Here is a 71,332-nt window from a genome sequence, read left to right on the forward strand (position 1 = left end):
CCTTCTAGCTGAAGTAGTACTAAATTTCTGACTTCTTCTAAGATAGGGCTTTGTCTTTGCTTGATTTTTGAACACCATCTCATTTCTTTCAAAAGAGCCTTTCTTAAAATGAATACCTCAACAACCACTGCCATCAAAACTATTCTTTCTCCAGATTTAACAGTGATGACAGCATTAATAGTAAAAAAATCAGTGTATCAGGAAGAGTATTGAGAAGGGAAAAACAAACTGGGGGAGCAACTAGTCCCTTTAAAATAATTAGCACTTATGATAAAATGCATGTCAGAAGGCTTCAAAATTTCAACCATTAAATGAAAGTGCCTGAAAGTAAGAGACACAGGTATACTCAGGTATGCCTAGCTGTTATATTTCCCTATGCAGTGATTCCTCATATTAGACTTATCTCTAAGACAGTCCAGAAAACTGAGCATGTTACTGACAATTTCAGAGGGCATTTCACAAGTCAAACTCACTTTGTTACATAACGTGAAAGCAAAACTACACACAGTCATGCAGCATTTCCAGCAAAGACATGCTAAGACATGAATTAAGCACTGCACCAAGGTCACAAGGCCATGGTGTGATATGTTTCATTTCACCCAGTAAGGCCAGAGGGAGAACAGTAAGGAACATCTCAGTCACAGTAGAGTCAAAGCTGAAACTCTCTGCTGAGGCCTTTAAGACCCAAACTTCATGTTCATTTTGTCAGTTTCTGGTAACTGCAAATAAATGTATTTTTCATGGTAAATCATTGCTTGCTGCCTACTCAGCACTTTCTCCTTCATGCTCCAGCATCTTTGTCAATGGCACCCTTTGCAGACAGCAGCTGGTTCAAAGGTTTTATTTTTATTTAGATTTCAATCTCTATTTAAAGACGTGGACAGTATTGACTACAATGCACTCAACATCTATTTAAACATCATGGTACAGGCAGCCTTTCAACTGCAGAGGTTCTCTCTTCAAGTGATCTGAATGGCTAAACATTGTTTTTGAACTTCTTTTTAGCTTATCTAATAGGCCACTATGTTGTTCATCTAGTTTGTAGGACAGTGGACAAGTGTACAGTAGGACTGGGCCTTGAAAAATATCTATTTCCACCTTCCATCAATCTTTATATATAATCCTTACAATATAGGGAGACCTGAAAGGCAAAACATTAGTGACTGGTTGTCTGCTAACTTAATTGCTGTGATCGTAGCTGCAGGAAGCCTTCTCCTTCCCTACTTAATAATCATTCCTGTGTTATCAAAAATCAAGGGAATGTATGGACTGCCAGGATAATGAATTTCCCATACTCAGACTGTGCCAGGAAGCAAGCTAAGGAGCAAAAGTATTGAATTTGGTCAGGTTGGCTGTTCAGACAGACATGCTTGTCTTGGCCAGTTGAATTTTGACAAGATTGTTTGAGGGAAATGACAGTTGCTGATAATGGATTCACCTAGTCCCTAAATTCGGAAATGGGAGACATGAGCACGGAATTTCACATTAGGCAGAATGAGGAGTAAGAGAAGAACCTCATTTTTTCTGCACTTAGAAAAGAGCCCCTGGAGTAGTGACAAATCTAAAAAGAACACCAGCACCCAAGCTGAAGATCTGCCATGCAGAGGTGCACAGTCATCAACAAAACAGGGGCAAGTTCACTGTTGTTTTAAGTGGACACAGCCCTTTATATCTCATGGAATTATTTTTCTTTTAACCATCAAAGTAAACACTACCTCTCAGTGTCACAGCACAAAACCTAGCTTACAAAACTGCCATTGCCCTGAGGACCCTTTGTGTATTCAAATTATTTCTCAGACAGTAATCAATGTAAACAAATCAGGGTGCCTTCACTCAAATGGAGAGGGTGACTCATCTGTGTGCACTGGTGGACTCTGCCTCTTCTAATGGGAGTGTCAAGCCAAATCCTTTGGTCTCACCCTTTGCCTAACCCCTTCTGGTTGACAGGCCTGCTGCTGGACCTGAGACCTCAGCTCCCTGGAACTCCTGGACTACATCAAAAGCAATAGGAAGCACTTCCCTTCCTCACTACAGTACTCTCTACTTCTGTGGGAGAATTTCCCCCACAGTTAGCAGTAAAAACTCAGGTGAGATGGAGACGCCATCATCAGATTAATTTGGCCATTATGATGGCAGGTACTGAATTTTAGGCATATTCTGAACATTGCAGAAATCTTTGTAAATCAGTCTTAAGTCAGGACTGATCCTTGGTGGAGCTGCACAATGACCTGAGTAAGCACTGCATGGACAGCTACTAGCAACAAGGAAGAAAGGGTTAATATCACTTCCACTGCCAGGGGAACCTTACTGTGGAATGATATCACAGGACCCTCCAAGGTGGGGAAATAAAGGAATAAGCCTGATCATGAAAGTATAACAACTTTTTCCATCACTCCTCACGAAGAAGGCATTAGTAAGGGCCATGACAGACAGAGAACCTTATATAGCTATTATCCAAACTAGAAGTATAGCAAGATGAAGAAGCACTTCAGCCTCCAGAACAATTTTTTACTACGAAAAATCATCCCAGGACACTAAATACTTAAAAGACAGCTTAACAAAGCAAGTGTCCCCATCCCATGCATCTTGTTTTATCCATACATCTATTAAAAAGGTACTGACCTTGCTAAGTTCATCAGCAAAACACTAGGTGGCTAAGACATAGTGATTGAAAAGCACTGAAGCAATCTATTTCTGAGCACAATTAGGCAGCTGCCTGGCATACAGGTACTTGATCACGGGGTTACAAATTAGTATTTGTGCGACCTGAAATACCACATCTTGTATTTGGACTATGAATATACCCATTAAGAAACTGATTGGAATCAGTTGTGTGCTAGTCCTTCGAAAAAAACACCAGCTTAATGCAATCATTTTTTGTGGAAACAACACTGACTGCTGTTAAAACACTTAATTGCAATTCAAGCAAAGACCAAAGTTCCATAATGCAAGAACTTTTTAAAAGATATCCATTTTTATTCTTCTTACCAACTACCTTCACAGAGCAGTAAATGTGATAATATCAACTGCCAAAGCAGGGAAATAATGTAATTTTTTAAAAGTTCCCTTTGCCTATCAGTCCGGAATTAGAATTTTCCAAAGGTAAGTGAATGATAGCAAACAGCCCTAATTGCTAAAGGAGGGATTTATTTTAAAAGGACCACTATGAAGGTATCTTTATAAACATCCAAGAAAAAACACATCTCACTGAATGAGATGTATTAAGTGATATGTTCTTGCCCTCACACGAAAGTGTATATTGAATATCTGCATTTATGTACAACCTCTGTAATGTGTAAGCAAATTTGAAACCTGAGAAGCATTTTCTTGTTTCCTGCTGTTTTCTGGCTGCAAGGTCCCATTTGTGTGATTCATGCATGCGAAAATATGTGGATCTCAGAACTGACCTGAAAAACAAACCCCACATTTCTATGCAAAGTCACAGAGTGGGATGTTAGAGGTCAAGCTGACTGGATTTTTCTGTTGTTTACCCTTCCATCACATACACGCACACTAAATGAACCTTTGCCTCCATGGAAAGTGAAAAATCTCTGCTATACAACATTGACTGTCACTGCCAGGTTCCACAGAGCCCTTCTACATGACTGTCACTGCCTTGTGCTTCCGGACAGGGTGGGCTCCTGCAGCCACACTTGATCAGCCAGGACTCATGCAGCCACTCCACTACAGCTGCTCCCCAGGAACCAACTGCCTCAGTTTACCAGTATTTCCATGGATAGGCAGGAATCGTTATGGAGAAGCCTGCAGAGGCTTGTTTGCTCTCTTGCCACTCTATCAGGATTATTTTAGTTGTACTTCCCAACACAAAATAACTACTCAGCCATCTGTGGAGGCAATGCTCTGCTGCACCCTGATTCAGAGGCAGGCACAAAACTGTAACCAAGCCCTCCACTCTTTGATGGGCTGGCATCAGCAGATCAAAAGAGTAAGCAACACATTGCTAAAAATCACTGCCAGAGGAATCTTTCAAAGCACCTATCAAATCAATTTTGCCAATAAAGTTATTCCTAGTCAATATACAAATTGAGCAACATAGAAATACCTTTTTAGTTTTTAATAAAAAAATACCTTTCTATTAATTTTTAATAAAATAAGGCCTCCAGACTTTAGAGGGGACTCCACGCTGGAAGTCAGTGCTGATGACTAGTGTTCAGGCTCCCAGGAGGCTTCCTAGTGTGACTGTCAGAAAACTGCATATCCAGTTAAATTACAGCATAATAATGGAGAGAATTCCACAAACCTGACAGCATTGTTTATCATCAAAGAAAACAAGAAGAGACCTAAATAAAAATAAATTGTACAAGGAAAAAAAAATTAAAAAGAAGAAATCACCGTATGCCTCTTCTGGTACTTGGTTACAGAGTACCTAGCTCATTATTGCATGTTAAATTTTCATAATGTGGTTTAATTGCCAAAGATGTTCACCCTTTCCCATGGCATGTTGCCCATTCTCACCCATGCAGTATCAGTCACTGCACTTTACAAAATATCTGCTGGGGGAGTGAAAAAAGCAGTCAGGCAGCTGGTGGCAGCACAGTCAGAAGCATCTTAAATCAGCTTTGCTGCTTAAAACTGTAATACAGAATTACATCACTGCTCTTAACAGAAAATGTGACTTAGAAGCCTTGGCCTGAAACAGATCCCTTTTTCACTTAATCATGACACAGCACTGATGGCATAAGCATGGCACTGTGCCCTTAAGCAAGGCACAGATGATTCAGAGAAATCTGTGTCCATGTGTCAGAGAGGAGAAAATTATTACAATTTTTAGGCTAATTGTAGGATAAACTCCTGATGCTACTAAATGAGGCTGAGCTAATGAGCCATGAAAAAAAAGGACAAAGACACAAACAGCAGATAAAATACATGAGAAATAGAGGATCAGGATGCTGGATCGCTTGGAAATATGACCCAGGAAATACTCAGGGACACTGCAGTAGCTGAAAGTGCCAAAACAATCCATTCCTCTCCCAGGGCCATCTTCGAGCACACGGTTAATAAAACCAGCAGATATCAATGCCTAGATGTTGTGAAACTACCTTAGTAATGCCAGGTGAACAATCTTCTGGTTGACACCTTCAAAACCATTAGTTTTATAACCTTCATATGTTTAATTAGTTAGGTTTCTGGACTGCCCTAAAGAAGCAGTGTCCTTCTTGAATTAATTTTTTTTCCTCTTTGAGAAAAAAAATATATCTGCTGAAACTTACAGGCAAGAAGCTGTTAAGAGTGTGAGAAAACAGATATATGTAATTCAGACTTTACATGCCATGCTTGCAAATATGAGATGGGAGGCACTTGCCTGCTCTCCCTGTCTCTGTGTTCAGTTTCAGACCTGTCTTTCAATAAAAATAGGAGCCACTTGAGAGGAACTAGAAGCATGATGAGGGTGGAGGAAGCAATCAGCAAGCTAGAAAGCATGACTTTTAGAGCCAGATTAAAGAATTTGGCAGAGAGCTTGTACTTAAAAAGAAAGGACAAAAAAGGAAGTGGTGTAATAATGATCTTTAGGACTTCAAGAAACTTCTGCCTAGGAAAGAGGGTGATTTGTTGAACTCCATCATGCAAAAAATTCAACCAGGCAAGCTATGCTGCTGCTGGAGAGGGGGGCACTACCAGTACCATCTTGAGAATCTGTGGAAACTCCCAGACGTTGGGAATAGTTAAGGACATATCATGTTACTCTACGTCAGGACATAGTTATCAGTGATCTACTCACACTATGGCCGAGACCCTTCTGCATCAATTATTCTGGTATGTGGCTTTTCATTATGAAGGAATTATTTACTGAGCTGATCATGGCAAAAAATTATCTCCTATGTGTTGCACAAAAAAAAGCAAAAATAGTCAAAGATACTTTTTCTGACACACTTGTCAGTAGAGAGCCTTTCCAAAGCTGAATAGCTGCATTGCTTAGTAAGAGATCCAGATATTCAAATACCCAAGAAACTGCTTCAGATGGCTACAGCCCCATCTAGACAGCTGTCTTGGTTTGAAAGACAGGCGCCTGCTAAGGAAGGCAGGAGCCTCCCTTGGAATGGAGAATGTAATCCCCTTCCCTGTGAATTATTGTAATTTTGAAACTAAGGGCTTCTCAGGCAAAGATATGAAAACAGGAATAGCAGTTCATGACCAGTGTGTGCAATAAAGCAAACAAACACCACCAGCTCCGGCACTGACCCCACACAGAACCCGAACTCGGGCCCGGCCTGCTCGGCCGCGGCGCTTTCCCCCCGCTGCAGTTCCGGGCTCGGCCGGCAGGGGCGCTGCTGCTCCCGGGGGCGGGGCGGGGGCGGTGCCTCCCCCGCGCCTGCAGGGGGCGCTGTGGCGGTGGCGGCTCGGCCCGGACGGGCAGGGATGGGGAGACGCGTCGCTCCGCAAACCCCATGGCCCCGATCCCGGGCTCCAGCGGGACTCTCGGGAGCACCTGGCTGGGATGGCAGGCTGTCTCGGCAGGCAGGGGGTGCAGAGAAAGCTCGGAGCAGTGCCGAAGAAGCTGCAGGGCTGGGGCAGCAGCAGCCTGGCTCGCAGCAGGGCAGGGAGAGCTGAGCTCAGGATCCCGGGCATGAAGCAGATGGGGACAGGCCCCTCTTTTAGTGAGGTCGGTGTTAATGGGCTCCCAGTCCAGTGGCTGCTCTCAGCAGTAGAGGCTCACACATGGCAGGAGAAGCAGCTCTGGGCTGGGCTCCGGTGGCAGAAGTGAATTCCCTTCCCCAAGCAGCAGCTCTGACCATCCTCCTCTGAAGCCAAGAGAAAGAGACAAACAGAGACAGAGTGAAACAGAGACAGAGAGCCAGCAGCTGCCCCAGCCCATCCTTTACCTGCCCAATTCCAATTCCCGCTGTATCTCTGCCCCTTGGAGAGAAACTCCCAGATAAGAAAAGTGAAATCAGATACCCTCCTCCCCTAAGCTTGGCCACTTCTTTTGCTTTCCTTAAGTACTCAGTTGTTAGAGTTTCCTAGCAGTTTATGGGGAAAATTTCTACATGTAAAAAGGACAAAAGGAAAGAAACCTAGCCCCCAACAGCAACAAATTTTCAAAAATGTCCTCTAGACTGAGAAGCCTGTTGTGTAAATGGGCATTGTGTCCTCTTTCCACCTATGGATTCATCACCAGATTAAGAAATGGTAGTGTGATCTCCTCCAAGTCCTTTGGTTTTAAAATTATTTATAGTCTCAGGCACAGAGTGCCTGCAAATTGAGTGTTCAGTATTAGAACAAGCTGTATGTCCTTCTGGGAATGCAGTGAACATATGCCAAGAGCAGCCTCCAGCTGAGACAACCAGAGCTCAGCCAGAGGAAGCTCTGCTTCACCTCACCTGGGGTGACTTGCTGCCCGCATACCGTATGTGCTCCCCTGCACAGGGCTGGGGGAGCAAAAGCAGTGTGCAGGCATTGCCTAGGCACTGTGAACAGGACACTGCCACTCAACTGCATGTGTGGGAAGGATCTAGGAGGGAAGGTAGTTGGCGTATATTCAAATTTAATCCTGAGTGGGGAAAAAATGGTGTTTCAAAAGCATGCCTGGAACTCAGCACTCTTTCAGGAAGTGAAAAGGTGTGTAATCTTTTTGGCTGGCATATGTACTCACACAAGCAACCCCCGACCACCTGCTGATCCAGCAGTCAAGAAAATAGACCTAGTGCCCAGTGCAGAACTCCATTTTAGTTGTTCCTGTGATGGTGGCACAAAGCTGAGTGCTTCTGGCATTTCTAAACAGATCAAAACTGTAGTTCTGAAGCATGTTTGGTAGATGCATTAACCGAGTGCAGATAGAAACGTCGTTTTGTGTACATAGGCCTGATCCTCAGCACTGCCAAGTGAACACATACGCTTTTTCCTCAATTTTATTTCACTACATCTGTCTTAGGTTTTTGCCTGTTGGCTAGCCTTTGAAATCTCTTATTTATATCAACTCACAGGGCACAGCAGATTTTTACCACTTTAAGATGTATGCCTGTCTTGGTTTGGAAAGACAGGAGTCTGCTGAGGAAGGCAGGAGCCTCCCCTGAAATGGAGAATGTAAACCCTCCCCACCCCTCTGAATTGCTATAAATTTTAAATTAAGGGGCTCTCAGGCAAAACATATGGTAGCAGGAAATAACAGTTCTGTAATAGGGAAAGGAAAAAAAATAAAAAGATAAAATGCAGTCCACTAGAACAACATAGACAGAGTCAGAACCCAACCTGACACCCTGTTGGTTAGGGTGTTGGTGGCAGTCCAATTGGAAATGTGGCTGCAGTCCTCCTGAAGTGTCAGGTGTGGTTCTGTTGGAGCAAGGGGAATCTGTAGAGAAGGATGTAGTCTTCCTCTGAAGATCCAGTGAAAGAAGAGACAGCTGCTGTTCCTCTGGGGAGTCCTGTGGAGAAAGCCCTGCCGGTGTCTCAAAAACCTCTGGATTATATCTGGGTAGCAATGTTTGGCTCTTCCCTCTGGGCGGAGCGTCTCACAATGGGATGTTACAGTTCTTATCAGTCATGCACTGATATTCAATAGTCTGTTATCAGCAGGAGGTGTGAATGTGGTCACTCAAAGAGAGAGATAAGGCAAACTGCCCACTTGACAAAGATAATCTGCCATACAGATGGTAACTGAAAACATCTTGCATTGCAATCTTCAACAATGCCTAATGTATATATCCTGCCTAGTGCTTAGTGCATACCTAGTGCATGCACCCTACAGTTTGTTCTTGCACTTCTTGCAGCAGTTCTCTTAGCACTAGTGCAACAAGAGCAGACACGGTGCACAGGTGGTAATCCTGCATCTTCTGTCTCATCTAGATGGCCCAGAGATGGCCAGACCACGATAGTGCCCAGTTCTGCCAGAGACACAGATCGGAGACTCACCTGTCCCACTTCTGCATGGGGAACCGGGTAAGCAAAGATTTGGCAGGTCTTTGGCAATCGACTTGGCCTTTGCTGTCTTCTGCTCTGGGAACCTGCTGGAAAAGCATTCCTTCTCTGTTTCTCAGCTCTTGGAGGGGCTGCAGGACTCCCAGGTGCTTCCTACGGGGCTGGGGATCTCCCCAGGCATCCGGCCAAGGCAAACAGTGAGCACAAAGGTGAAACCTGGCAAGCCAGCGCCTCTGCAGCCGCTCGCTAGCACCCTGCAGCTGCCCCGGCTGTATCCCTGGGAAGTGGGGGCGCCTGTTTGGCCGTGACAGAGCAGCCCGGGAGCGCTGCGCGTTCGCAGCCCGGGAGCTGCTCCCGGCTCCCGGGGCAGGGCTGCCCTCTGCCGGCAGCGCCACGCCACAGCGCGCCGGGCCCGGCTGCCTGGGCTCCCTTCATTTATTGTGTTTGGTTTGCTGGTTTATGTTTTGGACGGTGTTTGTTGCTTGGGGGCTTCGTTAGTTTGGTTTATTTTGTTTTCATTTGGTTTGGTTTGTTTCGTGTTGTGGTTTGGGTGGTGGGAGTTTTTTGGGCACGGGGGTTTGAGTCAATAGGCACGGCTGCCACCCCTTGCTGCTAGACAGGAGCTCCTGCTATGCTTACAGACCTGCTACTAGGCGTTCCTGGTCTTTGGCTGGGTCCCTTGAATCACAGTTTGGAACAGCTGGCTCTGGCTATGGCAGTATTTAATTTCGGGTGCTCCTCAGCAAGAGGTGTTTGGGGCCACAAGCTCGGTTCACGTGACTCCTTCCAAGGTCCCTGGAAGGGCCACATCCCTAAAACTCCATGTCTCATCCCAGTGGATGGCCAAACACACGGAAGTTGAAGCAAATATATTCTGCTGTAAAGGAACAGAGCTTTTAACTGATTGGTGCCGTGCACCAGACATTCTTTGGCACAGACTATTCAGATAGTCAGTTTTGACCTTCTAAGTACTTTTTTCCTTTTTTCCTCACTGACATTTAGAAATGTTTTGCCTTTATAGCAGCAAATTTATATTTGTCTGCATTGAAATACACACTGAGAGAGAGCTTCCTCTATTCCTACAGCACAAATTAATACATCTATATCTCTACAACCTGCAGCAATCCCATAACTTACTTCTAGCAGTATATTAATTTCAGCTGTAGGTTTTACGTTTAAGCAGGTATCCTATTTCCAACTTCCCCTTTCTTATCCCATTTTCCTTGCCTTTCATGGCACTCCAAGTAGAAATACATGTTCCTTGGCATTTACAGATTTCTCTTTATGGCATTAAGGTCTGTCATCAGGTCAAGCAGAAAGAAGACACATCTAAACCTCAGCTGCTTGTCTGCACAAATCCACAACCTTTCTCTGGATCTCCAGGTGACCCTTGAGAAGGAGTCACTGGCCCTGGTCTAGCAGTGGCCCTTAGCTGCTGGCCAGCCATGCCATGGCCAGGACTCAGGCAGGGCCCTGCTGGTACAGTTGCAGAAGAGTTTCCCATGACTCTAGCCTAATCTTTCTCTCATAATTCATTCCAGGCATCTGCTCCATAGACACTCTGGGAGGGCACCCACTATAATCCCTCTTGCCCACCATGGATCGCTCTGCCCCCTACTAACTTCAGCCTGGTAGTGAAAATGGTAGTGACAAACCAACCAGGCAAAGGTCTGCAACTTCTGTATGCAACATGCAGTGGGCAACAATCCTGCCAGTAGCCCAGAAAATGGACTCTGGTCCTCCTGTAGCAGACGTCACTGCTTGCTTCCCTCAGGAAAAGTGCAGGGCGCTACCTTACAAAAACAGGGGAAGACACTAACTTACAGCTTCTACCTATTTCTTTATAGTACTTAATGAAAATATAACCATTTTGAAGAGTAAGGGACTAAATACTTCACTAAAAACACTGTTTGAAAGGTTCTCTCTGGGCTGAACCCACAATAGTTCACAAGAGTTGCTGTGATCACCATGCAGATGGTTTAATGACAACAATTTAATGGAACTAAGCTCACTACTACATTATATTAATTGTCAGACCTGGAAGGCTGCATAGAACACAGTGCCAGGCTTTTGGGCTGAAGAAATACCTATTTAAAACTGAACCTGAGTGTTTCAGTAGAAGCAGAGATGATCATGCTAACAACTGCTGTGATTTCAGAGGTTAAAACTCCAGCCACCTCTCATAGCTGTGTGTAAAAATAGTCATGCTATGGAAAGTAAAACATGCAGGTGAGGGAGAAGGGAAACAGCAGAGATTTTTTTTGAAACACAAAGAAACCCAAGACTATTTATTTGCAAGGACCTAGGTTTTCTTTTTAATATGATATGCTTTCATGATGTTAAGATCTTCACCATTCTGTGACATCCATGCGAGCACACACTTGCATCTCTGCAGCAGAAAACTAGTATGGAGTTTAGTGAAATGTGTTGTTCTTGTCCTCTTTTGGGGTCTGTTCAGGAATTTATGAAGCTATGAAAGCTCAGTGGTAAGGTCTTGAAACTAATACAATCAAGACAGGTTTAAATTACTTTCTCAAAGCTGTTTTTTTTCCATTTGCCTGGCTTTGTTTCTGACAGCCTTGCTGTGTGGAGCAGCTTTTGCAAAAGGAAATGATCAATCAGTATTTTGTTAATAGAGTACTTTCTTAAGTAAAGATTTCACTTTTGAAACACAGCTGTGTTTCAAAATGAGAAAGATTATTTGGGATTTCACTGCCAAGGCTCAACACGTGGGCTTTTTTCTTTCTTCTGTTGAATACAGCAATGTTTTTTAATAATTAAATATGAAAAAAATTTAACACAAAACTTAAATAATTGGAAGCTTGTTGATGTTAAATGTGTTGAATGAACTACTCAAGGATCAGATCAGAGCTTGTTAATGAAGATGTAAAACAGGGTTTTTCTTCAACAGTTTGGTAACTTGGAATATTGTAGTCTTAGCACTTTGTTAAGATAGAAGGCCCTGGCTGTTAAACAAAGCAAACTAACATTAATTATCCGTTAAGTATTTCTACTGCTATTTACATCAACATATACAATATTTTGAAGGCATTTAGACTAAATCTTTTAGAAGAAGGGGAAGGGCAGAGAGATAAAAATGTTCTGGTAACTTAATTACACAAAAGAGAAGTAGAATTGGCAGGTTCTTGTATTACAAAGTTATAACATTACCTAATCTTTCTGCAATATTAATAATAATTTCCTTTATTCATTTTTCAGTATCTTAGCTTAAAGCTGTTTTATTCTGATCTATTACTTGCTTCAGCAAGCCATGGAACAAAGCCCATTTTAGAGCTTCAACCAGTTTTGGACTGAACATCTTAGTCACACACAAAGTAAATGTGCGAATGAAACCTAAACTTGGTTTGGAAACTGGGAAAATTCAGGCCAGAAAGACAGATATGCTGGATTGAAGAACATGGTTAAAATCCTGTCTGGACTAAAAAGAAGAAATAATTATGTCTGCATCAGATATCTACTTCCTTAATCTCAGTTCAGGAAGATGTAATTAATAGATCGCTTAGAGTTTTGTCCTTTTTAAAGTAAAATATAATTTTGTTTTGAAATTAGAAAAAAAAATGTGGGTTTGTCCATTTGTTTTTTCTCAATAGAAGCTGCTCTTTTTTTTCTCAACAGATGAGGGAATCACGGGGAGAAAAAAGTACTGTATCATATTAAAAAGAAATAATCAAGGGTAAAAAATTCACTTTTTGCTAATTCCACAGCAGGAACAAATGGCAACTAAGAAATCAACTTAGTGACCAAGTCGACTTTCTCGTATTCATAAAGAATATTATTCTCAAATTCCCTAGTGATGGCATAAGGACTTCGAGCAGATTTCTCAGTGTAGAAGCCAAACCTAAATTTCTTCTGGCAAAAACATTGCAAATGGGAACAATATTGAAGTGAACAGAGAAAAACAATCATTCATTGATTCACTCTGGGGAAGGGCAAGATTTTAACTCAATTTAATTAACTTAATTTTCAACAAGTTGGTCTTTGCAAACCTACTTGTTGAACTCTATTTCAACAGGCTGAATATTGTTTAGCATAATAGCTGTGGAAAATAAGAATATGATTTCTCTCTTCCTTTGCTTCTCAAAACCTTTTGATAGTCACTCTCTAGAATACATTTGCATTGTATTGTGCCATATCAAAGGCAGCAGAGAGGCAGTCACTGGAGCAATGGCTTTGCCATTGGGTTTGCATTTCAAAGGAGAAGAACAATTTCCCAGATTCACTTCAAAGCAGACAGCCCTTGTGCCTTTGCCTTTCTTGTGTGGTCTGTTGAGGACAACCCAGTGCTACCAGCAGCACTGGAAAATTACACGAAAGCCTCGTTTGGTCCCAGGTCAAAGAGCACTTCACACAGCTCTAAATCTTTCTCGTCTCCCTTGAGAAGTAAATGGGTACTTGTGAAATTGCAGATTGTAGAAAGCAAAGCACACACTGACTGTACATGAAGCAGAACAAAGAAGGGTCAGCCTGTCTCCCAGGAAAAACTGCTGATGGCTGCTGTGAAAATAGATAGCCCATCTCTCCTAACTATTTTTGTTTCTGCTTATCTATCAATATGTTTTGACTATGCATTCTAAAAAATATTTCAACATTTCTTCCTTGCTGCCCTATTATGTGTTCCAGGCTCACCAGTACACACAATTGGCTTTTTTAGGGTGAACTTGGAGCTAGCCCAGGCAGGCGTGTCCTGGAGTAGAGGATCACACCAGGGCACCTTGGGGAATTTTCATAAACTGTCAAAACCTCAGTGTTACTAACAACAGAGGGATCCCAAACCCCTGAGCTGGGAGACCTGAAACTCTGAAAGACAGTGGCCATCCCCCCACATGGACAACAGCAGAGCACAAGCAACCAGGATAAGAGGCCAGGGTATCTGCTCTGCTCCAAAATCAGCATCCGAGACCCAACAAAAAATCATGGCAGAGCCCCATGGAAGGCTCAACAAGACAGTGTGTCCTGTTGTACTCACTGCTCTCACGGCAAGTCACAAAAGGGATGCTGGAAGATAAACTCATACTCAGTTACTCTTGAATGCATTTACACCACGAATCTGTGTGCTGGGTGTTATTGCCCCTTGATTCAGAGCAGTAAGGCACCATTGTGGACACTGTGCCTGCCAGGTGTACACGTGCCTGGCTAGTGCATGGGGAACTGGATGGGACTTAGAGCTGGCCAGCTTGCCTCCATGCAGCCTCACAAAATACAAACTGCATAAAGTAAAAAAAAAAAAAAATTAAAAAGAAAAATCTGAGTTTGCAAAGGATTTGCGATATTTGGACAACAAATAGGATTCACATAGAAAAATCTTACTTTTCTCTCTAGTGTCTTGGAAATACATTTCTCATCCCTTTTTGTGTCTGGAAAAAAATGAAGGGCTCTGAAATAAAATTAAAATAGTACAAACCTGGTACTATATGTGATTTTTTTTTCTCATAGTAAGTCCCAGTCTTATTCTTTTTCGTCCTTATTCTTCTGTCTCAATGAGTCTCTAAAATGATCTCTATTGTCATTTAAAAAAAAAGATAAAATGGCACTTTGGGTTACATTTACTTTGTGTAAGGGTTTGTTTTCCTGTTTCCCTGTGGAAGCAGGAAAAGTTCACAACAAAACAGACATGAATGAATTCACACCTGCATAAATACCCAGAGAATCCGGAGGCACCTGATTTATAGCATCTTCTAAATAGGGCAAGAAGTGACAAATTCAGCTCAAGTCTGGAACGCCTGTGGGAAACCTGTTTCCTTTGCTAGTTAGCTTCCAGGCAGTCTACAAAAAAAGTTACTTCCAGACCCTGAATGGGAATCATAGCCACAGAGAATTACTGCCAGGTTAGAGATACAAGAGAATTGGGCTTGAAAGGTGCTCCCTATCATTCCCAACTCTAGAGTCTTATGACTCCCAAGAAACGGCAGGGAGGGAGCTCTAAGCATCTTTATTGTCTACAGGTTTGGTGAGGAAAAAAGTGAGCAAAAATAATCCTGTCAGCTCCACTGGGGTACAATGCCACAATGCCACAATGCCACATCTTCACACCTTCTTTTGGCTTAATGTTCACAGGTGGAGAGGATGCACAGACCCAGCTCCTTCTGCCTCAAGTAAACTGTCCCTTCACCCTCTTCACTCCCAGGTGAGGAAAGGAAAGGGCCATCCTCTGCCATCTTCATGATGTAAACACCTGGCTGCAGTGAGCACACTTAGCCCAACAATATGCACAGTTCTGAGTAACATGGGCCTAAGAACAATTATCAGGATTATTTGTATAAGTCACGCTGTCTTCCAATTTTCCTAAAAATGTTGTGAGTAGTCAAGTAACTTTCCAGAAAAAAAGATACACACACTTAAGCACAAATATAAGCACATTTACCCAAGATATATAGAGGTATGCTCTATGAGAAATGAAATTAGCTTTTCCTAGCCAAGTACTTAGTTCAAATCCCTGCAATTCCACTATGAAATGACTTCTCAAATGAATTCTCATTTTTCAACCTTCATTTATTGCTTACCTTCGTTTGGAAGGAGTATTTATGAGATTATTTTTAAAGCTCTTTTCTTCCACCAATTTAGTTATGGTGTTTTTGTGGCATGCTATATAGCAAAGCATGATGACTCACTTAAATTAGATTGCTATAAATACTACTCTTAAAAGTTATACCACAGTTCTCTTTTTAAGAATGGATGGATAGATATGGAAACAATGTTTTTGTTGGAGATGGACATCTTTTAAATCAACTAACACAGACAGTCTAAATATATGGTTTTTATTCAAGTTCAGACAGGCAGAGAAAGCCACTTGCACATTATACCATATAGAAAGAAACTGAATGTTCCCCTGTTTTAGCCCACCAGGTTGCAGTGGCTTACCAACCCCAGAAACAGTTCTGGGACAGTATGCCAAGCTGTTCCGTGGGCTGCCCATGTTTAGCAGCACCGGTGGGAGCCTCCTCTTCCGTGCTCAACCATCTATGCAGAATGGTCACTCATAGAGTCCAAGGAAGAAAATAATTCTTCTTCTTGTCTTCTGAAAATATTTGTCCTTTCTTTCCTTTTTTTTCACACCAAGTTGAAAGTTTTCTTTCTACCTAGGGCACTTTCTCTCCACCTTCATCTAGTTTAAATATAGCTCTGTATTTTATTTCTTTCTTTTCTTCACTAGTCAATGAACAGAGGAGCAGAATATTGCTGCTTTAGTTGTTTTCAGGTCTGACAAAAGAGCAGGAAAGCAGCTATGATAGAGCAAAAGAAAGGCAGAATTTAACAAACAGACAGGAAAAAAAATATTTTTGAGAAAAGTATTTTTCTTAGTGTTTAAGCCCCCCGCTTCTCCCATGCAAATGTCTTATGGGATACAGGAGGAATAAAAGGGTTAAGAACAAGGACAAAGCCTGTCAAACCAGGCAGGCTTGCTAAAACAAATGGATCCTTTCAGGCTAACTTGGATTTTCTCAGTGCAATGTTTATAGTTAGGCAATAAATACACAAAAAGCCTTCCTATTTTGCCAAGGAGCTAGAAATATCCTTCAGGCTGAAGCAAAGCTACTTCTTTCTAATTTGAGACTCAGTGCAAACTGAAATTCTCTCTCACACAGATGCAGCATTTGTTTTTCTGAACCTCAAAATAGGCTTTCAGACCTTGGTTCTGAGCAGGAACTGAGCCAAAGACCACAAACCATCTCAGGTTTCCCCTGCTGGCAAACACCCTGGAAAGCACCAGACAGCTCTGCATTCATGTGCTGGTGGGGTACTCAAAATATTCTTCACAGCCCTTTTCAAGTGCTTCCTCAGACACCCTTCTGTCTGTTTTACTACATTTCAGTCAAAAAACAAACCTGTCATTCATACCTTTGAACAACATACTGAAGAATGGCAGCCATATCAAAAGCTTACTCATAGTGGGCAGCTCTCTATTAAGGGGCACTGCATGCCCCATCTGCCAGCCTGATGGAGAGGCAGAAGATTTGTGCTGCCTTCTAGGGGCTAAGATCCGTGATGTTGCCTAGAGAGCAGCCCAACTTGCCAAGTAGCCGCTACTTCTATTTCATGTGGGTGCAAATCATGCTGCAAGCCAAAATATAGGCAGCATCAAGGAAGACTGTAAAGTCCTGGTGAGGCAGGTGGAAAATATCAGTGCTCAAGTCCTCTTCTCATCTGTGCTACCAGTTGAGAAATAGAGACAGAAGAGAAATAAATAGAGAGAAAGAAATAGAGACAGAGAAGCAGACATAGTGCAGATAAAGATCTGGCTTTGTTATGAACAAGTTTATAGGTTAACTCAGTTAATCAGTAGTTATGATGCTTGTTGGTTGTTAAATGTTAATCACCAGGTTGAATGTGTTGATTCTGTTAATTACGTATATTGGTAATCACCCTACCCAACAGTCCCTTATCTGTACCCTTTTTCTTTATCCATGAGGTACTACCTCCACTGCTTCTCAAAATGGCCCTAGTTATAAAGAGGAAAGTAACATCACAGGAGTATATGTAAATTGAGAGACACACAGTACCATTCAGAGGAATAACACCCTAAAAAAGATGAGCCAACCTGCAGTTCAAGGGACTAAGTGACCTGTCATGCTTGAGACCTGTCCTTCTATTCCACTGGCGTAATTCCAGGTTGTCACCATAACCCAACAAGAACTGGACCAGGGTGAGGACCTTAGACAACGAACCCAAAGGTGTCTTCGTAGGCACGCTCGTGAGGACGGAAGCCCCAGCTCTGCTATACAGCAAAGCTGCCTACCTCCTCCTCCACATTGCCAAAGGGAGCAGCAGTGGTGTGTGTGACCCCTCGGGCCCCCACCCAGAGCTGATTTCACAATAAAGGTGTCAAAGAGGAGCAGGTCTCCTTGGCCATTTATTTCAGCTGGGGACTCATCTGGTGAAGCACTCAAGCTGGGGAAGGATTGTCCTTTTCGGACGTCCCAGCTAGCTATCCAGCACTGCTAGAAGTAGGGGAGCACTATCCCAATCTCTGTGGTTCGGGACAGCACCTAAGGCAAACGCTCTGTGCCATGACAGCAGCGCTACCTTGTGGCTTGGCTTATGGCTACAGTCAGCAGAAAAAGAGAGTGCTCTCCAGCTGTGGTGAATCCAGGCTTATTGGGTCCCAAGGGAACCAACAACCTAAGAGAGTTTTTTTTGGGGGGGAAGGTTGCAACAGCTTATAAGGAGGGAGGGAAACAGGGAGGATTCAGTCCTTGGACAAATAGAGTTTCAGAGGGGGGGTGGGATACAAAAGATTGACTAGGGAGAACACCAATGGGGATAACTTGGGGGTGGGGCCCCAGCCCCTGAGCCAATCACTCGACACTCCTGCTGGAAGTTTCTGGAGAGAAGGGTGGGAGCGCCGAGTGACGGACAGGGCACCAGGGAGGGATTTGAGAAAGGATACATTAGTCTCCATGGCAACTGGGGAGGAGTTTGGATAACTGGCAACACAAGGAAGGGAGGGGAGAACCAGGGCAGAACCATTACATTATAGGGGGGAACAGAACAGTCCAACTTATACAGACACAACACAACAATCTGGGATAGCCTCACCTGAAGAGGACCAGAGATGGAACAGCCACTTGCCCTTTTGGGCCTCCAGGGGAATCAGCCTGGGACCAGCAATGTTGAGAAGCACTGGAAGGGTAAGAAATTCCGGTGGCGGGTGTAGGAGGTGTGTGGGTGGTGCATGAGCGAGATGAGGGCCGGCAGCTCGCACCCTCGAAGTGAGTGTGGACGCCTCGTACCACGCTTACGGACTCCTGCAAGGAGGGCAGTTGGGAACAGGGGGAAGTGAAAGAAATTGGTAAGTGAGGCGCCTCCTGAGGACAAAGAGGGCTCCCCAGGCGGGCAGGGGATAACTGGGTGTCAGCCACACACCTTAGGGCTAGGCCTCACCTGGTAAGGCCATAGCAGCCTAGGCAGCTGCGGGCACATGGAGAGCCTTAGGCATGGTGTGGGTCACGTGCATCCTTGGAGGGGCAGGCAGACCATACCAGAGTTTACAGGGTGTCCCCTAGACACTGCTGGTACCACAAGCCCAAGAAGGTACCTGCTTCCCAGGACTGGGCCAGACGTATTGTAGGTGGTGCACTGCCATGGTCCCAGGGAGGGGGGCCGTAAACCCATGGCCCGAGAGCACAGGGGTGAGGAGTCAGTGCTGGGGGCAAGGTGGGCACCACACATACACCCAGTCATCCCTTTTGCCAAGGCTTCTCTGCTAGGGGAGGGATAGCCAAGCCAGACATGGTGGGAGGCAAAGGGGTTGTGCCCTGCTTGGGTTGATCCTGGTAACAGGGAAGGGATATCCCTGGGTAACTCCATGGAGTCTCCTGTGCCCTCCTACCTCCGCATAAAAAAGTCAGGAGAGACACAGCACTAGAGACAGGACGGCTCTAGCCCAGAGATTGGACTATAGGTCTGGCTTGGTGGGTGGCTAGGCACGGAAGGTCCTGGGGCCCAAGGAGAGGACCCCAGTGCTAGGGACCCCATCATGTGCCACAAAGTGTGCTCAGAGTCCCAGAGGTGAGGTGAGGCATGGGGGTACACAGGGGTTGGGTCACTAGGACCGACCCCAAGGGATCAGCACGAAGTCCAAGCCCTTGGCCAAAGCAGAGGCAGGGGACTGCCGCAGGGGCCAACCAAGTGTGAGTAGAGGCTGCCCAGGCAAAGGAGAGAGAAAGTGAGTGAAAGAAGAGTGTGTAAGCCTTATCCTTTATTCCAATACCCTGTTCCCTGTGTGAGGGTGAATGTGTGAAAGGTGTAGGAGTAGTCGAAAAAGCATTAAGTTCAGACCAGTAAAAGGATTTGCGTTTAAGTGTTAAACATTAAGAATTCGAGGTAAAATAAGTTAAGTAAGGGAAGTCAAGAAATTTTTAATTGCTTACGAACTTATGTTGCCTGTCAGTATATATTTGTTTGGGTAGGGGCACCTTTGAAGTTTTAGTTTATTGGTTTACAAAATGGGTAAATGTGTTAGCAAAGAGGAAGGCTGCCTAAGAAGAAATGAGAAAGTGAGAAGTATCCCCCTTGATAGCCCACTTGAACAGCTGTTAGACAAGTGGGATTCTCAGGAGACCACAAAAAGCCTAGACCAAATCAAGATGGTTCATAATTGTACAGAAGTCTAGCCAAAGTTTAAAGTTACAGGGAGAGTGGCCTTGGTATGGAACACATGATCAGTGGATGTGCTCCCAACTGAGTCAGCATTTAAGAACACAAGGAAGTCCAAATGTGGAACAACTAGCCTATGCTGCCTGTTGGCAGAAAAAGGCCACAGGTGAAGAAAGTATAAAAATTTGTAAATTGAAAAAAAAGCAAAAGGACAAGGAGAAGATTGAGGGGACAAAAGAAGTTGGTAGGAATTGGAATCCCCTCATGACTGGTGCCATCAAGGAGTTTTTGACTTTCATGACAATGGGCTGTACTTTAATGATGATAACCTATCAGGGAGAAACAGGAACCACCTGTCTAAAAGGAGAAAGAATATCTTTGGCAGCAGGCTGGCCAGTTTGGTGAGACAGGCTTTAAATGGAAGGATTGAGGACAGGGGATGTGTTGTGTCTGAAGTGACAATGCTCCTGCCACTGCTTCCTCCTGGGGAGCCAGTGCAGTGACAAATCTCCCTTGGCTGCCTCTCAATATGAGAACCACAGGGCTAACTACATCAAGGTGTGTATGGCTTTGGTAAATCCCTTCTAGGGAACCTGGATGCTGCATCACATCTCTGAAATGCCTGTACTCAAATACTCACAGTATGGGGAACAAAAAAGAGCTAGAAACCTAAACAGGGCCTTGATGTCACTGCTCACGTTCCTGGAATGTTGTCATGGATGCCTGTGTACTTTATAGAAAGAACAGCTTAGCGTGGTGAGGTGATGGCATTGCTCCTTAAGTGAGGGAGCACCGGGAATGTATTGAGCACTTTCCAGGGGCAGATGAAAGAGTTGAGAATTTATGGGTAAGTATTAAGGGGCAGGCTGACAAGGGTGACAGTGTTGTGGGTGGTTGCTGCAGGTCACCTGATCAGGAGAAGGACATTGATGAGGCTTTCTGTGGGCAGCTGGAAGCAGCCTCACAGTCACAGACTGGGAGACTTCAAACACCTTGATACTGTTGGAGGGACAGCATAGCTCAGCACACCCAGTCCAGGAAGTTGACCATTGACAGTAACGTTTTGACAGAAGTGAAAGAGAACCCAAGAAGGAAAAGTATGTTGCTAGACCTTGTACTAAAAAACCAGGAGGGACTAGTCACAGATGAGAAGTCTAGGAACAGTCTTGGCTATAGTGACTATGAGATGGTGGAACTCAGGATCCTTCATGAAGGAAGCAAAGCACTAAGGACAAGAACCCTGAACTTCTAGAGAGCTAACTTCAGCCTCTTCTAAGTGTTCTATGGGTTAGGGCTCTACAAGATAAGGGGGTCCAATATTCAAGCATCACTTCCTCCAAGCTCAAGACCAGTGTGTCCCCATGATGAAACATTCAAGCAAAGTGGGCAAGAGACCTGAATGGATGAGCAAAAGGCTTCTAGTTGATCTCAAACAGAAGAAAGCAATGTATATGATGTTGTGTGCTCAGTGTTATGCACTTGATGGGGGTGTGACACCTCCCCAGGACCCCAAACCTCCTAAGCACTCGCCAAAGGATCAACATGGAAAAGCAAGATGGGCCTTGCTTGTTTATCTGAGGATTGTTTGTTAAAGCATAAGAGTGAAAACAAAACCACCCATAACTCAAATGTAGAACAGAGGCAAGGACCCTGAACAGGGGTAGTGGGTTTTAAGGGACAGGACAGGGGTGGAGTTTAGGGTAGGAAACCAATAGCAAAGGGACTTGGGTGGAACATAAAGTGGGGATTACAATGTTGAAACCAATGGGAGTTACAGGGGATGGGAATGGTTCAACTAAATCAATGAGGCATCAAAGGATACAAAATTGACAGGGAAATCTCTGGAAAAAGGGGTAGGTATGCAGGAGGACTGACAGCTGGGACTAAACCAATGCCTCAGCGGAGGCAGGGGTACAAAACCAACTATTGAAAACAATAACATAACAAAAACACACTACAACATTTATGGGATGTAGAAAAAGGGACAGGCCACATGGGAGAATGGTAGGAACATCATTAGGGTATGCAGGGATGCAATAAGAAAATATCCACTTGAAATTGAATCTGGCAAAGGATATCAAGGAAAACAAGAAGAGCTTCTGCAAGTACATCAGCAGCAAAAAGAACATTATGGGAAATGCTGCTGAACTAGATGGGTGTCCTAGTTACAGAAGACACAGGTCAGGAAGGATTACTGCATGCCTCCTTTGTCTCCGCCTTTCTGCTGAGGTCGGCTCTCAGGAGTCCCAGACCTCAGAGTTCAGAGAGGAGTGCTGGAAAAGGGAAGATTTCGCTATGGTCAAAAAGGGTTGGGAGCTGAGGGAGCTGGCAGATATCGCTGTTAAGATATTCTCCATCATCTTTGGAAAATGATGGCGAACAAGAATGGTTCCCAATAAGTAGAGAAAACCAGTGTTACCCCATCTTCAAAAAGGGAGAACACCCGAAGCTACCTGCCAGTCAGCTTCACCTCCCTCCCTGAAAAGGTGATGGAACAGATCTCTCTAGAAGTCATCACCAAGCATGTAAATGAAAAGGTGATCAAGAGTAGTCAGTTTGGATATACCAAGGGGAAATCATGCTTGACTAGTCTGATGGCCTTCTGTGATGGCATGGCAGGATGAGTTGGTGAGGGGCACTATGGAGGTTGTCTACCTTGGCTTCAGGGCTTTTGACACTGTTTCCTATAACATCCTTGTAGGTAAGCTCAGGAAATGTGCACGATGGGAGTGGACAGTGAAACAGATCAAGAACTGGCTGAATGTCAGAGCTCAGAGGGTCAGTGGAGTGGAATCCATCTGGAGGCCTGTGGTCTGTAGCATTCCCCAGGGATCAGTACTGGATCCAGTGTTGTTCAACTTGTTTATCAATGATCCAGACAAAGGTGTATAATGCACCCTCAACAAGTTTGCTGATGATATGAAACTGGGGCTGATGTATCAGAAGGCTGTGCTGCCATTCAGTGAGTCCTTGGTAGGCTAGAGAGTTGATGGACAGAAACCGAGTGAGGTTCAGCAAGGGCAAGTGGACTACAACAGGGGAGGAATAACCCTAAGTACCAACACAGGTCGAGGCCTGACCTGAAGAGCAGCTCTTTTGAGAAGCACTTTGGAGTCTCCATGAATGACAAGCTGACTGTGAGCCAGCAATGCCCTTGGAGGGCTGATGGGATCCTGCATCAGGAAGAGCACTGCCAGCAATGCAGGGCAATAGGGAGGTGATCCTGCCCCTCTTCTCAGCCCTAGTGAGGCCGCATCTGCATTGCTGTGTCCAGTTTCTCAGTACAAGAACAACAAGAAGCTAGTGGAGAGTGTTCAGCAGGGGCCACAAAGATGATTAAGGGTCTGGAGCATCTCTCTCACAAGGAGAAACTGCAGGAGCTGGGCCTGTTTAGTCCAGAGCAGAGAAGACTGAGAGGGGACCTCATAAATACAAACATCTCAGATGTGGGAGCCAAAAGAATGGTGCCAGACTCTTCAGTGGTGCCAAGTGAGAGGACAAGGAATAATGGCCATAAAATCAAACACAAGAAGTTCCATGTTAACATGAGGAAGAACTTCACCTGAGACTGGGAAAGCACTGGAACAAGATGCCCAGGGAGGTTGTGGAGTCTCCATCACTGGAGATATTCAAAACTCACCTGGAAGTGCTTCTGTTCTCCCTGGCTCTGGGTGAATGTCCTGGTTCCACCAGGCAGAGTTAACTTTTGCAGCAGCCATGAATGGCACAGCCAGGTTATTCTATACCAGCTCAGGCCCTGTGCAGTGGGGACAGAGGGGTGTGGGGTTTTTCATGGAGGTGTGCCGGGTGTGCCCTCAGGTGGCACCGGGTTCCATGTGCTAAGCAATCCCATGTCAGTTATTCACCTGTCTTGTATACTGTCTTATTAGTATTGCTGTTGTTGTTGGTAATTTTTTTATTTCATTGGTTTTTTTCTAGTAAATTCTCCATATCTCAACCTGTGATTTTACCTCTTTATGCCTCCAGTGCTCCTCTCCATCCTGCCACAGTGGGGAAGGGAGAAAGCAGCACGTGTATGGACTGTTTCTATGGGAACGCTTAACTGAAGAACACCAATCCTAAACCATGACAGTGACCCTGCTTTGGCAGAGGTGTTGGACTAGATGATCTCCAGAGGTCCCTTCACATCTTAACTGTTCTGTGATTCTGTGAAAATTCAGCAGAATACTGCTCTTGGTTTCAATACTCCTGCTTTCACAGGAGTATCAGTCTGCCTCTCCTAGAGCATACAGATCTACATATTGGCTGCTTTAACTGCCCTGGCACAGCTCAGGGGAGATTCCCTGTGGATACAGCCTCTCTTGCTTCCATATGCACACACAGCTGGCCTGAAGGCAGCAACCACTGGAAGCTGGAACTTTTAAAACACCCTGCAAACAACAGCATCAACTAATGTAAACACTGAATTAAACAAGGAATGCAGATTTAAGCAGTGGCAAGTCCACCCAACCGGAGGTCTTTTGGCAGAGCTGTACAGGTTGAAGAGCTAAAGCATCTGCTTCCTCTACTAGGGAAGGGGTAGGTTCCCTTTAAAATGCTCAAGAGCCAAGTTCCTTCTGGATGCACATTTTCCTTCCCTGGCTAGGGAGGGAGGGTCAGGCAGTCAAGTTCCTAACATCAGCATGTTAAGTAAAAGCTTGGCAGTCAGTCCAAACTACTCTTTAGTCCTCCTAAAATCAAAGATACTGGTATATAAGCGCAGTTGAGAACCAAAGAAATGCTTTCTCCGCAAAAGTCACCTATTGTCATGTTTTGTAGGAAAAATTATTTCAACCAGGATACTCAGGAGCTGGGATGCAATAATGTGAATGACTGATACTTTATTTTCAGCTTTTATTAAAAAAAACCCAGGACAACACTTTTACATTTCAGAATATTTTCAAACAAGGCTTTTTTTGTTAAAGCTTTAGGTATCTAAAAAGTGTCTACATGATTCACACCTGTATGAAGCTTTGCAAGTCACACCATAGTCACCAAACAGCTATATTGCACAAAGATCCACACAATACCACACCATTTTTAGCTTAGTCTACATTGTAAAGTGCTGTTTCATAGGGAGAAACTTGAAAAAATAATTATCTGGATAGGCAAGTACTGCTGAACTGTATTTCTGAAAGCTGACACTTCCATAGTAGTGGAAAAAGTATCACAGCATGTTGTCAGTGCCTCTTGACAGTGTGTTTTTTATTTAATAAGCTGGAGTAAGCACCAAAGAGTACGGTCTGGAATGCATACTAAGTATTCAAGTAACACCAAAAGCCAAATTAATTTTTAAACTCAGGATGAGATAAATACAGATATATCAAAAGGTAGATAAATGTTTAAAGTAGCATCAGTTTCTGTCCAGTAGAGTAATTGCATAGCAGAACACATGTTAAATGAATTTGAAACTCTAGTAGAAAAAGCCCCTAAATTTTGAATTTCTTACTTCTACAGTCTCAAACCAATAATCTTTTTTTAGATCATTGAGTCTGAGACACTGTCTTCATATCTGCAATAGATTGTTCCATTTACAAATATTTCCATAAAGTAAAAAAAGGCCCGGGCATACAAATCCAGATGCTTATAAAAAATCTAAATGTGGAAATGTGGAGTGCTAACCATGACATAAAGAATCTAATTTAGACCAGTTTCTGAAATAGAGGAATCAAAAATGAAACATTTGTCTATGGAAGGAGAGTTGGTCTGGAAAAGAAAGTTCAGCCCTACAACCTACAGCTCTAAGCTGATTCTTGGTGTGGTAGATGAACTGACCATTGCCAGTTATACAAGGGGAGAAGTCACAGCTACTGAAGTAAGAATCCTTTCTCCTGGCTCTCTCTGACTGCTGCACTCACACGTAATACTCAGCAGAGTATACTAATGTAAGAGTTTTCAGTGCTTGACTTGGGGTTTAATAAATATTGGAGGGGGAAAAGAAGTGGAAGGAATAAAAAATCTTAACAGCAGAGAGATCGTCTGAGTCTCACTACAACCAGTTTGCTCCAAGACCTGGAAAAGCAAACAAAAACATGGGCATGTTTGTGTTTCCAATTAAGCTACTCAGGAACATCCAAGTCTAGAAGCGACTGAAGAGCTGCAGAAGGCCCTCAGAACTCAGTGACTAGGTAAACAAGCATTATCAACATAAACAAATGCAAACCAGCACACCAGGTGGGGAAAACCCTGCACACACCCTGCACAACCATTAGGACTGCATGAAAAACACTGCAGAAGCTTCATCACGAGCATGGTATCGGGTATCAATCAAATAAAAGGCAATTAAGGTTTTAGCACTACAAGAAGAAGGAAAACACAAAACTTTGTCATCCTTCACAGCAACAGAGTGTCTTATGGACGGACTGTTCAGTCAGCCTCAGCAGGCAAGAAGAGAGCAATGGCTTCAATCCAGTAAGAGGGAAGATGAAAGGGATGGAATGACAGAAATTAAAGGCTATAATGATAACCATCTAAACCAGAAGAAATTACTAAAAAGGCTAACTAGTAAGAGACAGTTTGTCTTTTCTCTTGGGGGAGAAAATTCCAAAAGGTACCCCATACTTCACACCTGCTGTTGGGACATCAAAGTGTTTCTCACACAACTCAGAGTGAATCTGTGGAGTGCACTTTCACACAATCTTATCAACACAGAACATTTGCAGGTGAGATGCAGACAAGAAGTTGCGGTTGCTTGGCCTTTCTGGCTGCCATGCTCATGCTGGCATAGACAACTGCTTCTGACAGTTTTTTCCAACGTGGCCACAGTCAGAGGCTTAAGAGAGAAGACACTGGGAGAGGTGGACTCGAGGTCAGATCAGTTCAGACAGCAAAGCCTGCAAAAGATTTGCATTATGACCTATATTCACTTAACTGTATTGTGATTTTCAGGTCCCATTCCAGAGCTCTGCAGCTGTATACATGTACTTAGTAAGCATACTTCACACACATTCATCAAGATGCAACACTATCCCCAAATTACAAAGCATATCCCCAAATTAGAAAGCATATCCCCAAATTAGAAAGCACCAAGTACTTACTAGAAACATCCTTCTCTTTAGATCCTTATTTTTCCACAAGTCAACAGTTCACACACCCTACTTTTTTTTTATACATGGGTTTCTATAAAGAGAGGCAGTCCACCTCCATTCTCAGTAAGATCATGAAACAGATCCTCCTGGAAGATAGGTCAAAACTTACGGAAGACAAGAAAGTGATCAGGGACAGCCACATGAGTTCACCAAGGGCAAGAATTTCTTGACTCACCTACTGGTCTACGGTGACCCAGTGACTGCAACAGTGGATAAAGGAAGAGCTAAGACATACCATGTACCTGGACTTCTGTAAGGCTTTTGATAAGATCCCCCACAACATTCTTATCTCTAAACTTGACAGAGAAGGGTTTAAGTGGATGGACTGTTCAGTGAATAAGGAATTGGCTGGATAGCTATACCCAAAGAATCACAGTCAACAGCTCAATGTCCAATCAGAAACCAGTAATGAGCAGTATCCCTCAAGGGTCTGTCCTGGCACCGGAGTTGATGTGGATCTCATGAGGTTCACCAACAACAGGGTACTGCACCTGGATCCAGGAAATCTCCACTATCAATACAGACTGGGGGATGTAGAGAGCAGCTGGGGGATAGAGAGCAGCTCTACAGAGAAGGACTTGGGCATCCTGATGGATGAAAACTTGGCCATGAACCAGCAATGTGTGCTTGTGCACACTGCGTCCAGCTCTGGGGCCCCCACTACAGAGTGGTTCCAGAGGAGAGGCACAAAAATTGTCAGAAGGCTGTAACACCTCTCCTGTGAAGACGCTGCAAGAGATGGAGTTATTCAGCATGGAGAAGGCGGCAGAAAGACCTTATTATGGCCTTTTAATATATAAAAAGGATTTTAAAAAAAGATGAAGTCTTTTACCAAGGCCTCGAGAGACAGGACAAAGGGCAATGGTTTTAAACTAAAAGATGACCAATTTAGGTTGTAGATTTTATTTTTAGGAAGAAATTTCTAACAATAAGGGTGGTGAGACATTGGAGAAGGTTTCCCAGAGAAGTGGTGGATGCCCCATCCCTGGAAGTGTTCAATGTCATGTTGGATGCAGCTTTGAGCAACCTGGTTAGTGGAAGATGTCCCTGCCCATGGCAAAGGGGGTTGGAACTAGATGGTCTTTAAAGATCCCTTCCAACTCAAGCTGTTCCCATGGTTATATGATTCTGCGAATGTGATACAGTTTTTAACATTAGAGGAGCTGAAATTTGAAGGGAGACATCCTTTAAGGCAGAAATTAGGCCTCAAAACTTAACTAGTGCATTTTTAACATTCTTACTAAGAAAAATCCAAGCTGCTACTAGATTAAAAACAATCAGGTATTTCTTTAATACTTGCTTTATAGGTTAATTTTTTAAATTCACATATAATTACTCATGTCAGCAACTCACTTGCTTTTGCCTAAATACCAGGTACCGTTACTCACACATGCAAACATTTCTGATTTTTTATTCCAAATTCTGACATTTAAGGTACAATTGCACTTTATTTTAGATAGCTTATAGTAAAAGCCTAGAAGAATAAAGAAACTTACCATTATGCCACCAACTATATGACACTGAGTGTCAGAACTTGAGTTTTAACTTACAATCACATTAAGGGTATACAACATGCAATCAGATTCAAGTTTACCTTCATCATTCCAAGTATAAGTTAAACATTCAACACCATTTCTAATTTCTTCTTCTTTCATATTATATTTTTATATGCTATTCTGTGCTGAAAGGCCCAACTGGTGCTCAGGGGTTAACTGGAAAGCATTTAACCCTGCAGAGGCATTCAGGCAGATTTCTTAAAAGGAGAATGGCAATCACACACCATCAGCTTGGACTTCATTAAATACAAAACTGACTGTGTAAGGATTTAAGTTAAATAAAAGGCAGATTTCTACCCCGAAGAGTAAGTTTTGGTTGCTAGTCCTGAAAAGTAAATTTTGGTTGCTAGTCAGACTTCTTCCCTGCTTCCATCAGGAAAAGAAGTGTGTGGAGAACAGCATTGCACAGATCACAAGAAAGGCAGGAGAATTCCTCTGGTGCAGAAGTGCCTGGACCATTTATTTGAAAAAAATCACAGGCCAGAGGCTTGTGAGCAACTTTTAGGTAGAATATTATTTATCAGGACTAAAAGCTAAGGTAGAATTCTTCTGCTTTCATTTTCTGTCTCAGAACAGCAATGGGAAGAGATTACTGCACTAGATGTCATCATGGTACTCCCTGTCCTCGGCTGTGACAGCCTCCTCAAGGTGCACTGCCGCACCGCCCATCAGAGCAAACGCTGGGTACATCAGGCCAGAGCAATCCACCTCACACTCATACAGGCACTTCATACGGCCTGCATCATAAAACCCTACCCTGCCTCTGTCACAGTCAAGGCAGACGCCCAAGCACGATGGCAGGGGAAGGATTCTGCTGGCCGGATCCTTGGGAGCAGCAGGTGTGGCAGGGATAAAGAACTTCTTCATGCCTAAAGTGACCAGTGTGCAAGGCTGCGATGAGTCAAAGAAGGTATCTTCACTCCCACTGTCATGACCGCTGTCTTGCTCGTATCTGGAACACAAAAAAACCCCATGTGCTTTTGACAAATGCTGAAGAGGGATCAGTGATGTGAACAGGAGAGGAATATTTCTGTCAGACAGGCAACACCATATGATCACCCAAAAACCTTGGATGGTAAAAAAAAAATCATAGAATCATAGAATACCCTGAATTAGAAGGAATAATTAATCAGTGTCCTCATCTTGGCTGTGTAGCCTGTAGTAGATTCCCACAATGACATCCACTTTGTTGGTGCCGTAATCCTTACCCAGAGGTTCTCAACTGCAGCATTGCCAGCTGCAGGCTCCATACATTCCAGACACTATGTTACAGACAGTGCCACCCCCGCCTCATCTGTTCCCCTGTCCCTCTGAAGAGCCTGTAACCAACAGGGCACTCCAGTCACAGCACTCATCCCACCAGGCTTGGCTTACACCAGTGACACATAACCTTAGCCAGGAAAAAAGAGGCATTTAGTAGGTGGGATTTCACTTGTGTTACTTCAAACAATTAATAACAGCTGAACTCCAATAAGGACAAAACTGTAGAAGGCTTTACTAAGGAGTGGATGTATCTAAATGTACTTAGGCTAGGCAATCATTAATGAATCTACAGGTACAGTAAATTAGTTAACTTGAGAAGTAACTCAGCAAATATGACCAGTCCTTACAGACAAGAACATGTCCTGTGAGTTTTCCATGATGCTGCTATGTTACAACATCTGTAAAAATCACAGAACAAAAGGTAGTGTTTTAGTGGCTTAAGTTTGGTGGCTTTTTTAAAGTGCTCTGTCTGAAGACTTCCCTGAAAGTTTCCCAGATGGTTACTGGAGAGTCTGCAGACGTATTTGGTCAGTCTACATGCTTTTCTCTCCACCTCTGTCCTCAGATAAAGACACATAGAGAAGCACACATTCTTCGGTAGAGACATTCCCTACTTAGGATTTCGGTTTTGGGATGCTTGTGGGGGCAGTTCTTTCTGTGTCAGCTAAAATTTTACAGCTATCTATGCGGAGAAGGAAAAAGAAATCAGGAAATTTAGATCTAATTTCTCACTTTGCAAATGGCTCCATCTGGCTTTAAGCAGCTCAAGATTGTGCTGACACATTTTCCATGTGTTATACAGGAAGAAGACAAACATTTGTTAAATTTCTAAATAAGAGTCCCCAGGAGATAGCCTCCCTGACTGCAGTTCCCACATATGTCCAGGCTTGCTCTAATTGTAATTGTGAGATGGAAATCTTTTTATTGGTTTGTCCACTGTACTTTGGCTTGTGCTCAGTAGCACTCCAATACAGTATGCAACCATGTAGCCTGGGGTAAGTCAGTGACTTGGAATCCACTGTGACACAGCTAGTGCAAAAACATACAAATATGCACAGTGAACGCCATTCCTCTGAAAGGCTGCCAAACCTTGTATGCCAAGGGAATTAAGGCAGAGCCTTACTACTGATAATCAAGTATTGCTTCAATCTTAAAACTTACACTTATTATTAACCTTCTGGCTTTAACTGACATTCCTTGGCATCTACAGGAACCTGACTTCTTTCCCAAAAAGAAAGAAAATAGGACTCTGGATAATCAGGACATCTTTCTGCAAATGATGGAAGAAACTGCTTACACAATATCCTTCAAACTTTTCTCTGGTTAGGTTCACCTTGTGTACTAACTGAGAACAGACTTGCTCTTCATTTATTTTTTTAAAAAAACATCCTCTTATGTAAAACATGCATTAAAGCAAGAGTATGCAATTTACCTTGGACTGATAACATCAGAGGTATTGTGGAACAATTTCTGTATCTTGCTGCTAGGGACAACTCCCACTTTCACCAGGTATGAGTAGGCTTCCACATTAAAAGCCCAGAAGTGCTTCCCTTTGGCAATCCCAGTGTCACCAATGATGTAATCCAGGGTTGTGAAGCATCCAACCTGCAAGCGCTCAGATCCCAGAAGCAGAGGAAATCCAGCCCTACTTTCCACAGATGTTCTTCTTGGGTTCAGCTGGAGATGTTCATTGTTGTACCCACATTTGTCATCAAAAAGAAAACTGAAAACTGAAAAATAGTATCCCAAAAAAAAAAATCTGCTTAGTTATGTATTTGGCCTTCTGTGCTTATAAATTACATTTTAAGTCATACAAGCATTAGAATTTGCCACTTTTAAAGGCTACCAGGAATGTCATGCAAGCTAACAGTCTCTGTATGTTACTGACTTAATCTATAACAATGCTTCTAAACATTTATGAAACTGGTAACAGTGTAGGAGACATCTGGGAGCTACTGGAAACTACTTTCAGCTCTTAACACTGACAGACATAAGAAAATCTCATACCTGGAGCTGGAGGAGTACGCATAATAACTTCTCGGCTCCAAGGGCTGCAGATAGACCCTTTGTAAGCTCGAACTCTAAAGGCGTAGCTGCTGTCATCATCGAGATCAGATAATACTTTGCTCTTGCCACACACTTCAGTCTTCTGCCATGTCACACTCTCCTCTTCTTTATTAAGTTTATGATACTCAAGGACATAGATATCAGCTGAATCTGTCTTCCCAGAGCATTCCCAGCTGATAAGAGTTTTGTTGTACATTCTGCTCTGCTCTTCGTTGATTTCTGGTATTCCTAGACCTGAAACACATGGGCAAAAAGGCTCTGAAATTTAGATACGTGTTGTTTTGGAGTTAATCATACAACCAGTCCTGGGTAACCCAAACTGTTACTGCATTCCAAATCTAGCTGTGCCCCTGTGAGATTTCAGACACTTTGTAACTAGGGACTACTACAGTTATTTTTGGCCCATTGCTATTTTGTTTTTTTAGTAAACTGTTATTTTCTTTACTTGTATCTACTCATATTTGTTCTTCCTTATTGGTGGAAAGGGATTGGTTAAAACTATATTGCAAGGAAACTCATTTTAAAGCATCCACCTCTTAAAACTATCTTAAACCAAGAGATAACCCCTTTGTTGAGCTATAGCACTGTTAAAGGGGGGAATCTGACTCAGTTAAAAGGAGATGAGGATGGTTCTCTGTTCATACACTTAAATAAATCCTCTATTTTCTGTTTTTACTTTGAAAGGCTTGAGTCTTTTTTTTTCTGGCAGCTTTAAAAACTATTACTTTCTGTCATGCAATAAAAAGTTTTTAGAAAGACTGAGTGTGATGTAAATACAATATTTTGGAAGCCAGTGCAAACTGGTACTGAAGGAAAGGAAACCTAATTTTAGTTTCTTTATGAAAGCTGAAACTGACACTGCTGCCAGGTAATGCTTTCTGAATCATGGAGACAGAAGGAACAATGCAAGCCACAACACTGAGCTCTGCAACTGCCACCCTGTGCAAGTTCTGCCTTTCTCCAGATAAGCCCTTAAAGCTAAAACTTGAGAAAGACCTAATGCTCTCAGAACTTACCGTTGGAATGGAAGGACAAGTCACCAAGGATGTCTTCTTGCTTGGCAGTGTCCACCACAAAGTCTTCAAAAGTAGTTTCAGCTGCTGGCCTAAAGCTCTTCAGAGACTCAGTAGCTTTTTGGATTCTGAAAACACAAAAGTGGGATAGCACAAGAAAAAAAAAAGGCAATTCAAGTTGGACATTCCTTGAAGTAAAAATGCTAGGTTTTGCTTTTAAAAAAGTTTTGCTTTCATGTACTTACTGATGTCTCCCAGAAATTTTCTCAAGAATCTCTGGAAAGATTCTCAAATGCCAAATTTAAAGGCCTCTTGTACATCAGTGTAAAGATAATGAACAGGTAGTCATTCAGTTGGCACAGCATTTAAACAATCTGGAGCATTATGTTCAAAGAACAAAACTGATGTAGGGCACTAGTAGAGAACACAAAGATCAAAGAGCCTAAAGCCAGAAGAGACCTGGTAGATTAACCTTGCAAATACCTGATAAAATCTCTGAGACAAGGAATTTGTCAGGGAGCTAAACAGAATACCCTCCCACTTCAGTCCCACTGAACAAGGCTAGGCATTGTGGCAGGACAAGAGCACTCCTCTCCTAAGTGTCGTTTTCTAAGGCACACTCTAATGCAGGAATACCAGCTAAACATGACCAGGATAATCTCCCAAGAATACAGCTGCACAGACATCCTGGAACAGCACTTGCACCTCAGACAGAACATATTTAAGATACCTGACATGAAGTTGTTTTGCTGTTTGAACGAAACAAGAGGGATCCGTTTCTTTAAGCACTTCTTGAGCATATCCTACAAGGCCATTATTTTCCAGGAGTCCTTGGTATTCTTCCACTTGTGTTTGCAATTTTTCCAACCTTATATTCTTAGAAGTTTCGATTGCCCTAAGAGCTGCAGATTTCTTCTCTTCCAGGACACAATATAATTTCTCAAAACTCTGAGATGCTTCTTGTTTAGCTCTTTCACTGTTGCACTAGGAGCAAACAAAAGACATTTCAGACAGATTCTACATCACTGTGACTCTGTACAGAAACATACTTAAGGTTGTTCAAGACATCACAGTAATCTAGAAATCCATTTGACAGGTAAGACTAATGAGCTTTGTTATGCTATTCAGCACTGAAAATGAGATCAGCACACCACCCAAGCTAGTCAGCATTTGCTGTCTTTAACAGAGAATGAAGAGCAGGAAAGTATTCCTCTGATTACACCCTGAGTTATGCATTACATTTGTCTAGATAGCTCATGAAAAAGCACTGTAAAAACAGTCTCAGAAGTCTTCATGCCCAAGTGCTAGATGCCCTTCCACCTTCCCCATCCACCCTGACCTGAGGGTCCAGCCCAGCTTCTCGTGAACCATAGTGTCACCTCTGAATACTGCCCTGGATAAAAGGAACTGCAATACTCAGAGGCAGTCTGCAATCAAGACACATCAGTACTAGGAGCTTCTTTCATTTCTGCCTTTGTGCATTTCAGCTTGTATGTGACTCTTTTGCAGGGAGATTTTGCCCTTAATTCTGCCTTTCTCAAGGTAAACAGGCAGTGTAAATAGTGCACCATCATAAATACACAAATACGCTATATGTAACCCACTTTGATTAAGGTATCAAGTAAGCTTTATTTTATTTCAATTTACACAAAAATAAACTTCCCTTTGTCTGCTTCCCATACTGGCTGGACTAGGTCTTACCATGTGTGATTCAGTCTACCACAAACTGTTGAAAAATTGTTTTACTTCTTAACTGAAAAACTCAAAGTTTGAAACATTTCACTGGAAACAGTTTTGAATCCCTCCTGTGACTGTACAAAGGCCAACCCCAGACAACCTTGAAGCCACTCTTACCTCTGTTTCTTTCAGCAGCAGATCCAGCTGTGTGATGTGAGCTTTCACCTGGCACTCCTTACTGATGAGGTACTCGATATCTTTTGAAAGTTTCTCCTGTTGAAGTAAACCAGCAAAAACAGGGCATCTCACACAAAGTGACAACCAGCACAAGCAGGTCATGCTGTTTTGTCCTCAGTTTATCTAGCCATAAGGACAAAAGCATGACACCAGTTATGAGCAGCAGTCCTGTGGATAATTGTTTGGTGACCTGCAGTGACTGCAAAGCAACTGTGAGAGAGACTGCTAGCACAGGCTTAAGGATCAGAGGTAACAGTGTCAGCTGGCTCCCAATCACCCAGGAATCACCTTCTCTTGGATTGGGAAAAAGACGCTTCAGGACATTAAACTTACAGAAAGGATAGTTATTAACTCATTTGTAGTAAGAGTTGCTAGAAAAATGAGTAGTTCAAATCACAGATTTGTCCCAGTGCTTCCTTAGCTGCAAGAGTTACAGGAAAAGCCTTGCAAACTGGTGAGGAGGCCAAATAGCACAAGGCAGGCTAATCTGATCTTTTTTTTTTCCTTTTTTTTTTCTCCTGAGAGCAAGAGAGGAAGAAAAGGAAGAAGAGGAAGTAGGTGCTGTCTTCAATAACAATCTGATGTTTGCAAATCTTTACTGTTGCACTTTGCTTAGGAAATTAACATTCTGAAACTATGCAGCTTCAGAAACATACAAAGATACATACAAAGATATCAACAGATACTTCAGACGCATATTTCTCAGATGGGCTTCTGAAGTATCCTCTACCATAAGCTACCTGAACACTTATATTAAAAAAAAATGATTGTAAAGTTGATTAACTACTTAAACCTTCTGCGTTGTCTGTACTGCTGTACAATTAGCTGAAATAAGATGACAGGACTTTTCTGGGGTTATATTTCAAGCATCATAGCAAACAGTTTGGTTTTAAAATATGCCCTATATCACATTAATGTATACATTAACAAATGTTGCACAATGACAGGGCTCAAAACTAGTTCAGGGTCTCCTAAACCCACATCCTGGCTTCTATCCAGTGGGACTTTGCCCTCACATCAGAAGTACTCTTTCCCTTCTTAAGGTCAGGTCCAATGATATTTTCTTTTACCTTAAGGGTTTTGTAGGCAGTGCTCATGGTTGTTACTCTATGGTTTGCATGACCTCCACCCAGTTTGCAAAGATGACAAACAGGCCTTCTGCAGATTTCACAGTACATGTTTACTCTCTCCATTTCATGTTCTGGACACATCAAAATCTGTGGGGAAAAAAAAAAAAGAGCAGAGACAGTACAGGTGTACTTCCAAAAGTAGAGGTTCTCAACAAAAAATCAAAACATCCAATGAACCCAAAGCAGCATGTGACTTCATCAGTGAATTTTTATAGTCAGTTTATCTTCTACCTTTTATATTTGTCAATGCCATTGAAAGCCAGCAGATGAACACATACAGTTTCACAAGCTTTACAGTAAGTAAGCCTCTAGCAGTGTCTGTGTGGCCTCCATATAGCAATCAATCTTTTGCTAAACCCTGCCCATGTTGTTTGCATTGCCTCCAGCACCCTACACTCCAGCTCAGAGCTGTAAATGCAGTATACAACACACCCAGCCTGTCAAACTTAACCATGCTCATGCCAGCATCTCTTGCAAGAGCTATGAACTGTTTCTTAAAGCAAGAGCTGACATAACATTGTAGCAATTTAAGTCCAAGCTAGATTTTAATAAACCACATAGCTGTTGCTTTTGGAGCTACGAAGTGCAGCCACCACCTACAGCTACGGTCATTTTAAAGACAACACTTCAATTTTGTGTTTCAGTTTCTCTGTCTGACTCCAGTTACAAGCTGTTCACACTGGCTGCTACTTCCAGGATTAGCTCAAACAGCATTGCAAGAAATCTGTTTGCTAAACATCACCTTTCAAAACCAGAACTTGTTGAAATAAATGCTCAAAGAGTTAAAAAAGTGCTGCTCAAGTCCAAGTTCAGGCAACAGATTAAACATATAAAGCGTGTGTGTGTGTGTTTGTTTTAAAAAAGAAACAATGCTTGCTTTGCCTCATTCTAGAGCACTGAAAGACAATATTTGGATCGTCTATTACATAAAAGTTACCAAAGAGGAACTTTTGAGGAAGCTTTTCAGTTTCAATATGCCCCCACACAAGAAAGGTCAGGAAAGGGCATAAAAATAGAATATTGTGAGCAGCACAAATATGGACACAGTAAGCTAAAACTTGAAACCAGCTTTCAAGTCTCAAATGTTATCTTAAGGTATGGTGAAAGGCACCAGTCTCACCAGCACCTTAAGACTATCCTTAAACCAAATATGCAATTAGCAATCCCATTTGGATTGACTACTGGATTTGGAAGGAAATAAAAAAGAGAAAAAAGGAAGCTGCCAAGAAAATCAGCTGTGCAGGCAAACATCTCCAAAAGCTACAGTCATTCACTTAATCAGTGGAAGTAATTTTTCCACAGCAGTGTATAGCCACACGTCACAGAAAATCCTTGTTTTTATTCATCTCCTCATATAAGCAAGAACTACAGCCTGCAAGCAAGAGACAGCAGAGGTCAGCAGACTGCCTTGTCTTCTCTCAAGACTCAAGAACAATCAGCCCAGTATGTGCTTCTCCCATCCCCACCACATACCCTACAAAGTGCTCTCCAGCCTGGTTGTAAATTAAAGTGGTGACTGAGGACATTGTTTAGGAAATCAACAAATACTTCATGCTTTCAGCTCAGGTCTTAAAAATGCAGTGCAATGAAAAATGCACTTTTCTTACTTTATATTAAGCTCAAACAGTCCTCAGAGAAGTTTCTATAAGAGCATGGTAAAGATCAGCTTACCACAGTTGGGAAGTTTTTCAAAACAAGTAGATGTACCTAAAGTTAACTACACTGTGCTTTTCTCCTTTTTTCCCCCTCTTCCTCTCTTCACATACAATTAGAAATGCTAAATCCCACATGTGCACACACACTTAATACATCAGTGTCAGAATAATCTAAACCACTTCACCCCATTATGCTCTGCTTCAAGAGAATTCACCTACTGATTTTAATCCTGAATTCAGTCTGCACGTAGTGTAACACCACAGGGCGCTTTTAGGAGTGCACAGGGATCACAAGATGCCTTTGGTATTTTCCCATAGCAGCACAGCAGCTGTGAGGATTTAGATGCCATAGTAGAGAAGTTTTTAAGGAGCTGTACAGCATTTTAAAGCAAGAGCTAGAAGATAGCATGCAAACTTTCACCTTTCTCATTTATCCAATAGAGGGACATTTCACACAATGTGCAAGCACATTTGAAAGCATATGAAGCACATGCTCACTTTTAACTGGAATTGATGTTTTAGACTCAAGGAAAACACCACCAAGTGGACTTCTGGATGTTGAGTATCTCCCAGTCTGCCAACTTTAGAGGCTCAAATTTTTCTAGTCTCAGAAGGAAAGTACACCAGCAGCCAAGAGCTTCTTACGCACTGCACATTAGTCAAATTTACTTAATTTAATCATAATTAATCAGGACTCCTTGACCATCAGCATGTCTGGCACCTGTGGTACATCCAGCAAGGAGGAACAGGCACATGCCCCTTAATGTCCCCCAACCTGTGCTGGGACATTAAGGCCATTATTGTGGTCCCCGGTTAGCAAGATAGTATCTGTGACATGTAACATCTGTGATCTAACAAATTCAATAAGGCACTGCCACGTACTGCACCACGCTCAGCATGAGACACAAAGGTAGTGGCATTTTGTTATCACTGTTTTTCAAGCACAAAGCATCCAAAGGGGATGTACCTAAAGGGGGCATGGAAGAGGCCAGGTGTGTGAGGGTTTTTAAGTTTACCACACACAGGCATCCTTCCCAGGCAGTCCATTCTAGATGCTCAAGACCAAGGTGCCAGTAACACCAAGGGTATGGATTCAATCCATGTATGAATCATTCACTCAAAAGCTGGACTTGATGATCCTTGTGGGTCCCTTCCAACTTAGAATATTCTGTTATTTGTGAACAATAAGTCTTAAAAAAGAAAAAGAAAAAAAAAAAGAAAAGAAAGACTCAAATCACAAGTAACACAATCCACTCCACAAAGTAAAAACCCTTATTTTTACAGGACCCTTCAAGTATGTTCTCAATGTCCCCTTCAATGACAGCAAGGAGCAAAAGCTTGTGGTTCACTCAATAAAAAACAGCAATTGTCAATAAAGCAATCATGGTCCTAAAAAGCAACTATCATTGCACAGATATGTCTGCAGCTACATGAGAATGTTGCAACCTGAATTCTGTAAGGTACAGAATACTTACCTTGGGTCTGAAGTTGGTGGTTGGTCCTACGTATTCATGCTGGGCTTTCACTGTTCCCCAAGGATGGTGTATTTTGAAACATTCATTGCAATAGCTTGCACTGCAGTCCATGCAACTCTTTGTGGACTCCTGAGGTGGAGGTTTGCAGAAATCACACATAATAGCAATGGCTGCCCTGGCTGCCTGTCTGTATCTTTCCACAATGGTTTCCAAAGTGAAGTTGCGAAATAAGCCATTGATGCCACGCTCCCCAAGATCAATATCCCGCTGGCAACTCGGACAAGGAAACAGAGTCGATCTAGGAGTCAGTGAATTGCGTTTTCTACCTGTGTAGACACCAAAACCCAATTTAGGATGAGTGTAAACCAAACTGGTTTAGATTTTAAAAGAAGCACAGGAATTTACGAACCAATTCCAGACTGTAGCACATCATCCAAACCAGTACAACACCAATTCATATGCAGTCTGCCAAGCCAAAGAGAATTCAATTGCCCTGACAAGGTAGTGTAATGTCTGACTCCAAAGAAGATTACAAACTATTACTCGAAAACTTAATTTTATGTTAAGATAAATTTAGCTCTTCCAATTCCATTTTCTTTATCTAGTTTTGGATGCACTCAAGCTGTAACCTTTTGAAACAATAAACACAAAACTTCGTGGAAGCCAATTGGTTTACACTAACTGGTTACCCATCTAGAGAGCAGCAGCCTCCTAACATATTGAAGTGAAAGATGCTTACTCCCAGAGCAACAGAAACACATAGCCAACCTTGAGGTCCCTGATATTTGCTTTGGCTGAGTTCAAACTTAATTTACTCATCCCAAGAGGCATTACAAAAAAAATGGAAAATGAGGGAACAGTGTGACATCTTGTAGATGTGACAGTCTGGTCAGAGAGCAAGAAAACTAGGTAAGTTTTCCCAGAAAACAAGGTAAGTTTTCAGCTTGTAAGACTTTAGGGAGTTGAAGAGAAACAATGACAGCTTATTAATATAAAAAAACCTGCAGGTGTTGCTTTCCTACTCTCTGTTTTCTTGATTTTCTCAAGTCTCTCTCCAAAGTAAAATCACAGGCTTAAGAAAAGCCACTAAATTAAGCCTTTTGAGTCTGTAAGGAGATGGCTCACACAGACTCAGAGGTTATTCTCAAGGTAATATTCCTGAGGTTATCAAACCAGGAGTGCATCCTGTCTCACCATATACCCACAAGCTGCAACTACTAGAAAGAATCCTTTATGTATTTCAAAAGCAGGCTAAGCCAGTCCTTAGGCTTAACTTGTATTCTCTCAGCTTCACCTTACAAAGAACCAAAACCCCCAAATTCTGTAGTTCTGGTGTGTTGCTTTAAGATCTCTTTAAGAGCACTGCATATTGGTATAACTGTCCTGATTTCATCTGGGTTAGAGATCATTTTCTTAGTAGCTGGTACAGTGCTGTGGTTTGGATTCAGTGTGAGGTTACTACACTGATGTTTTGGCTGTTGCTAAGTAGTGCTTACCCTAAATCCAGGACTTCCCAGTTTTATATGTTTCACCAGAGAGCAGGTGCATGAAAAGCCAGGAGGGAGAACAGCCAGGACAGCTGACCCCAACAGCCAAAGGGATATTCCAAACCATAACATGTCCTGGACACGACATAAACTAGGGGCAGTCAGGTGTGACAGGGTGGGCACTGGGCGAACAATTGTATTGTGCATCACTTGTTTTTCTTTGATTTTTAGTCCTCTCTCTCTTTTGTATTACTATTTTTTTATTTTTGTTACCCCTTCAATATATACTCCAGTATATCATTAACTCTATTCCAGCTGAAACCAGGACACTAACAAATTTGTAAATGGAGGTATGACTTAAAGCTGAATTCTTAGTGTTGAAATTGGCTCTTCTTCAGAAAGGGAAATTTGTTCTTCTCTGTATTTAATCAGTATTTTCCCATCAAAATTGCCAATGCTTTATTTCTTTCTGAAGTGTCTTGTAATGCTATCCAAAAGACACTTGCCTTGAGCTACTCTCCTGTTGCTCCTTCACCTAACAATCCAAAACCTCCATTCCTATCATGCCCTTTCCAGTCTCTTCAAATGAAACACCAAACCAACCCTCCTGTGAGGAATCAGTTCCTTAAATATCTTTGAAATTTAACCCATGGTAGTTATGCATGACTGTCAGCTACGAAGTCACAATCAGAGCATGGATAAGTGTGCATGCACTGACAGTCTCCCGCCCAGCTTGGTCCCATGCTTTTCTGTAAGTTCTGAGCAGAACAACTAGGCTGCATTTACAGAAGAGGATGGGTGACACAAGGCATAGGTATGCAACTCTCTACCTAAGGAAGTAGTGATTGTTGCCTGATTTCACTTTTTCTTCATGGTTACTTGAAATGAATTAATTACTGCACATCCTGCAGTACTTATAACTTGGCATACACAGCAACACACGCATGCAAGGCACAGCAATAACAGTGAAACACAAATTGTATTTTCAGTGTACGCTCCAAGCTAGCACTGCACACAGGAACACAGAGAAATCTTCTATACAGACTTCTACAATGTCCTAGACAAAAAGATGGCTTTACATGCAATGCCATGCAGACAACAGCTACAAAAAGTGATCTAGAATACACACATTTGCTGAAACTAATAAAATAATCATACAATGCAGCATATATCAGGACTGCCTACAAGTAGTATGCTAGAGCAGAGAGCGAACAATGACAAAGCAAGAAAACAAGGAAAAAAAAACATGGTGCAGTGGTCAAGTTTAAAAATACAATCTGAAATTCTTATCCATCCCAATGGAGGCCTTTCATTCTGCCTGTGGTGGACCGAAATGAGACTGTCATCATGAGCCATGCTCTGCAAAGACTGGTGACATTCTTTACGGAAAGCAATCCAGTATCAAGGAAGTCCTGCACACCTTCAGATGTCTCATCCCTTTTCATTGACAGCACTCTGAGAATCTAGGTTGGGTTTTTTTCCCCATTTTAAACCCTCGAAATTTATTTGCTAAGCTGCTTGGCGTGTTCTGCCAGTTCAATACTCAAAAATAAGGAGATACATCCTCTTTTTGCCTAGTGAGTGTTAAAATACTACCACTCTAGTTGCTTTCTGCTTAAAGGATTTCTATACTCATATTTTAAGAAGAAAGCACTGATGAAGTAGTGAATTACTTTGGACACTATCTTTCCTATCTGTATGATGTCCAACTTGCTGAAAATAAATTCTGGTTATATTTAAAAAAATTTAAAAAAAAAAAAGCACACAAAAAAGAGCAAAAAACCCCTTGGATTTTGTAGACATATTTAGATATGCAGCTTAGAGAAACTTAGCTCCTACCCACACTCTCTTTTAGACTTGCCAATTCAGTTTACAACAAGCAAACATGTACTTTGTGAAATATTAGAAATCACCACACGAAATTTTCCACTGTGATTTGTAAACTGATTGCTCCACTTGCAATAAGTTGCTCAATCAGTTTACAAAAAAAAATCACAACATACACTCAGACTCACAAGTGTTACCATACAGATTGCAAAGACTCAAGTCAAAAAGCAATTTTAAGTATGTCCTTTAAGGACAATATTTAAACATCATCTTCGCAAGGAGAGGTACCAACACTTAAAATGTTGAAAAGTCCAAGCTGCAGTGAATGGTTTGCAAAGGGATAAGACATCTTAAAGCTGTGTTTTTCAAGTAAACAGTATTACCAGAATTCTATGGTTGTGGAAGATATGGACATTTAATGTGTGAAAGTTTAATAAAAAAAGATTTAAAAGTCAACTGGATTCTCTTGCAACTGGATTCTCTTTTTTAAAATACAAATATATATGTTACCCCATAACTCAGTTAATGTTTTTGTATGGGCTTTTAGAGAGAAGGAAAAAGGGAAGGGAAAAAAGGTGATAGGGATAGCAAGGGGAAGGGGTAAAGAGGGAAGCGGGAGAGAAAGAGAGAGGGAAAGGGGAAAGGGGAGAGGCGTCCTAAGAGAAGCCAGCAGACCCAAAATGTTACTTTCAGATACTTTAGTCTTTCACAAATCAAAACAGCTTTCTGCAAAAAGAGCAGACATGGACAGCTTTCCAAGAGGTCTGATGGTACTGTACGGTATCTCCGTTTAAGGACACTTTCAGCCTTCAGCTGAGGCAATTTAAACTTCCTCTTCCCATCAACTGCTTTGTCCTCCACTGAGTGTGAAATTCAGATTTGTGTTTAGCTCACTTCACATCTGTCTTGAAGGACACCATATTCTATGATTACTCATGTGTCTGCCAAGACTGCGGCAACAAGGAATTTGGGGACTTTTCTCCCATTTTTGACCAACAATTACATTTAAAAAATTTAATCAGTATTTAAAAAGTCCACACAGTGGCTGAGCTGCTCAGACAAAGCTCAATTTTGGAAACAAGATATCATGAAAAGACTGACTATCCTTCAATCTGATTGTGTCATTAGACACACCAAATACTACAAGTCTAAGTGTAAAATGTTTCATTTTCCTCACACATTCATGTGCTGTGATAAACTGTGAGATTCATAACTACCTACTCATTTCAACATGGTGTAAATTTCAATCTGTTCTTCATCAAATTAAGCAGGTTTAAATACAATAATGAACCAATATTACATTCCATTTAGCAGTGATGGCCAAACACGACCTGTAAACGTAAGGAAGACCAATCCAATAATCACACTTCATTATCAGTAAGACAGTTTCATTGAAACTTCAGCATGTAAACTCCTGAAAATTAAAAAGCAGGGGGTGGAGGAGGCAGTGTGGTGATTGCTAGGGTTCTGTGTGCATTTTTGTACCCACCAATGTATATTCAGTCATATACACACAAGGAAAAAAATATAATCCAATCCTTAACTGAATTCCAGTCCAGTTGACCTTTAAATCACTCTTGCACAGAATGAAAAGCTGCCCTTATAGAACTTCTTCGCTGTACCTTTAGTCACTGCAAAATAATTTTTGTGGACTTGACCACTGACAAAAAGCTATATGCTAATTGACAATATTTAACTCGAGATCTAAATGCTAGACTATCTCTAGCCAACACAAGAAGTGAAGCATTTCTACCTCTGCACCCAAAAGACCTCCTCTGTGAGGCTGCGAACAATGAACAGAGAGCTGTTTAGACATCAAAAAATGAGATATACCATTGGTTTACAATGGTTCAAATGAAAAGCACCAACTCTTTTCTCTCCTGTGGCTGCTTAACTCCTGCAGGGTTGAAAGGCAAGAATGTTTAATTTCCTAGCATATCAAACAACAGTAAGATTTAAGCAGAACAGGAAAAGGGAGAAATAAGGCATTGGCAGGGGGAGGGGCATAGGGAAAGATATTTCAAACTTTCACACGAGTGTCAACATAACCACATTACACACTTTAATTGCACCCACACTGTAATTACAGTAACATTAGAGATAACTGAATAGCAATAAGAAATAGCCTTCATTTTCATGCTATATACAGCAAGACTTTGCTAACTAAAAATTATTTTAAATACAATACAAACAGGAGAGCATTTCTAACCAGCACATACAGCGGGTTTTAAGCAGCACATACACTCCATTTCTGTGAGTTCTGTCGTTTTTACACCAAGAGAAATTGTACTTGTAAATGCAAGCTGTGTGTGCACAACAAATACAGAACATGACCAAACACAGACTAGCTCCTTCTGGCATATCAAGAATTTAAATGCCAACCCATTTTAAATAGATTCTATTCCTTACAGAGACATCAGGGATTCTTTAAGTGGGGGGAAAAAAGAAACCCCATAGTGGGAATAAGGTGTCATATGCATTTTGAAATGTGGCACTAAGGTCTTGACACTGGCATGCCCTGCACAAGCCTCCCAGAAGTTCTAGTGGATTTTTGTTATGCATGTGAGACCCCACTTTGAATGTTTTCCTTGCATTATCTCTCTTATGGAGCTGTTTTCTTGCAAATTCCCCCACAGATCACAAAGCCAATTTAGCAAGGCAATGCACAGTATGAGTTCTTCAGACGCAATAAAACAGCTAGGCAAATATAAATTGCAAGCTGGCAACCATTGCTGGTAACAAACTGGTCTGAGAGCAAATCTCACACTCGATATCGCAATGGAGCTATAATGCCTATAACATTAGAAGCAAAGACAGTATAATCTGAATTTAAACATCTATTCTTTAATGCTTCAATTTCCATATGCTTTTCATTCTGTAAATTTGAACTGTCTGAGATGATAATTTTCCTGTGATGTGCATCTGCCCAACACTCTTTGAGGTAAGAGGGGGCAAGCTCATTATTTCCAAATCTCAACCCTCTCTTGCTACTCATCAAACAGGTCTTTAAGAAAGCCATCACCTCCCTGTTAGCAGGTCAGATCAGGAGATATATTCCCATCAGTTTGCTGAGACGGTGGCAGACCACGGTGGATTTAAATATTTACAACTCTTGCAACAACTTGTGTACGTGTATCTCAGAACGTGGCGGTGGTGGCAGGAGAAGTACCAAGTGGCTTTTTGCTTAACAAATTTATTTGAAAGAGTACCAGTACTAACAATTCAGTACTAAGCAGAAGCTGGTGAAATTGCACATTTGATCTGCGAAAACTGGGAAGGATGAACTTTAGTAACGTGAAATATAATGTAACTCATGAGATGTCCCCAGCCTGGGTGTAAAATCCCAGGACGCCTCAACCAAACCTCCTTCCTCACCACCCAACCAGGTGTTTTCTACGGACAATGCTCAGAAATCTGCGGAGCCAACCACAGCTTCATACCAATTGTTAGTAAAATCAACCCCACTCGCCGAAGCTGATCCTCTTTAATATATTCCTAATCATTAAGAAACTATGAACCAGCATTAGCCTTTTAAAGATAAAGCTTTAGAGTTTCTCTTGTTGCTAACTCCTCCTGAGCACAGAGGAGTGTGGTTTAAAGTGGATAATTATGTCAGAAAAAAGCCTGAAAGACAAGATCAGATATCTTTCAAGAAGTAAAGCATGCACAAAGCACTTTCAGTGCATCTGTAGGAGAGCAAACCAACTCATCCACAGACTACAAAGACTGCAAGAATTTTTCTAGCACAATACCACAAAGAGCATGAGGAGTCCTAAAGCTAAGCACTCCTTAAATCTTCAAGCAAGAAGGAGGCTGTTAGGGCTGTCTGCTTCCAGTCATCTGCCCTTCAAATCTGCAACTGTGCACTAGTCATAACCAATGGAAAATTGTTTACTGTATGCATAATGAAGTGGGCAGGACAAAAGTAGCTTGCAAAGTCTACACAGGCTCAGAAGGAAGTCAGAACTACTGCACTGGGGCTGGTTGAAACCAGAGCAAACCATGGCAGGCAATGAAATCGCCAAAATCTACGTCTCCATGCTACTGAACATGATGCTACTACATCACCATGCAACTGAAATACAGAAATAAACAAACACAATGGTTATAAAGATTTACAGAATGCCACAAAGACGAATCTATTAAAGATGGAACAGAGTGCATTGTCCTTAAAAATATTCCCATTGTTCAGGACACAAAATTAACAAGAGTAGCACTATCCCCAAGTTATCTCTATAACCACATCAGGAGTACCAGGAAGACATTTTACCAATGCAGACACCATTCAGCTCAAGCCAGTCTAATAATAAAATCAGGAAAACATGCACAATTTCTGATACATACCTGATCTATTAATCCTGTCAATTCTGTCCATGCTAGAAGCAGCGATTCTAATTCGAGGGCTACTCTGATTAGAGGATTCAGAGCCTCCATCAGCAAAGGAGTCTTCAAATGCAAAAAGTATTTCTTTCACACATTTGTGACAGATGTTGTGCTGGCATGGAAGGATCAGTGGATGGGTAAACAATTCCTTGCACGCTGGGCAGATAAGCTCTCTTTCAATACCCTTAATGGCAATCTTCATGATAGAAAGAGGGAGAAACAAGTCTAAGTGCAGGAAAACATGCGCCACCAAGACTTATGGCACTGCTTTATGTCACCAAACCCCAGCTCTGCAGAACAAATACACACAATTTTATCTGGTTTGAGGTACTTCTTTGGCTAAAACAAACATCAATTAACATTTATGAAAGCACTGACAGCATTCATTTCAACTGAAGTGAACATTGCCACTAGGCAAACTCAGTTCATCTTTAGGTCATGTCTGCATTGCAGGGGAGGAAAGGAGGGGAGTAGTCTTAATTCCACTCAAGGACCTAGTGAAATGCAACCGAACGCAACCATACTTCTTAACAATAGGAGTCCATATGTTTAGCTTGCTCGCTGGCTTACGAAGAGGGAGAAGGGGGAAAAAAGGGAAATTAAGTGTCAGACTGGTTAAACAACAGGCTTTCCTGACGTGTAATTCACGTTTAAGGGCTGAAACTGTCTTGACTTCATTAGGGTAACAATTCCGAGTCAGGAACATCATTTACTTATTTATTTATTTATACGTTTATTTACGTCTTTTATCTGTCGCACAAAGAGCCGCCTGTGGATAGGTGCGGCTCTTCAGTAATTCCGCGACCCCCGCGGCCGCCCCTGGCAGCGCGCCCAGCCAAGCCCCCGGTGTCGGGCGGGCAGCGGCAGCGCCAGCGGCGGCAGCGCCCGCTCCGCCCGGTGCCCTCCGGCGGCGCTTCCCCTCCGCGCTCCGCGCCCGTCGGAGCTCCCTGCGAGCCCTTCCCGCCGTCCCGGCTGCGCCGACAGCCCCGCAGGGACGAGCCTGTCGGCGCACACCTCGGGGGACTGACGGACTGACAGACTGACAGGCAGGCACACACCCCATAGCCCCCCGCAGCACAAGAAGAGGAACGACGCACCCCGCCCTGGCGGCCGCGCCCCGCCGGTTCCCCCCGCGCTCACCGGGCTCTCCAGCCGATCGCTCTCCATCCCTGCGCCTCTTCCTCCTCCTCCTCCTCCTGCGCCGGGGCGCCGTCAGCCCGGGCGGGCGGCCGGGACACGCACGGAGCAGCGCCCGCGGCGGCGCCCGGCGCAAAATGGCGAGCGGCAGGCAGAGCGGGCTGGGCGGGCGGGCGGGCGGGCGGGCGCGGGGCAGCGCGGGCGGGGCGGGGCGGGCGCGGCCGCGGCAGCAGCCGCAGAGCGGAGCTGTCCAGCCGCCCCCGCCGCGCACCTCCCCGCGGGACACCGGCTGTCTCGCCCTGCTATTGTTTTGGTCCTTGTCCCTCGCCCGGCGGCACCGGAAATGCCGCCCGTCCCGGCAGTATTGAGGGCTCTCCCGCTCAGCCACTGATCACCTCCCGTGGTACCCGTGTGATTGAATCGCTGAGTCGTAGAACGGCTTGGGTTGGAAGGGACATCGAAGATCACAGAATCACAGAATCAATCAGGTTGGAAAAGACCCCTGCGACCGTCGAGTCCACTCTGTGTCCTAGAGCCATCGTGTCAACTAGACCTTGGCACTTAGAGCTACATCCAGTCTTTCCTGAAATACCTTCACCACCTCCCTGGGCTTTGAAGAAATTCCCTCTCATGGCCAGCCTAAACTACTCCTGATGCAGCTTCAGACAGTGTCCTCTCAACCCGGACATCTAATTCCAATGCCCAGGATGCCTTCCAGAATGGATTGCTTAAGCCTTCTTCAACCTGGCCTTACTCAGCATTGGAGAACCACCAGCTACTCTGGGCAACCTGTGCCAGTGTCTCATCACCCTCTCAGTGAAGAATTTCTTCCTAACATATAATCTAAACTTGCCCTGTTTAAGTTTAAATTCATTGTGCCTTTTTGCACTACCTGGCCATGTAATAACTCCTTCTCCCTCTTTGTCGTAAGCCCCCTTTATGTACTGAAAGACCACAGTAAGGTCTCCATGGAACTGTCTCTTCTTCATGCTCAGTAGTCCCAACCCTGTCGGCTTGTCTTCACAGGAGAGGTGCTATAGCCCTCTGATCATTTTTATGGCCCTCTTTTGGACTCACTCCAACAGATCTGTGTCTGTCTTGTGCTGAGAATTGCAGACCTGGATGCAGTACTCCAGGTGGATAGAGCAAGGGCAGAGGAGAGGGGGATAATCTCCTCCCTCAAGCTGCTGGCCACACTTCTTTTGATGCAGACCAGGACACAATTGGCTCTCTGGGCTACAAGTGCACACTGGTGCCTGGTATCCAACTTTTCATCCACGAGAACCCTCAAGTCCTTCTCCTCAGGACTGCTCTCGATGACTCCTTCTCCCAGTCTGTCCTCACGTTTGGAATTGCCTCGATCCAGGTGCAGCTCCTTGCACTGGCACTTGCTGAACTTCATAAGATTCTCATGGCCCCACTTCTCTGGTTTGTCCAGGTCTCCCTGGATGGCATCCCTTCCTTCTTTTGTGTCAGCTGCCCTGCTCAGCTTTGTGCCATCTGCAGATTTGCTGAGGGTGCCCTGGATCTCGCTGCCCATGTCATTAATAAAGATACTGAAGAGCACCAATCCCAAGAGAGAGCCCTGAGGAAAATTACTCATCACTGGCCTTCACCTGCACACAGAACCATTGACCACAGCTCTCAGGCCAATTCCTTATCCACTGAATAGTCCATCCATCAAATCCATGTCTCTCCAGTTTGGAGATAAGAATGCCATGGGGGACTGTGTCAAAGACCTTGCAGAGGTCATCTCTCAGTCTTGCCTTGCCAACTTTTGCAGTCACCCCATCACAGAAGGTGACCAATTTGATCAGACACAATTTTCCCTTTCTGAAGCTCTGCTGGCTGTCTCAGACCACCTCCTTTTCATGTGCATTAATATTTTTCCATGAGGACCTGTTCCATGATCTTCCCAGGCACCGAGGTAAGGCTCACAAGTCTGTAATTACCCAGACCTTCCTTTGTCCCCTAATAAAAAATAGGTGTGGTGTTTCCCCTTTTCCTGTCACTGGGGGCTTTGCCTGACTGCCATGGGTTCTCAAATATCATGCAGGGGGCATGCACCCAGCAGCTTTTGTGGCAGCTAGGATGAAAAAGGGGTGGGGAAGTGGTTATGATGGCCAGCACCTCCTACCCTTCCCTTACAGCACATTTCCATTGGAAAAGGGGTAGTAAATACCCTTTCCACCATCCACCAGAACAAACTAAAAATACTTTTAAATTTCCAGCACCTTCAGGTTTTGGCAAGGGTGCACGCACAGCCATTGCAGTGGCAATAGTTAACATAGCTTAAGCTACGGGAGAAGGAACCAGTTAGCAAGCCTTGAGTGAAAGCATGCACTGTCCTCACATTACACAGGGGAAGGAGGTTTAGTTAATTAAAATACATGAAGCCTGGGTTATATGAATGATGAAATGTTGCCAGTTTGACAAACACCAAATTTGACCTACTTGCCTATTTGAAGAAAAACATCAGGATAAAAAGTTCCCTTTTCCCCTGAAAACTACTTTTCATATGAGTCAATAAAGCAAACACTGTTGAAATGCCTTGCTTGGGCATTATTTACACCTGGGTTTTGGGGCCTGGATGTGAAACTTGAATGGAAATTTACACTCACAAATCATGAAGACAGAGGTGATTTTTTACATATCCAGTACAACAAAGAAGAACTTTCTACAGAAGACTTATAAAGATATTATTTAGCATTTACTTTAGTAACCAGTTTCATAAAAATACAGAGTGCTTTGGATGAAATTATCCTGATAATGCCAGCAAATGTACAGTATGTGTATTCAAACTGAAACATGTCACTTAACTGGGCGTGGCGAGAACAGGTTGGTAAGGTTGTATGTTGTCAGCCTTCCAACTATGTTTTGAATACTGATTTGCAAGCCTCTGAATAAGGATATTATCTCTTACCTACCTCTACTATTCCCCAGCTTCCCCAGTTCCAGCTTTCCTTACCAGCAAGCTTACCAGCTTTTAATAAGCACTTGCCTGCACTAGCACACTACCCACCACTGACACTGGATTGTGGCTGATGCCGGGCCAAATAAACAATCAACCTCAGACTAGAACAAAGACCCCTGGGCTCTAAGGCTGCCTTTGAAACAGTAGGATGAACTTTTGTCTTTGGTGCCTCAGCAAGGAAAACCATTCTGCACTCCATGCCAAAGGTGTGGATGCCAGCGCAGGTGGATGTTGCTAGTGCAGACAAACGTGGAGCACACATTTTCCCCTGGCCTCCTGAAGTCTTCACGTGGACCACAGTGCCAGCTACTGTTACTCCCAAAACTTGTGAATTATTCCTCGTTCAATCTCTCAACAGGTCATTAAGGTATTATCTTGTTTGTGTACCTGTTTGCCCTGGCTTCAGGGTAGTTTAGAGCAAGATTTAATTACCACCTCCATTACATGGAAGAAAACGTCCTTGAAGGTCTCCAAAGGGCAAAACTCCCTCTTCTGCACTCACACCTTTTTACTAGCCTTTTGATCCTCCCCCAGTGCGGGACTACTAAATTTGCAGTGCCAAAATTCTCATTACCTTCAAGTACTGGGAGGAAAAGCAACAGCTAGAAATGACTGATACATTAAAAAGATAAGAGCACAAACCAATGTCAGAAAAGACTCCTGTCCTTGGCTTCTGGAAATGGGGTTAATAAGATCAACATGACTACAGAAGTCAGACCTACCTTTCTGCTTTGTTTATAGCCAAAGATGTGCATCAATTGGACACCCGTTCTGCTCACAAGGGACTCTTTTTGCATGGAGTAATGCCTGGGCAGTGTTTAAGCAGCTCTACACATCCTTCTAAATTCAGCCCAGTTGCTTTGGCAGACAGGATCTGACCAGGATTTACAGCATGCCCTGCACTCCCAAGACAGCAGAAGAAAACAGTAACTAGGATGGGTGGGCATTGGCCTCCTCCTTTCCACCCTACCTCAGGTTAAATATGCTTGTTAATGAAATAATTGATATGCAGAAATCTCCCAAGTGTTCATTTGCTTTAACTATTAAGATAGTTTGAAGAAGGATGCAGCGCTGCTTTCCAACAAGCTGTAAAAATCCTACGCTTGTTAAACAGTGCACCTGGAGTCCTACCACAGGAAAAAACACAAGCCTGTCCCAAAGCACCAGAAAGGTTCTGCCAACACCTCCCCTGCCTTCAGAAGGTCCTCAAACCAAAGCTTTTCAAGATATTTCAATGCTGATTTTGCAACCACAGCTTGAGACTGAATCAGTTTCCTGCTGGTCTGCCTTCCTCTGACTGAAAATATTATTAGAGCCACTGCATTACAGTGGAGACATGCAGGATGAGAACAGAATTTTTCGCGAGCTAGTATGACTGACTGGCCTGACACACAAACACTTTTCTGCCTGTGCAATGTGTTTTCTTCCAGGAGGAATTCAGAGGGGTGTTAGCCCTCATCCCACTCTGTAAATTGTCAGTGATGCAATTTGCTTCTCTACTTACTTCTCTTCTCCTGAACAGCTTAACCTAATGAAGATGAGTTTTACCCACAGGTTTCTTCCAGTCATGCAGGCTAAAAAATAAGGCAGCAATAAGGCAGGGATTTATGCTGCCTAAGAGAAATGTGCCTGTTTTGGCTCAGGAACAGACGCTCAGTTTTGTCTTCACAATGGCTGCCCTTCAACTGAGTGACCTTGAAGAGCTAGCATGGATCTGTAGACCTTGGGTGTTTCAAAGTGAACATAACTATGGCCTGAGTATCTCATCATAAAACAAAAATATCCTAATCCCTTGGTTCAGGGTTGTTTGCCTTCTCTGCACAGAAGAGCCACAGGTCCATAGTCCTGAAGGCTGGGCAGGTTTCCTAACAGATCCCATAACCTGATCAGCAGGACTGGACAAGTTCAGAAGGTCCCATGTGCCGCTGCTATGCAGAGAGGACTGAGTCAATAAAGATTGCACTGATTGAACTGCCAGTACACTGGGTCTGCAATTAGCTTTAGGTAGGATTTGTACCTAGTATGTTTCAAAGGGTGCTAAACTGGTTCAGAATGTCTTCACTTTTTAACTTACTGCTACATGTACAGCACTCTGCTTCAGTTCCACAATGCCTGGAAAGCAACAGAGGATCCAAGGACCAGCTACATGCAATAGTCCACACAGAGGACTCTGCTCTTTCCCTCCATATCTTGCAATCATTTGCCAAGCAAATGAAAGAATTCTAATGAAAAAGCTTTCCAAAAAAACAATACATTAAAATCAAAATATCTCCCAGCTCTGAATTTAGAGACAGTCCTACCTCTAAAGATATTATTACTGTTTAGCAGAAAGAAAATGTAAGTTATTTTGAAAAGGATTTAGAATATAAACCATTTACATGAAAAAAAAAATAGTATTAGGAAATCAGTCACGGGCTCAGTTTCTGACGCTATAAAGATATGACACAATAAATAGTACAGTACACATGGAGCACATGGGGAGCTTCTCTCCTTTGCTTCAGACTTCAGATACCCCTGTCATAGAAGAAAAATCTGGCAGCTCACCCCCGCCACGTCACATCCCATGTGCTTCTAGGTGCTTCAGGAAAACTGTTGGAGTGATGAAGACATGTCTAAGATGCGGAAACACACCTTTGTCACACAGGCTGTCTAACCCAGCCAAGTAACTGACTGAAAGCTGTGAAAACAGGCAAATTAGATTTTAACTGCTCTTGACTGTTAGATTTCCATCTCAGACCCCTCTGAGTTATCTAACTTAATGCTGCTGCCTGACACTGAACTCCAAGTTATCTTTACATACTCTCTCAACCAGAGTCACTTTGTGCAAATGCCCCTCACAATATATACATATTCTGGCATGCTTTTGAATACTCTGTAAAAGAAAGAAAATTGCTGTTAGAGAAGAATTTTCCTCATAGGGGCCCAAACCCCAAAGAAGCACTTTCCTGCACATAAGCAAGAAATATGCAAAGCCTTATCTTCTTTCACATGAGGAGCAGAGCTCCAGTTTGGCTGAGTCAGGCAGCCCAAAGACACCTGCCAGCCACCATAGCCACTAGCAAATGTTTCATTTCTCCTCTCTGGCTCCTCACTGTGATTTCAGTTTGAACCTCTGTATAGCTGTATCCCTTTTTGTCACCTGGACAAAAGGTGAAGTGCTACCACAAGAGAATTTTACATTAGTCATTACATGAAACCAGGCAGAAGGCAGGGATAGAAATCAGTGTCACATGCAGGTTGCAGGTAGAGAGCATGCAGAACTTAAAATGCTCTTAAGATTATTTTTATATATTTCTCATGCTCATATCATATGGGGTTTAGAGCTTGTTTCCAGCAGTATCTATTTCTCTAAGTGCTTTTTCTGGAGAATAGCTTTTAAAGCTGTTTCTTATAAACAACAAACTGTTGGTTTCTGCAAACCATGTGGAGTGTAGGAAAAGATGCTAAAACAAAGCAAACAAGTGAGGACCTTGATTAAAAAATTGAGCATGTTGTTAGCTTCCATCTGAAACTTCCATTGCTTTATATCAGCTTATTGATTGTATTCTGCTTATAGAAAATGCTCAAAAATGGTTTTATGGAACAGATGGCAAGCATTGGTATCATTTAGGCCATGAGATATGATTGTTTCTTTACAACATCTAAAAATTCTCTGGAGTTAATACTACAAGAGAATCCTATGCATTTCAAAAGAAGAAAACATACACCTATGAAACTAAAACAATTTGAATAGGAGTTTGGGTGAATAGCTGGGGTAGGAGTGAGTGTGTTTCGACTACTGCAAAAGTAAAGTTACAAGGAATAATTTGGGGGAGGGTGGGGAAGAGGCAGGGTTGGAAGAAGCCTGAGACCATTTCTGGGACGATATATCGTTTTGAGAGAGACGAGTGTCCTTGCTGTGGTTTGAACTGAGATTTCAGAGTCCTGAAAGAAGGACATACAATCTCTTTCTGCACCAGTGCCTCTGATACAAAATGCAATTAGTTGTTAATCTGTCTCTCAGGGGTATTTTGGAGTTCTCAGATGCAACTGTGACATTTGTGACAGGTGCCACGGAGGCCCAGAATATCTCAGAGAGTATTGTATTGAGCCTAAACAGATGTTGTGGATATATGGATTACACAAGGAGTGTCTTATTGGAACTAAAAGTGCTACATGCATCTTTCTGTTCTAGGTACTATGTGCAAGTTGTATGTATGAAGGGGAGTCACAGGAGAATAACGAGTACAGATCATTAAAAGAGATAACAGGTTTTTGAAGTGACATTCCCGCAGGGAAAAGTGATACATAATGATTTGGCCTGTTTGAGAGGTCTGAGGGAGGTTGCCAGCTAAGTGGAAAAACAGCGTGCTTGCCAAAAGGGGTCATGTGCCCAGGGTTCAAGAGCTGATGCACCGTACCTGCAGGGACCCTGTGTATTGAGAGTGAGTGTGCAAGTGTAAAGTATTTTTATTGTGTCCTGATTTTCTAATAGATCTTTGTTCACTGAAAGCCAGATGCTTAGCAGTTAACTCAGAGAATGTTAATGCTTCCAGGCTTTATTGAAAAAGCTTTATTGATGGGGGGAAGTGGGAACAGGAAGACTGGAGTGCTGAAACCTCTAAGCAGCAATACCCTGACCCCAAGCAAATACAGTTTAGCACGCAGAAGAGTCCTTTTGCTGACATGATTTATGTCATCTGAGAAAGCAGTTTAATTATCCCAGCAGAATACCTCCAAGCTGCTGGATAACATCGATAAATTACAAAGAGGCTGTAATCTAAAACCCTGATCTGAAGGTTCAAAAAATGCTAAAGGAAAATGTGGAGAGCAAAAGGTCTCAGAGCGGGGAGCTGGAGAAGCTCAAGCAGTGACTGCCACCATGGGAAGTCTGTGGCAGTCACACAACTGCTCTTGCTCCCCTTTGCTTCATGTACATCAAGTGTCTGTGGTGATGGGACTTGGCAATGTCATTGTCTATGTATAAACAACAGCACTGTTTGTAATAAACATGCATATTTCACACTTCTGTGCCAACTCTGCTGTCTATCGAGCCATATGCTCTTGCAGAGGGTGTCTGAATTAAGTACAAACTGCTTAACTGTGGAATAAGGGACAGATGTAGCACTGTCCCATTGCAGGGACATTCCAAGCACAAGGAGTTTCTGGCCTGAAACACTTTATAATTTTTTTTTTGGTGTGTAAAATGGACAGAAGAAGACTGAATTTTCCTTTACATGGTTATGCTCAGGCAAGGAGAAGCAGAAAATCACCCAGGAAACTCCCCATTCACCTGCTCTAAAAGTTGTTCCAGAACTTTTAGAAGAGGGAGTGGAGGAGAGGAAGGGGGAGAAGGATGTGCACAATGACCTGGCTGAGAAGGCAGCCTTTGGAGATATGCTGGAAAGCCATCAGGATGAGTCTAGAATAAGCAATATTTCTGATAGCACCATTGTTTGCCACAATTATTTTTAAGTTTAAAAATAATTATGGCAAACAATAATTAAACAATAGTTTAAAATTGTGGCTGCTTCATTTTTTGAAAAAAAACCCCACTGTGCCTGAATCTTTGGTGGTCCCTGGTTTTCACACATACCAGCATCTCAACAGTACAAGAAGTTGCACACATATCAGCATCTCAGCAGTACAAGAATTTGGATTTCCTCCTTTTTCTTTTCTTTTTTTTTTTTTTTTTTTTTGCGCACGTTTTCCTCAAAATACATGCCAGCTCTGAATCGGTGCCTGAGGAAGGCAGCTCTCTCTCCAGCGTTGCCCGCAGCCAGTGGCCAGCAGCAGCAGCATCCCCCCGGGCAGGGCGCATCCCATCCCATCCCATCCCATCCCATCCCATCCCATCCCATCCCATCCCATCCCATCCCATCCCATCCCATCCCATCCCATCCCATCCCATCCCCTCCCCGCGCTGGAGCGGGGCATTCCGACGCGCACGGAGCAGGAGCGGGGCTGCAGACGCGACAGATGAGCGCCCAGTTGTGCTGGGCTCTGAGCCGCTTCGCGTGGAAATTGTTTTTTAACGTTTTCACCCCGTAGCCTCGGAAGTGCGTGGCAAATATTAGTCGAACCTCCAGAGTACATTAGCTGTAAAGACGAGTCATTCCTCCCCCGACATTCCCCTAAAAAGCCCGACAAACCACTGGCGAAGGGAGCAGTCTCTCCCCGCGGCTCTGCCCGCCCGCCCCGCGCTGTCCCGGTACCGCTCGCCGTCCCGACCTTGTCCCGCCGCAGCAGCTCCAGGATGTAGCCGAACCGGGTGCTGTCCGCGGCCGCCTCCATGGCCCCGCGCCCGCTCCAGGCGGGATCGCTCCAGGCGGGATCGCTCCAGGCGGGATCGCTCCAGGCGGGATCGCTCCAGGGCCGCCCCTGCGCTCCCGCCCTGCCCGCCGCGCTGCCCGGTCCCGGTCCCGGTCCCGGGGCGCTCCGCGGAAGGGCCGCCCTGGTGCCGCCGATGCTCTGCCCGCCCACCCGCTCACGGGACCCGGGATGCTCCCGGGAACGCCTCATCCCGGAGCGTGGCGGCAGGGCTGGCAGGCACCGGGAGGGGCCCAGGAGCACCGCCTCTGCTCAGGTGCCGCGGCCGCTGGAGCTGTGTCAAAGCCGACAAAGTTGCACCTATGGTGGTCTCATCCAAACTGAGTGATGCTGCATCAGTCACTGAGCCGGTGGCATCGGGCTGGTGCCTGTGCACGCCCCACGGGGCAACACCCAAGGTGGGCATACCTCCTTCCAAAGTACAGCTTGTAGTGGTTGTATGCTGAGGAACAGAGTTATGCATTTGTACTCAGGGTCCATCTGGCTTTCTTAACTTCTAAGCTATGACAAATCGTGTCTCAAAAGAGAACACCTACTAAGGTGCATAATTGCATACATGATCTCTCTTGTGTGTTTGCACTCTACTGGTGATGTGTTTGTGGGGTAACTCAAACAGGAAGAAATCTTCCTGTCAGCTCTTTTCTTCATCCCAGGCCTGATGAAGCTTTTAGGGAGGAGATGGATACAACATGCCTGCATACAACTGTGGCAGAAAAACTGGTCCCAGCAACCCAAGAATCCTCTGCTTGATGAAGGCAACCATCAGTCCCACTGAAAAGTTCACACCAGGCATGAGGATCAGCTATCAGGTGAGGCACTGCACAACCACCAGTGGGCAAGGGGGCTCCACAGGACAGCTGGGGAATGGTGTTTGACATGTGGCAGACATCACATTTCTGCTCTGTGCCTGTCTCCGCTCCATGCCTTATATACCCCCTCCTTCTGGTGGAGGAACTGCAGTTCGCTTCAGCCAGCAGTGGCTCATTTCTTCCTTTTCTGGAGTCAAACTTCCCCAAACACAAAGGTCCCAGCTGCCAGCAAGACCTGGGGGAGAAGCACAGGTGAATGGCCAGCCCACTGCTACCTCACCAGTCCTCTTCCAAGCTGAGAGGCGGGAGGTGACAAGCCTTTCTCACGATGTAGCTATCAGGTAGCCCATGGAGCACATCACCCCTGTGTGGTGAAAACACACCAAAGAGTATTTTATAACAGTATAATGTATCTCCTCAGAGGCTGCATTTCCTAAGATATTGATATAGTAGTAATGTTATCTCAAATTCTCTCTACAGGTTACTCACTGAAATAGTATATCCTTCCTTTCTCAGGAAACGGGACTCATGAATAGCTCGAGACTTTTCTGTTACTAGATATTGCACAATTATGTCTATCGAATTACTCATTATTCAAATAGCTCATTATTATGATATAGACGGGCTTTCAGTGCACTTCTTGCTTTTGTGCAAACAGCCCAGGAATAAACAATAGGCAGTGGCACTGGGGACAGTCAGATGTCATCGCCCACACAGCTGAGCAGTCCTCCGTATATAATTGAATTCAGTGTGAGATATTTTGCTTCCTGGTTCGATTTCAGCTTACCAAATGGCAGTCATGTAGGGAAGTTTTCACTACTCTAATTTCTTTGTCTCAGTGTGGAGCGCTGGTTGAGGGCAGGGCTGGCTGAGGCTGGGACAAGGGACTGCCTGAAGGAGTACCTTGCTTCTCCCACGCTGCTCCAGTCCAGCAGCCATCTGCAGCAAACCATGCTGCACTTCCTCAGCAGCACTCCCGCCTCATGGAAGGCTGTACCACAATATCAGTGTGAATCTCCAAACCATAACCAGTACCAAGAGCAAACATACCTTTGACCCTACAGCTCCTTAATGACAGGCTGTGTGAAAAGCCAGGGAATTTACAACCCTTTGTGTTCCACAGTACAAGCTGTTTGCTCCCTGGAATGCTTTCTGCAGAAGGCACACCTGCACCTGAACCTCACAGCAACTTTGTCATGTTTTGGTCAAGCAACCCCCAACAGCCACCAGCCAAAGTATGTGAGACAAGAGCCTCCTCCCGTGCATGCACCATGGATCTGCTCCGAATCAGAGCTCTGTCTTGTGTTCTTCAGCCACCAACCACACCAGTACTGTGAACTACGTGCTCTGAATTTCTGGCTGCTGACTCATGATTTTTTTTCTTCGACAGTTGGATTTGGGTTGTGTGTTTTTTTCTCTATTTCTGCCAAACCTTGTAGTTTATGGCCAGCCTGGGCTGCAACTTAGGACAAAAAAAAAGGATGATTCCTTGTTCCCCTTCCTTCACCTCCTCATGTCCCACTTCCATAAATTGATAAATGTAAATGTAAATGTAAAGAGATGTAAATGTAGCTCAAGTCATGAAATCAGCCAGGGTAAAAAGGATACAGGAGAAGATGGAAGAAGCTGATGGTTCTTTCATGATCTCTTCCTGGAGTGGTTTTGTTTCAGGATTAGCTCTGTTAGCACTCCAGGTTCAGATGGCTGCCAGTGATAGTTAAGCGTGAGGAAGCCACAAACCACTTTTGCATTGATTTCACAGTTTCAGCAATGGCATCCTCCCAAGCAGCTCTGGCCAGGATGATCTGGCCCTTGCATGACAGACTCTGCCATCAGGCCTGCAGAAAAGTGTTTTTTCTGCAAGTCCAGCAGAGCCCTGTGGACAGTTCAGCGTCATTTACACAAGCTCTCTCCATATATCCAGACTAGCTGGGAATTTGGGACTATCTTCTGCAGAAGATATCGATTCCTGTAGCCATTCTGAGAGCTCCTGTTTACTTCTCCTTGGATAGCAGACAGTTTGTGCCAGCCTTTGCCTTGAGCAGCAGAAGGCTGACAGGGGAATGCACACTTGGAAGGCTGCAGACAGATGGAGAAGCTTCAAGTTGCAGCTGGTGGCCCAGGGGCTTTCACCCCTCTTGGAAACTGATGGCTGTGTTTTACACAACCTTTACTGAGGTGGGCTGTATGTTGAAAATAGCTGGGAGCGCCTCATCTGTTCCACATAAATACAAGATATGAAATTGCTTTTCATACTTTTCCTTTTTTTGTTTTGTGTTCTACATCAGTTCCTTTCTAAGGAACCGGGATCAATTCAAACCTTCTGTTGCCATGAAATTATCTAAGAGTATGTGATATTATGTTAAAGTGAAACATACAGGATCATATTTGTTTTCTGTTACTTAAATTTGAAGCAGGTCTCCAAAAAATAATGATACTAATCAGATTACCAAGTGATATAAACTATTCGGTATAATTTTATATCAGTGGCAAAACTGGTCCTGTATTTTAATCTTGAAATGCCATGCAGCACAAGGTCCTGTTGTGACATGTTGGTACACAAAATAAAACACAAAGTAAATTTGTGTATCCTGACCTGTGAATTATGTTGATTCTCCCAGGATGATGATGACAGCTCTAGATTTTCTCTTTGATCTCCTTCTCTGGCTTAATTGACTTCTAAACTAAATCTGAACGGTAAAGCTTATTCAGATGCTTTTGTCTTTCTGTTCCCCCAGCACTGTGAGGTATTTTCCCATTTCCATGGCATAGGGAATCCAGTCAAGCACACACCCTCAGTAGCTGTCTAGCACAATGGTGAGGTTGGTCTTTTCCAACTGTGCTCCTGTAAATACACTTGAACTTGTTGCCCATCATCACCTGAGGAAATCAGCTTAAAGGGTATTTGAAACCAGCTGCAGGTGGTATGGTTAAGGGCTAACTAAATAATTCAGTATTAAGGAGAGAAAGAGCACTTCCATTTTATAGGATGCAGGGATCTGTGTAGATGTACTTTCATCTCAGTCAACTCCTATGTCACTGAACAATGGAGATGCAAGAAAGGTGATGTTAAAGATAGTGGAAAACTGCTAGTGTTCGGCATTAAATGCTTCACTGTTGAATTGTACGTGTGAGAAAACATTTGAAATCATGGAAGAAACACCTCTGAAATGAGGGGGTGCATGTCTCTGGTAAAGACTGTGACCTGATTTTATTCTCCGAGGCCTGCATCCTGCTTGAGTAATATGAAAGTGAATCCATGTGAATAGTTTATGAATTTTATATAAACTCCTTACTTCTGCAGGGAGTGATGTAGATGTGAACTGTCATTGGCAGAAGAAAATTGCCATGAAACAGATGAGACCTTATGATGGCTGGAAAGGTGTTGCAAGCAGGACAAATGAGACCAAACTATTTCAAAGAGCAGAGTACTTGCATGCAGACCTAAACCTCTCCCTGCAGAAAACCCCATCTCTAGTTTTTCTAGGCACCACAGGGCCATTTTTTCTGCCATTTTTTCCCCACTTGTGCTACTCTCAGGTAAACAGAGAAGCAAAAGTTTCCCAAGTCTCTTGACAGGCAGTCAGAAAACTGTCTGTTTCTGCATCTCTTCCACATTTTAACTGATGTAGTTTTCAAGGTGGCCAACTCCTGCACCTCCACCCTAACAACCATGTTAATGAACTCCACTCAGGATCCAGATTTAGCCTGGCATGCCCAGATCTCTCACATGAAGCAGCTGCCAAATCACATCTTCACTTTCTGCTGGAGAGTTTGATTTTTACTCTTTCAATGTCTCTAAACTTCCTTAGTAATCTTGTTTTTATCCCTGATCATCACAGACTGAAACAGGGTTTTATTTATTTTCATGTACTTTAATAGAAAACAGCAAAAACATGAAGGTCACTGAACACATAGGACTTAATATGGCAAATAAACAACATGAGATACTGAAGCAGTGGCTAACACAATACACTTGGTTGCTAACGGCCAGAAGAAAGATTCTCACCCTTTGCCTGTACTTCTCATTTCTCTTACTTCTGGCTGTAAGTCCTTGGCAAATGTAGTAAAATTAAAAAGTTAATTCCAAATCCATGATCTATTGGAGCCAAATAATTTGTTCTGCTATGCTCAAACCTTTTTCATACTGGAGATACCTATCCCTAGGCTTTTTGTCTTGCTCCCTTTAAAGACCTCTGTTCAAGTTCCATTAATATATTCATTCAGTATTTTTGAGGCACAAGCACACAAAATAAAGTACAGAGAGAAAACTGCATCTGCACTGTTTGAAAAATTATCTTTATGTATGATTTCCTCCTATCCTGTCCCATGTGACACTAGAAGAGTATCACATGCCCCTGGGAACAAGCTCATTTAAAAAATATGGGTTAAGTATGTAGACCACTATTAATATTCAATGTATTGAGTATGTTATTAGATATTTATGAGGAATAAAGTACATAATTATACATACCATGAATATCTCATGTAATTGCCATTTTTTGTTGCAACTACTGTTAATCAAGTTTGACAATACAAAGCGAATTTGGGCGATCTAGAGTTTTAACAAATATTAATTGAGCAAAACACAGCAAGTTTGAGTCTATTAATTTACTGACTCTATTCAGTTACTTAAAACAATGTGTCTAATGGAGAAATCAGAGACATGCAAATCAGAGAAAGATAAGGGAAAGATGATCACTGCTGAGATCTGCATGCAAATGTTGTCACGTATGTTTTAGTAATTTTGTGTGTTTTGCAAAAGGGGCAGGTCTGTAATTGTGAAGGCTCTGAAGAATGAAGCATAGACATGAAAGCTTTGTAGACTGAGCTGGCCTTCAGAGGCTATTACACCCTTCTACAAGGCCTGTCCAATTCATGCCTTCAAGGTTTAAGTGTGTCAGCTGGGCTCCTACACTTTTCTTTCAGCTTAACTATACCAGGATTACGTTTGAATTAACTTTCCCTTTTCAAAGTGGCATGCTGTGCTCCTACGAAATTCATCGCCTGCATTTACCCATGGGTTAATAAAGTCTTTAATCCCCTCTAAAGGTGGATTAAGGTCCCTGCAGACTGGCTGTGCACAGAGCAAGGCGGGTGCAGACCCTGCTGTGCCCGAGGGCTGACCCTCCCGGTGTCACACAGCGCCAGAGCGAGCCTGCCCCTTTACCTGTGTGCCCGCTGGGCATCTGAGGCTCTCCAGAACACCCACTACTCCACTACACCCCCAATGACTCCATTTAACACCAGTATCCAGCTGGGATCAGCATTTAGGCACGCTGCTGGAGTAGCTGCCTGCAGGAGCAGTGACTCTGCTGCCTCTGGGAAGGCAGCACTGCACTGCTGAGAGCTCCTGAGCCTCCTTCCCTCCCAAGGCTGACAAAGGCACTGGTGACCTGTCAAAGAACAAGTGGCTCAGACAAAGTTAGCTTATGTATATAAAGGGATGTGCATCACAGAGCAAAAGGTCAGAAATATCACTTGGGGGACTTTGTCTGAAGTCACTGCAAAGAGAATCGCTCCTTTTAGGCTAATAAAAAGCCAAGGGTGGAGTACAGTGACACTCCTACTCCCTGGTCCTGTTGTGTGGAGTGTGGGGCATAAATTTGTTCCTGGCCAGCAGTATTTGGGGTCCAAACCCCCAAATCATGGCTCTGCCGGGTTCTCCATGTGAGCTGCTCTGCAGGGCAAGCAAAGCCTCACGAGGTGCAGAGCCAGGCAGAGGGTGCAGAAGCAGAGAGCCATGGCTCCAGGTGCTGTCCCACAGATACCACTGAGCAAAGGGAGCTGTTGTCAACCTCAACCTTGCTGTGTGGCCTTGGTCGCCTTCATCTCGTGGGCAGCAGCACAGACTCCCACAAGTACTTACACACTCTTCTGGAGTTTCCAGGAAATGAAATCTCCCTGGATTCCCATGAAAATTTCTTTTAATTCCTTTGTCTTCTACAGACTGCTTGACAAGTACAGCAGTTCTCATCAGGCCTCCCTGATGCAGCAGCCTAACTGGGCAGAACAGACTTCCCTGCAATTCAGTTACAGCACACTAAATCCCCAGAGGCACACTCACTTTGCCCTGCTGTGGAAAGTCAAATGCATGTTAGTGTGCTAAGGGTGACCCCTCTCAGTCCCCTCCCCAAATAACTTGTCGGGCAAGGATTTCAAAGATGTTAAAGATAGACAAACTCATACTAGTTTGGAATATTGTATTATTTATTACAATTTTACTGCATTTATGTTGAACTGCACTTATGTTACACAATGAGGTGTGTAAAATGTTGGCAAAATTGAACATTTTATCCTGGTTTATTTTTTTTTTTACCATTAGTTTAAAGCAAACAGGAAAAATCTGTCCCTGAGTGACAGCAGTAGACGAGTAGAAGTGTTTAGGCTAGAGCTGTCTCAACCCATAAGACAAGGCACACCTACAGTGCCTGAATCTTCATTTTCCAGTGTTTCCAGGACACAAAACTTTACTGAAGTAACTGAGATACAGGCATTTACCTGTTAAAAAAAAAAAAAAAAGTCTTGCTTTATGTCCCTGTTGACCCCAAATCCAGCTAGCATCAAAAAGCACCAGAAAGCTCAATTTGTTCTGACAGGACAAGTGGCCTGTGGGTAGCTGGAGTAGGCTGGGCAGCCAGTAAGGGGATGGGAGGGGGGTCCAGTCCAGACTGGCTATCATATCAACAGCTGCTGCAGAATTTAATTTCCTTTTATAGAAGGGAAACTGTGGGAACTGTTGCTCTCCAAAGTCAGTGGAGCCCTTGGTTTAAGAAACTGCCCTCCCTCCCTGGGGAACAGACGCTGCGTAACATCTCAGATGCCTATGTGTTTGCTCAGGTTTCTGCTGCAGCCAAAAACAGTGTGCTTGTGTTTGCTTTACGCAGGGACCTGTGATGCCTGCCCTTTCTGTGGCTTCTGGACCATGACTTGGAGTCACAGGAGCTGAGAAAGCCTTCAACAGTCCCGAGAGGCTACAGGTAGAGGCCAAGGGAAATGCAGTGTTAGGACCATCCAGGGCCAGAAGGAGAAACATGCCAGGAGCATTCCTGCTGCTCTGCACAGGGCCCTTGGGGCACGGCCCAGGCTGGGATGCCTGGCCAGGTCTGTGCTGGTAGTCACTGAGCTCAGAGGCTGTCACAAGACTGGGTAACAGCTTTCCCACTGATAGCTGCCATTCCCAGCTCATGCTCAGAGCTGGCAACGCCCCTCAGCAGGAAGAAGTGTGCATCCTGGGCAGAGTAAACATGTGCCTCTGCTGTTCCCTCATTCCTGTGTTTAATAAAAACTATGGTAAACCGGGGCTGGCAGAAGGGAAGGGGACAGGACTTGTCTTAAGGCCAGGGAAGCTCACCTTGTTAAAGCAGTTAACACCTTTTCTCCAGATGCCCACCATCACAGTCCTCACTTGTACCAGCAGCTCCTCATTCTGTAGAATTTAGTTGTTGGAGGCTGGAGTTTCACTGAAAACAGATGTCAAGGGATGGAGCCATCAGAAAAAATTGGTGGTAGTGGCAGTTTGCATGGTGTGCACAGGAAGCTATCTATAGCAACTGGGAAGTCACAGAGGGCATGTTATCACCGCCCTGCAGGACTCATTCTGGCCACATACAGGGAGTTATATATAGAGCTGTATACAAAAATACAGAAGAGCTCCATGCCTGTATTGGAAAGCCTCATCAGGACTTCTCTTGAGCAGACTCCTGTTCTTGACCTCACCAGAGAACTGCATATTTCAGAGGATATTTTGGAAAGATGCTGGACAGCAAGTACCTCCTGAGGACAGCTGATCTGTAAAATACAAGTGTACAGACCAGAGTGCATGTATGCCCAATCTAACTAAGATTTCTGATTTCTTTCTGAAGTATTTTTGTGCTATTTGTAGAAACCTTCCCCCCGTCCCACCTTCCCATCTATGTACCTCACAGATTGGCTCCACAATAAACTGTCCCACCAGAGCAAAGCTGTCTTTGGTTTAAGAATCCACAGCTTTGGGGTTCAGGGCTGGTAAAAAAAAAAATTAAAGTGGAATCCGAATAACTGTAAGAAATAGTCCACCAAAGTGCCCCAAGGCAGGATAAACTGTTCCTACACCATGCCCAACAGTTCTTAGTCTAACCTGCTGTGAAAGAGCACCCCTGACAAATGCTCCCTGGGCAACAGGTTTACACAGATGATCCCTTTCCCCATTGTAGGGTCTGAACTCAAAGGAGGTTTTAATGATAAAATAAGCAGAATGGATGTTGAGACAAAGAGGAAAATTCAATTTGGTCAAGTGAGCTTATTTTAGTAAGGCTTGGCTGTAATTTAAAGAAGGTTGTTACACAAAGATTTCTGGACAGCACAACAGCAAATAAATATAGCTCTGTGCTTAGGGAAACCTTTAAATTAAACAAAAGCAGCATGCAATTTCAACAGCCCTCTTGCATATTTAGCTTTCCAGGCAGCATAAGCACCTGTCCCACAAGCACTCACAAAGAGCGATAAACGACAGAAATTCTTGATTCATTTTCACTTCAAATTTTTCTTCTGCAGATTTCATGTAAAAGGATAAGGTGGGATCCTCCCTCCCAGGGTGAGGCAGAGCCTTTGTCTGATGTCTGGAGCAAAGGGAACACAGGGAGAGCTCTGGATGGAAGCCCAGGCTGGATCTCGCAGAAACAGCCTCATGAAAGCCTCCACGCTCTCCCAGATTGAGCATCCAAAGCGGTTGCTTTGGTGGTGCACAGGTGTGGTGAGCTGACCTGGGCTGGGCACCAGATGCCTTCCAAACCACTCTATCACCCTCCTTTCCAGCTGGACAGGAGAGAGAAAGTAAGACTGAAAAGGACTCACAGGTTCAGATAACGCATTTTATTAAAGCAAAAGTGAAAGTTTGTGCATGCAAAAGCAAAGAGAAAAAAATAGGTTTATTCTCTACTTCCCATTTTTGGTGAGCAACGTTCAGCCACTTCCCAGGAACAAGGCTTCAGCACCTGGAGTGGTTGCTCCAAAGGCAAACATTGTAAATAAAAATGTCCCACTTCCTCCGCCTTTCCTTAGCTTTTATATCTGAGGTCATAATGTCATATGCAATGAAATATCCCTTTGGTCAGCTTGGATCAGCTGGCCTGGTTGTGTCTTCTCCCAGGGCTGTGCCCAGCCCCAGCCTACTGATGGGGTAGGCAAGAATGCTGGGGAGACAGTGCCGACACTGTGCCAGCACTGCCCAGCTGCAACCAGAGCACCACTGTGTTATCAGCACATTTCCAGCTGCCAGTGCAAAGCACAGCACTGTGAGGGCTGCTAAGGGAAAATGAACTCAGCCAGACTCAACACAACAGATTAGCTCCTGGTCCTTGTACTAGGGCTTGGTTATCATCACTGTTAGGAGTTAACATGGAAGCCACTTTCACAAACAGAATAAAATTATCAAAACTCAGCTGTTGCATTAATATCTCCCTCCTTGCATTTGTGAATTTAATATAAACAACTTGTGTAGCAAGTTGAAACCTCTTTCCTGAACATTTTTAATTCTTAATTGAGAGAGCCTGCAGATTGTTTTCACAGACTTTTCTCTTCCTCAATGAACTTTCTCTTTTTACTGCAGGCAGGACCATATTTTTCCTCAGAATCCTACTTGTTCTCCAGTGATAGCAGCCTGTCCAGTCCTATTCCCAAGTACAGAGCCTGTATCTGCAGATAAAACATTTTAAAGGATGCCAGTCTCACCTTAGTGGAAGGCAAGATCATGGACCAAATCCTCCTAGAAATTATAGTAAGGCAGGACAGCTGACACAATATACGTGGACCTGTGTAAAGCCTTTGACACTGTACCACACAACATCCTTGCTCTAAACTGGAAAGGGTGGACCACTCAATGGATAAGGAATAGGCTGTACAGTCTTGCTCAAAAGAGTTGTGGTCAACACCAAATGTCCAAGCAGAGACCAGTGATGAGTGGCCTTTTGCAGGGCCTGGTGTTGGGACTGGCGCTGCTCCACATCCCTGTTGGCAGCAGGGACAGGGGGACTGAGTGCACCCTCAGCAAGTGTGCCAGCGACTCTGAGCTGCTTGGTGCTATCCACACACCAGAAGGAAGGAATAGCCTCCAGAGGGACCTGGACAGGCTTGAGAAGGGGGCTTGTGTGAACCTCATGGAGGAGTTTGGTACAGCCAAGTACCAGGTCCAGCAGACAGGAGTACAGGCTGGGCAGCAAATGGATTGAGAGCAGCTGTTCTGAGAAGGACTTGGGGGTGTTGCTGGGTGAGAGGCTGGACATGACCTGGCCATGGGCACTCCCAGCCCTGAAAGCCAAATGTGCCCTGGGCTGCATCCAAAGCAGTGTGGCCAGCAGAGGATGGAGGGGATTCTGTCTCTGCTCTGCTCTGGTGAGATCCTATTTGGAGTGCTGCATCCATCTCTGGGATCCTCAACTTAAGAAGGACATGGACCTTCAGGAGTGCATCCAGGGGAGGCCACGAAGATGATCAGAGGGCTGCAACATCTCTCCTGTGAAGACAGGCTGAGAGGGGCCTGTTTGACCTGGGAAGGAGAAGGCTCTGGGGAGACCTACAGCACCTTCCAGTACATGAAGGGACCCTACAAAAAAGTTGGAGAGGGCCTTTTTACAAGGGCATGTAGTGACAGGACAAGGGGGAATGGATTAAAACTGAGAAAGTATGTATTAGGAAAAAATTCTTCACTATTGCAGGTGGTGAGGCATTGGGAAAAGGTTTGCCCAGAGAAGTCGTGGATGCCCCATCCCTGGAAGTGCTCAAATCCAGGTTGGATTGTGCTTTGAGCAACCTGATCTAGTGGGATGTCTCCCTGCCCTTGGCAGGGGAGTTGGATGAGATGATTTTTAAGGTCCCTTCCAACCCAAACCATTCCATGATTCTATGTTCTCACAATGTAGTTATCAAACAAGGCACTTCTCCAGTGCCTCAAAAATAAAGCAGTAGTGTCAGGGTTTGCTGCCTTTGATGGGTTCAGCTTCAAAACCTTTGGAGGCTGTCGTGCTCTGTGCCCTTGGGAAGACAGGTCCTCACCCAGAACATGTAACTTGGGAAAAAACACAAGACAAGAGTTACAGTTAAAAAGAAATTACAGTTTTCCCTCATTTTCTCAACAGCTCATTGATTTTTATTAAACTCAGAAACTAACCAGGCAAATAGAGACCAGGAACACAAAAGCTTAAAAATGGTGAACAGAAAGTGTAAATCATTACAACACATTGTAACCACTCAGTGGAGTAATTTAATAACTATTTAGTATAAAGATATTGAGACTTTCTTCTTTTCCACCCAGTGTCATCTGAAGTGAGGAAAACTTGTTAAGTGGTCTTTTCTTGCAGCAGCAAAAAAAGAGCTTTTCAGAACCACCACAGTATTTAACATCAACGTAAACAGACCAATAATCGCATTCAACTGATGAATTTTGGAGATGTCTCTAAAATTTAGTTGCAACAATAGCATCTTCTTACTTAGGGTCTCTCTGCTTCTTATGCATGTCCTGACATCTCTTTGACCTCCCCAGGGACACTGATAGCAAGTTTCTCCAAAATGCCAGGAGATGGGCTGTCCATAAAAGGCTTTGACTTTGGAAACCACTGTTTCTTCCCTTCTATATTAGGCAACCCCATACTGAATGGCTCACTTGGCACAAAGTTGAAAGGTATTTTTTAGGGAGCACAACAGTTTCTACAGAATATTTAATTTCTATACTGGCATCCATGGAGAAAGCAAATTTGATGCAGCTTCTTCAGCTCCTCTTGGGTTGTCTTTTACCTCAGGCAATAGAGCAGAGAGCATGGTACTCTTAATATGTGCTTCAGCATATGCATTTCAGGTACTTTTGCAATGCCCAACTTACTTGCTAGTTTTTTTTCAGTGATGATGATTGTTCCATTTAGAAAAAATAGTTCTCAATATGAAAATTTCTAAATACAAACATGCTTGGAAGCAGCCTTCCAAAATAGTGTTACTACATCTATCAGCAGCTATGTACAAATCAAGTGGGCCTGAAAGCCCTAGTGACAATGTTTAAATCCCCAGTCCTCACATCCTATGGAAAAGATACATTTGACTTCTTTTGTTCAACATACCATTTTAAAGCTTTTTTTCTGGAAGAGAAACTCGGGCCACACACAGAGTTTGGGAGTGTTTCAGATAGGACAGAGGCACTCACATTTGTCAGCCTGATAGCCAAGAGGTTTTATATCCTCAAGCACATGGTAAAGCCATTCAATGCATGAATTTCTTATGTAGGTTCAGTCTCAGCAATGTAAAGCTGTGGTTAACATAAAATTATTAGAGGTAGGTAATAATCACATGGTTTGCTTGTTCTAGCTACATTTAAACTTCACAGTTCACATTTAAGTTTTAGCTCTATTTTGATGTATCCCCTGTAAAAGTGATTTTAGGTTATGGACTTCTGTGAAACTCTTGTCCACTGATTTATCATTTAACATTTTTCTAGTCAAAAGACACAATAAACCACAAAAATCAGAGAGACAATTCAATACAGTCAGAATCCAGATGTCTGCTACACAGGAACATTCAATGTTCATAATCTGTTTACCTGACATAAACTGGGACATTCAGAATGGCAAATCATATATGCAGAGTTGGTTATTAGTACTGATTTTTATCAACCAAAAAAGATTAAAGATTTCAAAAGAATTAAAGTAATTAGATACTCAGTATGAGATGAAAGCATAGGTATTTTGCTGCCTTCATCAAACTTTGGGTTAATGAGAAACAAATACGCCTTGTGCAACCTTTAGGAAAGGCTAGCTCTGCAGTCAACAGGCATGCTGAAAAGATGTTGTAGAATAACAGGGGGCCAAGGACATAAGAAATGTAAAATCCATATAAAGAACCCAGAGTAGCTTACAGAAAACATAGCAAGAAACGTTACCTGTTTTTTGAGACAGAAAACTGCTAAATTACCTGCCACGATAATTTTTCTTATTCACATAGTATGATATTTCACTGTTACCCCCATATTTTCTGCTGAGGGACCCCGATGTCCCTCACAGATGAGAATGTGGTCACACATAAGACAACTCAGGAACCATAGCTCAGGATTTTGCAAGCATAGATTTGCCTCACGATAATCAAATACATCATTTTTCACTAAGCTAAGTAAGAACAAATATTTAGACTGTTTCCCAGCAGAGACTAATACCTTATTCAACTCCTCTGAAACTCAAAGCTACTCCCTCTACCAGGGTATGTGGTAAAAGCTAAAAAACTCAAAGATGGTTCACTGG

At 43.4% G+C, this 71,332-nt stretch overlaps 1 protein-coding gene across 3 annotated transcripts; it reads right to left on the minus strand.

Moving 5' to 3' along the window:
• Nucleotides 1–24,835: 24,835 nt before the first annotated feature.
• On the minus strand, nucleotides 24,836–57,262 carry TRIM36 (tripartite motif containing 36). Of its 3 annotated transcripts, none has more exons than XM_030969209.1 (11): nucleotides 57,169–57,262; nucleotides 46,809–47,043; nucleotides 44,218–44,247; nucleotides 39,151–39,476; nucleotides 35,961–36,107; nucleotides 34,831–34,926; nucleotides 33,707–33,960; nucleotides 32,980–33,104; nucleotides 31,904–32,197; nucleotides 31,329–31,626; nucleotides 24,836–29,585 (listed from the first exon to the last, which is right to left on the minus strand). In XM_030969209.1, exons 1-11 carry the CDS (start codon nucleotides 57,229–57,231, stop codon nucleotides 29,231–29,233), a joined length of 2,223 nt encoding a protein of 740 aa, XP_030825069.1. In that variant the 5' UTR covers nucleotides 57,232–57,262; the 3' UTR covers nucleotides 24,836–29,230. The 3 variants fall into 3 exon arrangements, with proteins under 3 accessions (XP_030825069.1, XP_030825071.1, XP_030825070.1); XM_030969211.1 differs by lacking the exon at nucleotides 57,169–57,262 and adding an exon at nucleotides 47,988–48,104; XM_030969210.1 differs by lacking the exon at nucleotides 44,218–44,247.
• Nucleotides 57,263–71,332: the final 14,070 nt, after the last annotated feature.

This window comes from Camarhynchus parvulus, chromosome Z (assembly GCF_901933205.1).
Source record: "Camarhynchus parvulus chromosome Z, STF_HiC, whole genome shotgun sequence".
Taxonomy (NCBI): Eukaryota; Metazoa; Chordata; class Aves; order Passeriformes; family Thraupidae; genus Camarhynchus; species Camarhynchus parvulus.

Bases quoted from the DNA above. Each gene is read 5' to 3' on its own strand.
- TRIM36 (XM_030969209.1), bottom strand. From the start codon at position 57,231: ATGGAGGCGGCCGCGGACAGCACCCGGTTCGGCTACATCCTGGAGCTG. The intron at 33,961-34,830 runs GTAAGAGTGGCT...GTTTGCTCCTAG, and splicing joins TGCTGCTGAAAGAAACAGAG to TGCAACAGTGAAAGAGCTAA. The intron at 32,198-32,979 runs GTAAGTTCTGAG...CATGTGTTTCAG, and splicing joins CTTGTCCTTCCATTCCAACG to GTCTAGGAATACCAGAAATC.